Source organism: Caretta caretta, chromosome 24 (assembly GCF_965140235.1).
Source record: "Caretta caretta isolate rCarCar2 chromosome 24, rCarCar1.hap1, whole genome shotgun sequence".
Taxonomy (NCBI): Eukaryota; Metazoa; Chordata; order Testudines; family Cheloniidae; genus Caretta; species Caretta caretta.
Genome location: NC_134229.1, coordinates 3,539,913 through 3,600,860, shown reverse-complemented (window position 1 = coordinate 3,600,860; position 60,948 = coordinate 3,539,913). Strand labels below are relative to the sequence as shown.

General features: G+C 53.2%; 1 protein-coding gene across 5 annotated transcripts; it reads right to left on the bottom strand.

Moving 5' to 3' along the window:
* Positions 1-2,930: 2,930 nt before the first annotated feature.
* Positions 2,931-48,140, bottom strand: VANGL2 (VANGL planar cell polarity protein 2). Of its 5 annotated transcripts, XM_048828449.2 has the most exons (10): positions 47,973-48,140; positions 40,171-40,331; positions 28,899-29,112; positions 20,202-20,473; positions 19,376-19,496; positions 13,831-14,438; positions 11,644-11,780; positions 10,412-10,547; positions 9,740-9,971; positions 2,931-8,783 (listed from the first exon to the last, which is right to left on the bottom strand). In XM_048828449.2, the coding sequence occupies exons 4-10, from the start codon at positions 20,270-20,272 to the stop codon at positions 8,523-8,525; spliced, it is 1,566 nt and encodes a 521-aa protein (XP_048684406.1). In that variant the 5' UTR covers positions 20,273-20,473; positions 28,899-29,112; positions 40,171-40,331; positions 47,973-48,140; the 3' UTR covers positions 2,931-8,522. The 5 variants fall into 5 exon arrangements, with proteins under 5 accessions (XP_048684406.1, XP_048684404.1, XP_048684405.1 ...); XM_048828447.2 differs by lacking the exon at positions 40,171-40,331; XM_048828448.2 differs by lacking the exon at positions 40,171-40,331 and having other exon boundaries at positions 20,202-20,470.
* Positions 48,141-60,948: the final 12,808 nt, after the last annotated feature.

Below are 60,948 nucleotides of genomic sequence, written 5' to 3'. Positions count from 1 at the left end.
ATGCTTTTTTGGGTTGGTTGGTTGGTTGTTGTTCTTTTCCATGAATTACGCTGCCCCTTCTGGCCTCTAGTTTTCCTTTTGGCTCCAGTCCCCTTCCCCATTCAACTGCCCTGTAATGAACAGTCCTAGGGCCAGATCCCCAGCTAGTGCAAATCCCCATTACTCCACTGGAGATCTCCAAGCTGGGGAAACGGAAGCATGCAGAGAGGAAACAACTTGCTTAACGTCATACAGAGTGACTGGAGCCGAGCTGGGGCCGGCACTCAGGCCTGCCAAGCGCTTTGTCCCCCAGAGTATGCTGCCTGGGAGCCTCACACTCAGAGTCACCCTGGAAGAATAATGTCCGAGAGTAGGTGGCAAAGTTCACAGGGAACAAACAACAAAGGTGCAATGGAAAAAATAATGCAGAGTGAGAGGGGAGACTCCACCCGAGAGGGAAAACACACGCTCTCGGTGATGCAATCTCTCCATCAATTATATTTCTGCCCCATGGTCTCATCTCAAACATATCCTCTGCGTCTGCCTTAATGGAGCTCAGTTAGCGAATTCACTGGCTTTGCTCAGAAAGGCCACACGGGAGCGGAGCAACGAGGGGCAGGAGCTTCAGCTGTGCAGCTCGAGGCATGGCCCAGACGAACGTTGCTCAGAATGACCCACATGGGGGGATGCTGGCTGTCAGCACAGGCCCACTGGGCATGGTAAGGGGCTGCTATGGATTGGGTGGGGAGGGCGTCTGAGACCCAGCTCACCTCCTGGAATGAGCCAGCCCTGGGGGAATAGGAGAAAATACAGGATGTTTCCAGTGCCATGCAGTGCTCAGGAAGGCATCCAGAAGACGCCAAATCTTTCCCTCATTATCTTTTCACTCCCCACCCCATTCTTTCCACCCTCTCCCACCTTCCTAGCTTTCCCTTTTAGTTAAATATCTTCTTCTCATCCCTTGTCACAACACCATTCCCGTTGGTCATGGGGGGAGTGGAACCTTGTTTTCACCACCTTTAAATTAGGGAACAAATCTAGAGGGATTTGCCAAAACAGTGGCTTGGAATCCAGTCCCGGTAAAAACCGATTACAAGTAGCTTGAGCTACCCCCAGCCCGGCTAACTGGCGTGTTTTTTACAATCACACCTTCCTATTTTTCAAGCGGTTCTTTCCCCCCTCTGGGTAGGTTGGTTCACACACCAAGGGAAACTGACTAAGGGATCTGCTTTGCGTAGGTGGACCGCTCTGGGCCAGGAGACTGAGTCAAGTCACTGAGGCTCCTAACTGGGGCAAGGGTGCGAGCTCCTCGATTCCTAACTCCTATTGTGCCTAAACCTCTGCCTGCCAGATGCTGGGACTGGATCACTGGATAATGGCCCTGTTCTGCTCATTCCCTCTGAAGCATCTGGCACCGGGCACTGTCAGAGACAGGACACTGAGCTAGATAGGCCAGTGGTCTGACCTAGTATGGCCGATCGCATGTTCTTATTTTAAGATCTGAGTCTTTGTGGCTATACAAGGGAAACGATGACACTAACCATACCCCCAAAAGACCCGATTCTCAATTACACTACCCCCACCCACCCCTGCCCAACCAACACTTGGCTTGTCTTCATGGCAAGTTCGTGGGGGGGGGGGGAGGGGGGGGGTTCAGGGCAACCCTTGAGTTATATCTCAAGCTAACACTTCAGTGAAGGCAAGGCCATAATTATACCCATGCAAACTGTGTGTGTAAATCAGGCCTGATACATTTATGGGAATAACCTAGACGGATGTAACTGCATCCACACTAGGGGTTTGTACAATGTTCATTATACCAGTGTAGTTAAAGCAGTTTGCTTGTGTATGTAGCCAAAGCCTTAGTGTAAATGAGAAGTTGGCCTTCTGTGCCCTTGGGTCCTGTTTCTTTAAAATTGTAACCGGAAGTCTGGCAAGAGCAGGCAAGGTTACAGGGCAGAAACTCCCTAGTGCAGCTGTGGCTAAGCAGCTGGAAGGAGAAGGTCCGTTCCTGTTCCATGTTTGAAGAAACACTCTGCTGTTCCACACGATCTATCTCCCCAGCAGTCTGTTCTGAAACTCTTTGCACGTGCTGGAAAAAGTCTGCGTAGCCCATGATCACAGCATGAGCTTAGAGGAAAAAAGCAACTTCCCTCCATCACCCCATCTCCTCCCCCACTACGCACACACCCAAACCCACAGCTGGTGTTTTTAAAAGAAACAGGCGGACTGTACAGGAAACAAGAATGCGGGGGGGGGGGGGGAACACTGTTCCCCTCGCCTCTGCCTGTGTCCAGCCCAATGGCAACAGCCGCAGCACTGTGGTGTAGGCAGCAGCTGAGAATCAGAGTTTATATCCCACAGAGCTGACACCATCAGAGTTTATGCGGACACTGAGATCTTTACCTGGGAAATGGTCTCCCATAGGAAGAGGTGGGGGGAGCTCCCTTGCTTAGATCTTTAAAAGGACCTAGGAACTGCCGGACTGAATCAGACCCATCATGGTCCATCTACCCCAGTATCCCATCTCAGACAGTGGTCCAGCACCAGCTGCTTCAGAGGAAGGTAGAAGAAACATCGCCCTAGGCAGAGGTGAGATACTCTACCCCCATGATAGGTTCCCTCCTGACTGCTAAATAGTTAGAGAATAGCTTAAGCCCTGAAGCATGAGGTTTAATAGCCCTGCCAGAATTTTCTTCTATTGGCAATATCAGCCCTATTTTACAGGTGGGGAAACTGAGGCACAGAGAGGGGAACTGACTGGCCCAAGGTTACCCAGCATCAAAGCTGGGAACAAAGTTCCAGTCTACTGCTCTAACCACTAGGTAACACTGCCTGTCTGGACCATGCCGCCCTTCCCATATTGGCACTGGTATGGTACAGGTTCAGAACCACCAGTGTAGAGAAATCTCTATTTCTCAATTTAGTAACAAAGTCACAGGCAAAAGAAGGAAAAGAAAAATGTCAAATGTGTTTATTTTATATAAAAAACATTTGTACAGTTTTAGTTCCTATATTTATGAAAAAAACCCAAAGTTCCTAACATGGCCATAATGCTTAGATTCACTGCAAACTGGAAAACCAAACTTTTTATATATTAAAAAACAATTTTACATTTTACAATTTTCTACACGCATGCACAAGGTATCAGCTCTGTAAAAAACAAAAACAAAAACCCCAAAACCTTTTTCTCCCTCAACTCAGAGTGGAAAAACAAAACCCCTAAAGCCTCTACATTTACAATCGCACTCCACGGAAGAGTCAGTATTTTTGTCTTTTTTTTTTTTTAACTAAAAAAAAATTAAAAAAAAACCAAACAACTCTCCCCCTGTAAATGTGCACACGGAAACGTGACAAGATGCTCACAGCAATGGTGACCGATCCATAAAACCATGTCGGCGAAAGATCCCCCTGGAGGATCAGGAAAGGAGACACACAGATGGACAGATTAACAGATCCTCTGGAGGAGAAGAAATGGTGATGGTAAGGGAATCGCCCTGCTGGTGGAAGGTAGCAGTAATGGAAGCAGATGTGTGCATGAAGCATCTTCAATGATCCAGATGTTTTAGCTGGATCCTCTTGTCCTTGGAATATTGACGCTTAGGGTTTACAGCTCAGGGCTTTGTTTTCTAGGGGAAGGTGGAGGATGTTAAGGAATCTGAGAGATTGGAGCGATGGGCTGTGATTCTCGGTTGTCCTGCGCTTTGTCTCGTCGCTGACACCTGCTATGCAGTGGTGTAAAGCTAGGTGCAGGACAAGGAGGAATCGGGCCCGAGATTTTGGTCATGATTAAACAAATGTAAATCCAGAGTCACTTCACTGACCTCCGTGCCATGATACTGATATCGGAATCTGGATGTGAAGTTGGAGGCCGGTTTCTGATCTCAGTGGAACTGGTGTCAATCCAGAGTCTCTCCAGTGACCCTCCTCACGTGACTCCACATGAGTGTCACTGGGATCAGAATCTGGCCTAAGGGTGGAAGGAAATGAAGTCGAGAGGACAAGAGCCAAGACACTAACTGAGCCAAACAAAGGGAGTGGGATCTCATGTTGGGAGATGACCCAGCAGGGATGGGTGGGGAAGCCGGCAGCTTGGTGTGGTAATGGAAATGCCAAGGTACAGAGATCCAAAGCAGCATGGAACAGAGATGGAAACAAAGGGTTAAAAGCCCTGGAAGACTAGAGACAGTCAGACTGGTCTCAGCTGCACTTGTGCAAACCCAGAGTGACTCCACTGATGTTGCTCCAGATTTACACCAGTGTAACCAAGAACAAAATCGGACCCGGGTGATAAGCACAGAGGATGCTGGGAATAGGGAAGAAAGAGACGGGGTGAAATTCCCCTGCTGTGTAGAGGGGCTTGCACAGAGCAATTGCACCAGTGACGTCCCACCAAAGCTGTTTTAAAGGGCTTAGTGGTGCACGGACCTCAGCATAGGGCAAACTCTGAACGCATGGTGAATCTGGTGCTAACTGGTTAGTACTTGGACGGGAGACCTCCAGGGAATACTGGGCACTGTAGGCTTGGGGAGGGATAGCTCAGTGGTTTGAGCATTGGCCTGCTAAACCCAGGGTTGTGAGCTCAATCCTTGAGGGGGCCATTTGGGGCAAAAATTGGGGATTGGTCCTGCTTTGGGCAGGGGGTTGGACTAGATGACCTCCTGAGGTCCCTTCCAACCCTGATATTCTATGATTCTATGAAGTCAAATAACAGTGAGAGAACAGGACAAAGAGGAGATCAGAGTATCTTTGTACAGACTTGGAGACCCAGATCCACAGCTGGGCTCAACTTACCCCCAAGCCCAAATTTTGACCCTGAAAAAGGCCATAAAATCCACTAGGGACTTTGCTATTGATCTTATGTGGAAGGTGCCCACATACTATGGTGATGGGTGGCAAAATAACACCCTATGACTGACAGGCGGACTGATGGACAGATGTTACGGCAACTCGCACCAGCTGGGGGGCTAGCCTGGAGGATCTGAGCTCAGAAAGAAAGGCAGTTGACATCCCAGAGGCTGTTAGAGAGATAGGGAGTTACCATGATTGTAAACCTCTGAGCAACAGCATGGAAGCCGGGAGGGGGAGGGGAGACCCCTAATTTTAAAAATAAAAGGAAAAAAAATTAACCACAGATCTGACTTCAAGAGCAAAATAGCATCAATTTCCCCTCCTGCCCCAACAAATCACAGCCCTTTAATAATCTTAGTGCTTTAAAAAAAGAAAAAGTTGAAATCACAGTGACAAAACCTGGCGAGCCCTACAACCCCCCCCCAACCCCTACAGCGACCCGACGTTTCTGAGTACCCTCACACAGCCCCAGAGTTCTCCTCAAACCCAACACACATAGCCATCCTTTTGCAAACGACAACGGCACAGACGGTAGAAAGGACCCAGTATAAAACCCGTGAGGTATTTGTAACCAAAAAGACTTCGTGTTGGTTTGACCTAAAAAACAAACAAACAAAAAAAGGGAGACGAAAACCCGCCAAGCGAGGGGCCCATCGTAATGTTGCCACTTGCAGTTGGGGAGGGCAGGCGGCGGGTCTAGCCCAGGCCCCTCCCCAGCACTGAAGCTGGCATAGGCAGAATTCATACAGGCCCATGGGAGAGACGGCCGGCCAGTTCTAGTATCCACTGGGTGGGGAGTTCCAGACGCACGCACCAGCTGAGTGGGAGAACTCGGTACCAAGGGGGAGGCCATGGCACAGTAACGAATTGCAGGTTTCTGATTCCGGGCTCCCGAGGACACGGGAGGGAAGAAGGAATGAATCTTTGGGGACATGGGAGAGACACCCCCGCACTCTCCCTGGACCCGATCCTCCGCAGCCTTGCACCTGGCCTTGCTCAGATCCTGACACTTGTGCATGTGATCGGTCCCCTTGTGCCCACTTCTCCGTCACCCTGTGCCTGGTGCATTCTGGGCCTGCTCCTGCTCCACTGAAGTCATTGGGAGCATGACCACGGATGGCGACAGGCACAGGGTCAGACCCGCACTGCACCAGTGCGACGGGTGTGAACGCATGACCATTCTGGTTTGCCCTCGCTTTGTACTAGTGACCCGCGTTCATGACTGCACCGGGCGCTGCAGAGGAGCAGGCCCAACGGGACATAAAGCTCAGCGTGTACCTAGGAGTCGGCAGGGTCTGGGCCCTGGTCACTGAGGCATGTGCAAAGTCAGGTGTAAGACGCCAGTGGATCAGAACGGCTGCATCTCACACGCTCGCTTTGAGCTGGCGTGAAGGGGCAGGAAGGTCAGGAATTGGGCCTCTGGAGACTCCAGCAGGAGCCAGATTGGGCCCTTGATGCACGCCCAGTGATGCTGCTCCAGAAACAAAATTAAAGGGGGAGACCAGGACAAAGTTTGCCAGGAGGAAGCAAAAATTATTTTTAAGTCATGTGACTTGGCTTTAGCCCTCTTCTGTGGACAAGAGCCCTGTTCGTGCAGGGGGCCAGCTGGCGTGTTGAAACTAATTCAATCTACAAAGCGGGCGTAAGAGAAATGGACCTGGAGGCCTTCGTCTCTAGATTCAACCAGCTCCGTTTGTAACAAAGCCAAAAACTGGATTTCATTAGCTGCGGCCAGCCCCGGGAACCAGCTGCAGTCTCTGCATGCTTGTCCCCTTCCCGCACCAGCTCTGGAGACAAAAAAACCCGATTCTCCAGCTCCCTGGGTCATCAGTACAAAGGGAGGGCAAAAGACTGCCAGATCAGGAGGGGGAGCCTTTTACACCCGGCTGTGCACCAGCGTGAGGGGCCGTGCGAGGCTCGGGGCGCCGAGAACCAAGGCCGAAGATGCTGTCGCCAGGCTCTGTGGATGGTGCAGGAGGAAGAAGAGAACCTAGCTCAGTCTACAGCAGCCAGGCTCGCCACTGCAGCGTTCATGGGAGCAATTACTTGTTTGCTGGCAGTTACAGGAGCACAGTTGGAGGGGCTGTTTTCGCACCAAACGTGCGTGTGACGATAGGCCCTGAACCAGCAAGGCCGTTAAAGCACACACCTGACTTCCAGCACAAGAGCAGTTCCACTTACATCAACAGGCCAGAATCTCAGCGGGTAAAGTCGGCAGAGCTCCTTTAAAGGTAATGGCCCTACGCTGGGTTACACCCGCTGGGGGTGGGGATCAGAGGAAGGATCGGCTAGTGGTTAGGCTCCTGGGCCTGCGAGATCTGGGTTTGAGCCCCTTCTCCGCCACAGATTCCTTGGGCAAGTCACTTGGCTTCGCCGACCTGTGCTGCAGAACTGGGACAACAGCACTGCCCGACTGCACAGGGGAGCTGTGAGCCCCCCAGACGCTGTGGTGATGGGGGCCACGTAAGTACCTTAAAGAGGTAAAGTTAGGCATGTACCTTGCTGTCATGACCCTTAACAAAAGCAAGAGTCACAGTGGCTTTACTCGCCCGAGGCTGGGGATGATTCCTAGGGCATGGGAGAGATTAGGTGCGTTTTTTCCTGTAAATCCCAACTGCTAAACCCAAGCTCAGCCTCCAGACAGAGAACAGCCTGAGGCCTCGGCACAAGGGGGATGAGTCACTCTGCTCAAATCCTGCAATGCAGCACATTCACCAACCTTATCATGGGGGGGGGAGGGGGGGGGCCCTGATTCTCCTGGACACAAAGGCCCCTTTATGCCACTCCGGCGGCGTAACCCTACTTGACATCCACTTTAAGGCCCCCTTACACTGCCGGAGTGGTGTAAAGATGCCCTTGGTGTAAAGGAGGAATTGGACCCAGTTAGTCAAGGAAGCGGAACTGGGCCGGTTTGAGTCACTATTTACAAAAAACACAGGATTCCATTACAAAGCACAGAGATCAGCACACACACAAAAAATCCCTATTTAAAAAACTTTTTAAAACTAGTCTTCTCGCTGTTGTTAAAAAATTGATCTGGAAAACCCCAGAGAAGAGCCAAAGAGGAGGTTCCTATACCAGAGAGTCGGCATCGTTAGTTCGTCTTTTCCTGCCCGCAGGTGGAGCAGGGAGGTTTCGATAGCAGCCACGATACTGGAGGGACGCTTGCAAATGCTCCAAAAGCCTCGCGCGAGGGAATTTACAAAACAAACTCCAAACATCCGGGGGAGTTGTAAAAAAGGCCAGGATCGGGATAGTAATAAAAAAAGGGAAACTGAGAAGGTTCCTCGGACCCAGCTGCATTTGGAGATGCTGGTGAAGGAAGGAACAAAAGTAGCCCTTGAGTTTTGACACCAAATGAGGGATCTTCCTCCTGCGAAAACGCCAGCCTTCGCACGACGCACCTTCCGACCTCCTGGGAGGTTGCTACAAGAATCTGGGTTTTGGAGACAGCAGAGATGGGAAGGGGAAAGGGCTCTGCCCCCAACCCCCAAACGGGGGGCAAGCAGAGATGGAGGAGGGCAGAGAGAGGAGACGGAGCCCTAGGACATGCACGCTGGTTCCGGGAGGTTCCTACAGGGCTCTCCCTGCATGGTGGTCTCTCTGAGCTCCGGTCAAAAAAGGGAGAGTCTTGGAGGGAGCTTGCTCCTCCTCAGGCATAAGCTCATAGCCCAACCCGCCCCCTTTGCAGTTCACACGGAGGTCTCCGACTGCAGCCTCATGACGAACTTATGTGACTTGGGGTCCACAAACTCCTCGGAAAGCTTGAAGAAGGGGATCTTCTTCGTGCTCACCACCAGGCTGAAGTCTTGGCGCTTGAGGACAAAGACTACTCCGTCCTTCAGGCCATTGGTCACCGGCTCCTCGCTGACCAGCGTCCACTGCTTGGCCAGCCAGCGGTCTTTGTGGTACTGGATGGTGGGCCCAGCGCTCAGGTACCTCTCGAGGAAGGCCTGGGGGACAGGAGAAGAGACAGGAGGGGCGTTCTCAATGGATAGTGGTCTTTGGCTGGCTACCTGGTGGGTCAGGCCAGAAGGAGGCCTCGCAGCATTGCCATGGAAACCCACCATCTGCTTGCCCGACTTTTATCATAACGGCAGAGGTGCTGGGGCCAGAACCTGAGCTGGTAACCATCAGTGGAACATGGCCCAAGGGATTCTCACAGTCCCTGAGGCATCAGGCCTCGACCTCTAACCCTGTCCTCCAGCTGTATCCAGGGCTCTGACTGTAGGGAGGGCCCCTTCCAACCGCATTATCCAGCTCTCCTGCCTCCGCAGGGCAGGCTCTCCCAAGGTGCACGGCACCACGCAAAAGACACCCACGATTCTCTCTGCCCCCAGAGGCCGAGGTAGTACGGGATAGCTGGCCAGATCTTCCCAGCATGCACGGGTACAAACCCGGTAAGGAGGGACTGGCCTACGTGGCCGATGCACGGCGATGCTGGGGAACAAAGCTACTGCAGGGTTGTGTTGAACTGCAATAGATGCATCACAGCTTGGGGACTTAATATGTGTCTACCAATGCTGAGGACGCTGGAGCGACAGGCTCTGAAATACAGTCCTACGGTGTAGACGGGACCAGGGCTTTCGGCTGCTGGACTTCTCACCCATAGCTCAGCTACCTCAGTGATGGACGGACCCTCAACCCCAGAGCCAGCCAAGATGGGGAGGAGGAGGAGAAAAGGGGCACGAGGCAATAGCTCAGAATCCATGTTTAACATGGATTCTGGTTTCATGGTCTGACCATGAGCCTGCAGAAGTAATTCTCACGGGGGAAAAGTCTCCAGGGGTGGATTGCAGGTCGAGGGAACAGGGGTGAGTTCGGGTTGGCCCAGGGGAACTGGGGCTTCCCCCATCGACGCCCGAGCTCCCCAGCCTACCCCTCCTCTCACCCCCGCCCGCCTACCTACCTTGGGAGTCATGTCGTGGGTGATGCAGAACTCCAGGTGCTGCAGGATGCTCTCCATGGTGTGGTACGGCTGCTGCTTGGTGGTACGCAGGTACTTCTGCATGGCCCGGGCCATGGAGGCGAAGATGGCCTGGGCAGCTTCTCGCGGGTCCATGATCTCCCGCGGGTTCTTCTGGTCCTCCTCCTGCAGCCGCTTGATGTGGGTAAAGGCCTCCTCCACGGCCACCACCAGCCTGGCGGGAGAAAGGAGGCAGTGGTGACCCAGCTGGCGCGGCTTGAAACCCCTGCAGAGGCTCCGGAGCCTGCCCCTGCCCCAGGCTGGCCCAAGGCACCCTGCGCCTCAGAGAGCGGCGACCTTGCTCATAGACCCAGAGTCCTGGGTTCAATCCCCAGTCACGACCCAACCTGTGAGGACTCCAGGGGGATTTGACCTGCTGTGGGTCAAAGAAGCTCAGGGGAAGTGTCCCCGGCCAGGCGGGATGTGCAGCCCATGCTAACGTAGTTGGTCTCTCCGCCTCCCACGCCGAGAGCCGTGCTGCGGGAAGAACCACAGGGCTTGCCTGTGTCCAGCCGCCTCAGGACAGAAGCCCCTTTACAGTCACCCCAGCCCAGCCCTGCCTCCCCTCCACCACTACGGGGCACTGCACCCCCCCACCCCCGTCGACTCCCGTACCTGGCGCGGCGCTTCCGGACCCTGCGCTCGTGCTCGGCCTCCTCATAGTAGTACTCGTTGTGGCTGTTGTCACGCCGCCGGGCGGCCGCGGCGATAACGGCCCGGGACTGGCCTGTCGAGTTGTTCGTTGTGTTTTCTGGAAGGGGAAGGAGGTGGGGGGGGGGGTTAGACGCAGGGGGGAAGAGCTCACCGGAGCAGTCGCTGTTCGCTCCCGCCAGGCCCTGTGCTCAGTAGCGCCTCTCCCCGCCCCGGGCGCCTCTGCAGCGGGAACTAGCCACTAACGCAGGCAGGGGAGAGGGCATGCCATGCAGCACCCCGCTGAGCTTTCCAGAGCCACTGGCAAGCAGCACCTGCTCTGGCCCATCCCCCGGGCTGCCTCCGAAAGCCGGGAGCGCCCCAACCTTATAGCACCCCGGCGACCCGTGCTCAGCCCCGCCTGGCTTGCACCCTGTGCAACGAGCTCACCGGCCACAGCGAGCCGCTGTGGACTCGCGCTGCAGCCGGAGGCAGGGAAGACACCTGCTGGGTTTTAAGTCTCTGCAGCTTCGTTCATCAGTGCTGCAGCCTGGTCTGGCACCAGAACACTGGATCCAAACCCCTGGTCTGGAGCTAGATCTGAATGGCACGGGGGTGGAGAGGGGGAGGGGGAAAGACACATGCCCGTTGCCCAGGTTTTTAGGTGGAGCCTACCTTCAAACACATCAAATATTAACAGGCTACCGAAAATCCCACCCTCAGGCCTCCTGCCCCAAAACCTTGTCTAGTCAGTAAACGGTATCGGTTTAATGACCCAGCTCTAGTTAACCGGGTGTGAGTCCCCTATTTTAGACACATTTAAACCAGTTCAGGTGACGTCGGTAAGTTACCAATAATCTCTGCCCCCGGGGGGAGCGAAAGGTCGGGTATAAAACTTCCGTGTTGGTGTGAAGAAACGCATTCAAATCCGAAGCAATTCCCAGAGAGACAGAGAATAATCCCGCGCTCAGGCAGAGGAGAAAGGAGGGGAGGAAAGTTGGTAATAAAAGGGAGCTTTATCAAATAAAATCAGCTCCTGTTAACCAGAGCCCAGGCTGGGAGCAAGGGGAGAAGTAAGCTGGTCGATTTCACTCCCCCTTGTAACATCACTAAGGTCAACAGAGCTACCGCAAGGTCCGGGGCCGGACAGAGTGTGGGGAAACAAAGAGTAAGAAGAGACAGCGAGGAGGGTGGACGGGAGAGAGACCCAAGCTCACCCTCGCCGAGCGAGTACACCTTGAACCCGGACATTTTCTTAGACAGGACGGATTTTGGCAGGTTGAGGAGGGCGGGGTTGTAGACGGGGAAATCATGGTAATAATTCTCCAGGATCCACACTGCCACGCGCTGGATACTGCGAGAGACACAGCCAGGGTACGGGGAGGGATACAAGATAATAGGTTAGACTCGCGCTGCCGGGGGGGCGTGGGGTAGGGAGGGGACGCACGTACACAGAAGGGGGAGAACAAAAGGGAGACAATGATGTGTTGGATCTTTGAGCCACACATCGCAGGGAGAGGACGCATCGACACGTCACGCCACGGGGCTGGAGCTGTCTGTCCAGTGGCAGCAGCATATACCAGCCACCACAGTACAGACTGACCGACAGCCGGCCCCTGTACGGTGACTACAACTAGACCTCAACTTTGATTGTTTTAGCATTTCGAGGGATAATTTTCCATGGTTGGTTAAGCGTTTGTAAAGACTTTGATTGATTTCTATTTTCACAATCGCAGGACGCAGTGGGGGCGGACAGGTCAGAAAATAATTATTTAACAGCAGTTATTGGAAGTTCAAAAAGCCAAAGCTTTGTAACCGAGATGTCAACATCCCATGCCAGAAGAGGCAAAGTAAATCTCCTTAACTCCAACTCTACGAGGTTCTCAAGCAGCATTTTTCTTATTTGACCTGGCTGCCAATTTCAGTGACCCTGGATGAAATGTTTTCCCAGGTGTGTTTGCATGTGGATAGTGAAATTGACGCTTACCGATATTTACCGATAAAAATCTAATCCTATCAAGCCTCACTACAACCCAGGGGCAGGGGACTCGGCACAGGCCCCAGAAAGGTCCCTGCAGCTGGAGCTAAAGGAGACATGGTCTGGACGAGGCTGTTACCGTAGAGACAAGGTAGGTGAGGAATATCTTTTATTGGACCAAATGCCACGGTTGCCGGCGGGTGCAGATCCATGCAGCGGGGGATGGTAGCACAGGAACGTTCATGGGCGCGCACACGCACTTCCCCCAAGCAGATGTGGGTACAAAATGCATGGGCATGCCTACAAACACACACACACCACTGCCGCCACCCCCCCTTCCGAGATGGCAGCAGGCAGCAGTGTGTGCAAACACACACACAGGTCTAGTTCCCTCTAGCATAGAGCAACACTTTACACACACACCCCTCTTCCCCCCAAGCATGGGGCATACAGACACCCCCCAGCAGGGGGCAGTAACACACATAGAATCATAGAATCATAGAATATAAGGGTTGGAAGGGACCCCAGAAGGTCATCTAGTCCAACCCCCTGCTCGAAGCAGGACCAATTCCCAGTTAAATCAGGGGGCAGTCACACACACACACTCACTCCCCTTCTCCCCCACCGGGGGCAGTCACACACATACATACACACTCACTTCCGTTCCCCCCCGGGGGGGCGGTCAATGACACACAAACACACACACTCACTCCCCTTCCCCCCCCAGCAGGGGGCAGTAACACACATACATACACACTCACTTACATTGACCCCCCTGGGGGCAGGGTCAATGACACACAAACACACACACACACACACACCCTTTCTCCCCCACCAGGGGGCAGTCACACACACTCACTCCCCTTCTCCCCCACCAGGGGGCAGTCACACACACTCACTCCCCTTCTCCCCCACCAGGGGGCAGTCACACACACACACACACACACACCCTTTCTCCCCCACCAGGGGGCAGTGACACACACTCACTCCCCTTCTCCCCCACCAGGGGGCAGTGACACACACACTCACTCCCCTTCTCCCCCACCAGGGGGCAGTGACACACACACTCACTCCCCTTCTCCCCCACCAGGGGGCAGTGACACACACACTCACTCCCCTTCTCCCCCACCAGGGGGCAGTCACACACACACACACCCTTTCTCCCCCACCAGGGGGCAGTCACACACACTCACTCCCCTTCTCCCCTAGAAGGGGGCAGTCACACACACACACACCCTTTCTCCCCCACCAGGGGGCAGTCACACACACTCACTCCCCTAGAAGGGGGCAGTCACACACACACACACCCTTTCTCCCCCACCAGGGGGCAGTCACACACACTCACTCACTCTCCCCCCCTCCCCCCCAGCCCCGCTGGCGCAGGCAGCGACGTCCCCCTCACCCTCCCAGCCGCCCCGCCCCTCACCTGAGGTGGCCCACGTTGTAGAAGCGGCTGGCCCCGTCGGTGGAGCGCACCACCTTGAGCGTGAACTGGGGCTGGAGCTGACGCAGCTCCAGCAGGACCACGGCCAGGTAGTGGACGAAGAGCAGCGCGTCCACCAGGGAGACGGCGTACTGCACCACGCCCTGGTAGTTGCGGTCGCGCGAGTCCAGGATGCGCACGCCGTAGAAGAGCCAATAGGAGACGACGAGGAGGAAGACGAGCACCATGAGCAGGGCCCGGAAGACGAAGACGCGGGGGAAGAAGGCCTTGGGGCGGCGGAAGAAGAGGGCCCAGCTGCCCAGCAGGAGGATGAGGAGTTTGAAGGCCACGGAGATGAAGAGCCCCTCGCAGGGCGTGCCGCAGGGCTCCAGCTCCTCCCGCCACAGCAGCTGGGGCAGCAGCAGGAAGGCCAGCGGGGTGAGGAAGGAAAGCAGCGCCAGGGCCCCGCCCAGCGAGACGCCCACGTGGCGGGAGCAGTCCAGGCGGGCGCTGTCCTCCATGTCCTTGGTGATGCGCGTGAGGTCATCGTGTGAGATGCTGTGCTCCGAGGTGCCAGTCACCACCGTGGTGGTCTCGCCCCAGTTGTCATCCTAGAGAGGGGCGGGGAGGAAAGGGTTACACACGGGGGGCTGGCCTGTGGGAACAGACTCCGCCACCCCCCTCCAGTTCCCTGGATCAGGCTCTCCCCCCGCCCCCGCCCTGTGGGATCAGAACTACCCCCAGCCCACCCAACCCCCTGCCCTGCAGGATTAGACCATCCAAGCCCCGAAGGATCAGATGCCCATGGCCTGCCTGGCCACGTGCTCCCCTCCCAGCCGTGCCAGATCAACAGATCTAAGAATCAATCCGGTTGATTGGTTTCCAGCCACAGATCTCAAAGCCCTTTGCGAAGAAGGACAAGATTGTTGTTCCCATTTTACAGAGGGGAACACTGAGGCACGGGGCGGGGCAGGCCTAGAACCCAGGCATCCTGTCTCCCTGTGCCGTTCCCAGTCCGGGGGACAGGCTGCCTTCCCCCACAAGTGACGCCTGACCAGCAGCAGATAAACTCTGAAATGGGAATGTCAAAAGTTTTCCACACAAATCCCCTTCGTAACAAGAAGAAAAGCAACTACGTCCACGTACCAGTCCTCCACGCACCCTTCCTCCGCCACGCGAGGCTGCAGCACCCGGTTCAGCACAAGAGGAGAGGGCCTGGAATTCAGCACCCACACCCAGCCCTCTGATTCCAAGGGGTTAATTTTCAAGTCCCATCTCAAAATGCCCTCACTGACAATCAATGAAATCATATCCCTACATCACCATAAGCTCCTGACACCCATAGCACCCCCTTTCCCCAAGGGCTGGTACCACGGGCAAGGTTCGCTGGCGACCTTTGCTGGCTCGGTACGTTTATTTTGGGTGCATGTGCCTGGTAGTACAACGGGCACATCCTTGCTTGGAGACCTCAGATTCACCACAAGCCCTTTAAAGGGGACTTGAAACCCAGACTTCCTCCTCAGGGGGGTGGATATATTCGCTCGTTAATTACCTCCCTGAGCAAAGTCATTACCCCTTTGGGCGTTACTTTGCAGCAGGGGGAGTCAATAGGTGGAGCGTGGGACAAATCCGGATTGGCAGATGCTTTTGAACAGACCCCGAAATCTTTACATTTACTTATCATCATGATTGTTATTTTTTATTATTATTTTCTCTGGAGACTGGACCTTGACCAAGAAATTTGGACCCTGACAAAAAAAAAAGTGGACTTCCCCTGCTTTACAGTGATGGCAAAACACCTGGAAGGCAACTGCAGCCGGCTTCCCCGACTTGCATCTGGTTCCCCATCATAAAACCAGGCCTCTGTCAGCAGAGCTGACTGTCCCCAAGCCGACGCACCCTGCCAGATGTGGGCGTGGAGGGAAACTGTAGGGCATTAGCCAACGCAAATTCCTCTCTGAACCCTGTGATGATGTCTTCATAGAGCAACCGCTCCCCTGGGATGCTTCCTGAGATGAGAGAGGGGATCCAGAGAGAGCCGGCAGGCTGCTGAGAGCAGAAGCCCGCTGATGTCCTTGTTATACACTCACACGGTTACATAAGGGAATCTTGAAAGCGGTTCAACCCCCACAGGGCGGCCTTAGTTACACCGGTAACAAGGGGTTTATCAACTGGGGTAGCGCATTCCTGCAATGCTAGGCCTTGTCCATTATCATTCGATGGTTATTAGTCTCTCACGGTAGTGGATAGGAGTGCCAATCGCGGACCAGGTGGGCGCCGTACGGACACAGGAGAAAAAGATAGGTCTTGCCCCAAAGACCTTACATTAGCAGTGTGTAGCGGGGTCACCATTTACTGGGCACCCCCTCATGGGCAGGAGCACCCCAGCCTTATTGGCGCCCCCTTGTGGGCCCCTTAAGAACTGCGCGTGGGCTTTTACGTGGCTAACACCTCCCCTAAGGGCAAACCACCCGATTACAGAGCGCTTGACCAGTATAGGAATCCCACTATACAATACCAGCAAAGTGCTCCGAATGTGAACACAGCTTATACCAGAAAAGCTATTCCAGCTAAAGTGCAGCTTATCACCCTCTCCCTCCTCAACCCACGAGCATAATGAGCCATCCCAGTACCAAATGCGGCCAGCAGAACTGCGTGTACACTAGAGGCTTCTGCCAGCATGGCTCTGTGGGACAGGGATTGCCGACAGAGCAGTGCTGGCAGAAGTCTGTAGTTTAGATGCAAACTTTTCACCAGCTATCCTGAGATAGTTCTGTCGGTGTCACCCCCTCCTGGGGGCACAGTAAGGCCACATCTACCCTTAAAAATAGGCTCAGAAGGGTAAATGTCAATTTCACCGGACACACAAACCGAGGAAAAATATTTCCATCGAGGAGCATCAAAATTTACAGAGGGACAAAGTGAGAAAAATGGGGCTTGTGAACATCGTAGAGTTTGACTGAAGGATATTTACTGTTTGTATTTTGACAGGTGAGGTTGACAATTGGAGTTTTAATGGGGATAAAGCTTGAACTTTTGGAATCTCAGCATCTACGGTCATTAAATAATTGTCTGATCGCCGCTCCGTAACTTCCCACATCTGAGAAAATGTAAATCCATAAAAATAAAAAATGCTTAAAAACAAACATTGATATCAGCCACCAAAATAACAAAAAATATCAATTAACTTCTCCCAATCCTCCTTAAAGCACATACCAGCACAGACATGTCACTTCAGGGTGTGATTTTTTTTTAACTGTCAAAACTAAGACAGAATAAGCAGCACTGGACACGCAGTTACATGAGCATAAAAGGCCTTTTCCTGGTCTGGCTTATTTCATTTGGGTATAAGCTATATTGGCAAACCCTTTCTGGTGCAGACGAGCCCTGAGTCGGGTCTGAGGGTAGCTCTTTCCATTTTAGCTCAGACCCTGTCCCAAACGACACAACATACACCGAAAAAATCACCCCCTGCTATGAAGAGTAAGGAGAGTCCACACAGGGAATACTGTGTTCTGGGCTCTGCTTCGCCAGACAGCTGTTGACAAATTTAAATCAGGCAAAAGCACAACGACAAACTAAGGGGGTTGGCGGGACTGACTCAGATTAAAAGAGCTCAGTTTGTCTATCTTGGCTTAGGGAGGATTAAAACAGGGGACCTAAATCTACAGCAATCGGGGGACTTCCTCTCCTCTGACCTGATGCATAGCACAGGCCGGAGAACTGTAGCCCCTGGTTGGTCAGGGCGGTAACTTCCAGTGGGAGACCCGGTCTCCTTGTGATGTGTTTGTACAGCCCCTGGCGTGACGGGGACCCCCTAGGTGCAACGAGAATACCAACAGCTGTAACTGCCGTCGGGTTACTCCGTTCAACCGCCGGGGGAGCAGATTCTGCTCTCATCCCAGTCCAGGAGCTCCCTGGAATTTTCACCCCTACACAATAAACCTCAGGCCCTTCCACAGGCTGGCTCAGGGGATGGTGAATAGGAGCTGCAGGCTTTCACCGCCAGGACCCCGGTTCAAATCCAGCCAGGGGCCGGCCCTTGCGGCTGCTTTGGCCAGGCTTGGCCCTGTTCCTAGAGGGGACAACGGCCCGAGGAGATGGTGTTCAGAGCCGGCTGGAGAGAGGCGGGGACTGGCAAGGGGACTGCATGGTGGAAACTGTTTGCCCGCCGCCTGTCTATGCATGGTCTGCTGTTAGAGAAGCTGGGTTTCCCGAGCTTCCCTCCCAGCAGCTGGGCCCCGGCAGGCCACACTGTGGCCGTCCAAGCTGTTTGAGCCCCTGAGGTGCAACCGGAGCAGAGCTGCTGGGAAACGCGAGTCCCTGTGCACCAGAGGCTGCTGCGTGGGGCGGGGACCCCGCCAAGGGTCCTGGGAAACACACCGGTCCCCTCACGCTGCCATGCGCCCGCCAGAGCTCCCCACCAGGAAGCTGCAGAGGGGGCACACTCCCTGCGCGCCCCTTCGACGCCCAGCCCGAGAGCCTCGGTGCACAGAGCCGGTGGGGACCCACTGCAGGAGCCTCCACGCGTGCTCCATCCCCCCAAGACCCAGCCTGGGGCTATTGCAGTTTGGCACTTCCCAGGCAACGCTGAGCAAAGACCGGGAGCCGGTCCCAGCGGTGCTTTCCCACCCCCCTGCCTGGCCACTTCCACTGTCAGCTGCCACGGGCACTGCTGAGAGCCCCCAGCCTGCAGAGGGCAGGGGACCCAGGCCAACGCTCTCGAAATAGGGGCCAAGCTGCTGTGTCTTGCCTCACCCCTAATTCAGGGGCTCTGGGAAACAGCCTGGTTCTCAGTCACACTCTGGCCCCTCTACCTGGCTGAAGGGGTCTTAAAGTAGGTGAAAACAGCCCCCTAAGATCCCCCCTCCCCGTGCACAAGGGGGCTCCCTGGCTGGTGTGAAGCTGGGATAAGGGCCCTGGCTCCCAGCCCCTTGCATAGGGGGTGGACTGGGACCGTGGCTGGATCACGCTGCACTCTGGGTATTCTCTGCTGTCCCAGGGCCCAAAGTGTGAATCCAGAGCAGCCCTGAGGCTGCTCTAACTCATCCCAGGGGCCCTGAGGGTAGCCCCAGAATACAGGGAGTATAAAGGTGTGTGTGTGTGTATGGGGTGGGGGGGGGGGGTTGAAGCCATCCTGCTTCCATTCACCACCGCCCTGTGTACGGGGCTGGAGGAACTGAGAATCGGGGCCAGAGTGTTTTGGGGGGTGAGGTGAGCCCAGTCGCCCAGGCCACTGTCTGAGCCACAGGAGCCTCGCTGAGCCACCCCAGGAGGAGTCCTCCTTCCCTCCCCTCTCATTTTCCCACAGCGTGAAGGAGGCAACAAGGCTTCAAAGCCCCCGCCTCAGTTTCTTTGGCAACGGGGAGACAATGGGCATGTAGTCCCCAAGGCTCCTCCCACCCCCCCATCACCTCCCACCCCAGAGACGAGGGAGGAGCAAAACACAGACCCCGCCTCCATCCCTTGATGCTCTGTACACCCCCTTTCCCACCCCCCCAGAGCAATGTGCTAGCCCCACCCCCTCAGCCTGGCGCTCCCCACTCACCCTCTCATCTCCTCTGGTCGACTCATTATCCAGCAGGGGCTCCCCCGGGGCCTGGATGGTCACCGACTTGTCTCCCCGGCTCCCGTCCCGGCTTTTGGAGCGGTGCCGGTCCCGCCGGTCTCTGGAAGGGAGCGAGAGAGACGCCGGGCGTCAGAGGGGGAAGTGCAGGGGCTGATGGGGGCACGCAGCTGGGAGTGGGCCGAGAGGGGGAATGGGGTACGTCCCTCCCAAGGATGCACGCTGTGGAGGGGGGGGGGGGGGAATCCTCCCAGACCCCACACAAGGGAGTCTCCCTTTCCTCCATGCACCACCCTGAAGATAGACAGCAGGGGGGGAATCTCTCCACGAGGACAGACGTAGGGGGAGCCAGGTCCCGATCTTCCCAAGGCTGCACAAGGCCTTCCTGACACCCCCCCGAAAACACACACATCTCCCCAAGGGCAGATATAGTCTGGGGGCTTCACCCCTCTCCCATAGGGTCGGGGGAAGGGGGGGCAGCTTCCTCCTCCCCACGGGCAGATGTGTGCGCACGGGGAGGTTGCACACAGGAAGTAGGGCATTCTTCCCTGCCCCCCCTCCAGGACGGATGCAGGGTTGGGGGGGAGCCCCCGCCATGGGTTCTCCTAAAGTTGCACATGGGGTGAGGCACCTCCCCCGCCCCCGCCCCACCCTGGTTCGTTCCACCCGCCCCCTCCCCAATCCTGAGGGCAGATCTCGGTTAGCCCCCTTGAGCCAGTTTAGCTCCCCTCCCCCCCAAGCCAGGTCAGCCCCTCTTCCCTCCCCCGACTCACAGGCCCAGGTGCAGGGCTCCCCCCCGCCCCCTCACCTGTGCTTGCGGGAGCTGCGCGAGTGCCCCGACTTGTAGGAGTACCCCGAGTACTGCGACTCGTTGTCCATGTTGTCAGAGCACCGGGCCTTGTAGCGCTCCACGTTGACGGACTTGGGTCTCCCGACGGGGACAGCAGCCAAGGCGGCCGCTGCCTCCTTCAGCGCGGGCTTCTTCAGGCCCAGGGGCACCTTCAGGAAGTCGACTGTCACCTTGAGGGACTCTATTTTGATCAGCTGGCTGGGCTCCTCTCAGAAGAAAACGACGCCCTGCTGGGGAAGGGTGGGAGAGAATTAAGGCTCCCGGAGGGGATCCCCACCGGGTCTCAGACTAACTCCACCCTCCCTAAAAATCACAGCGCGCCGAGCCAGAGGGAGCCCCAAGGTCTGTCCGAGTCCAGCAGCCTTGACAGAGAATCCCCTGAGCCATCCGCTACCGGTGAGAGAGACCAGCAAGATGGAGGGATAATGGGGAGACGGCCACTACGAACAGTAGAAGCTGCAGAGACGGCGGCTCTTGCACCGGCTGAGAGATTGCAGGGAGAGGCAGGAAATACCGCTGGGTCGCCGACAAGGTCTTCCAACACAGCTTCCAAATTCCCCGATTTCTAGATGTAATTCTGACATCTTGATATTTGTAAGGTTTTTTTTTCTTATTTTCACCCATTTAAATGTTTGTGTCAAAAGACACAAGTTAAGCAGCCTTCACTCAAGCTCTCAGGAGTTCTCAAACAGCAAGGGTCTGACTCTGCCACTCTGTGAACTCCCACGATTCTCAGTGGAAATATTTCCTCCTCAGTTTGCACACGTGCAGCGAAATGAACATTTCCCAATAAAAATCAAATCCTTCCAAGCTGACACTTAACATTTCCTGCAACAAACAGTGACTCCTGGCTGCTTCTTTTCCTCCGACCCCTTTTCTTAGTTAGGAGAAAGCAGTTTTTGTTTATGGGAAATGAAACAGCTCAATCCCACCAATCCTTAGCCCAGCGCTAGGGAACAAAGTGAAAGGTCCCTTTTCCCCGCGCCATCCCACGTCCACCTCCGCCCATCTTCCCCCAGACATTAGCATCAGTAGAAAAGCACTCCCTTGTCAAGAGGCATTTTTAAGTCACTGGCTTGGGACCTAGGAGAGTTGGGTTCTATTCCCAGCTCTCGCACTGGGTCCCAGTGTGACCCTCGTAAAATCACTGTCTCTCCGTGCCCATCTGTCTTCCCCATTTCAACTAAGCCCTTTGGGGGCAGGGTCTAGCTCTCACGATGCGTCAGTGCGGTGGCTGGTACAATGCGGGCTCTGGGTGCTCCGTAATACATGTCATCATTCATAACGCATTCGTAGCGGCTAAAATAATCTGTAAGCGTTAAGAAAAATAAGGCAGGGTCCGATTCTCCCTTCCACTAAGGTCCCTTTACACCATTTTGGCAGGGCAAAGGAGCCTTGAAGGGAGTGAAAGTGAGAATCAGGCTCCGATCACACTAGCTCCCAGCAATAACTGACACGAACATGTTACACTTGTTTGGGCTATTTCTCTCAGGGCATTTTCTCTTTTAGCATCAGCTAGAACCCTGCACTCTCTGCCCTTTTATAAACAACACTGAAAGAGGAGCTTTTTCATGCACTGTTTCATGTAATTTATGTTTTAATTAATATCCTGATTGTAATTTTAATTGCCAGGAGAGCACCCAGGGCCAGGACCAACTTACAAATAATTTACTCAGCAAGGGCAGTGCTTCAGACCCATTTCAAAGCGGCAAGACGCTGTTAGAAGAAGTTTCCCGGCACAGACACGGAATCTCAGATCCAGAAGATCAATGCCGGAGTTTTGGCTTCTGCAAAGAACGCTGGGAAAAGCTCCTGGGCCCGATCCCGCAAAAGGTCCAGAGCGTGGAATTCACATTTAAGTCACTGGGAGTGGCGCAGGGGAAATGCAGTTTGCGCCCTGATTTGTGGGCTGTTCAACCCTAGTACCAGAGTAGCAGCCGTGTTAGTCTGTATCCGCAAAAAGAAAAGGAGGACTTGTGGTACCTTAGAGACTAACAAATTTATTTGAGCAATGAAGTGAGCTGTAGCTCCCGAAAGCTTACGCTCAAATAAATTTGTTAGTCTCTAAGGTGCCACAAGTCCTCCTTTTCTTTCTGCGAACCCTAGTACCATTATTCCTCATGTTGCGGTAGTGCGCCGTGGCTGCGGCTACTAGCCAAGACCTCACCACCGTACACTAGGTACAGCACAGAAATGGACCAGAAACACGATCCCTCCCCCAAAAGCTTACTGCCAGGGAACTGAAGCACAGAAAGGCGAAGTGACTGGCTCAGAGCTACACAGGGAGTCTGTGGCAGAGCAGGGAACTACATGCAGGTCTTCCAAGTCCCTGATTAGGACCCTAACCCCTGGCCCACCCTTGCAGTGGGAAGAAGCCTTAAAAGGGGTAGAAATTCATTAAATTCACTTCCAAGTCCTTTTTAGAACCACCCTCTGAGAATCAGGACTTGTGGGTTCTGTTCCTGCCTCGGGAAGAGAAGTGTGGTCTAGTGGTCGATACACAGAGGAATGGGAATCAGGAGACCTAGGCTCTGCCACTGACTCTGTGTGTGAAGCTGGGCAGGCCACGTCACCACCGTGGCCTCAGTTTCCTCATGTGTAAAATGGGAGGAGATAGGGGAGAAATAACACAGATCAGCTTTCATTATCAGACTCTGCAAAATGCCTTGAGATTCAGAGCTATCCCAGGCTGGAGAAAACAGGGATGGAATAGGTTAGACACCAAATTCAGATTTTTTGGTAAAAGTGTGGGGGAGGTAGGATGGCTGTAACAAAACCATATTAATATAAAATACACTCTAATAAAGGCTCTCTGTGCTGTAGGCCTGGTAGCACAGTGATAGGCTACTCGTCTCTAAGGGGAAAAAGATCAGGAGTTCAAATCTGGTGGTGTAAGTGAAAATGTCTGAAAAGCACATCCACGAATCAAGGCAGCAGAATGGCTGTTACGAATGAAAGTGACCGAACTAGCATGCCGCCCTTCCAAGCTGAGTGCAGCATCAAGAGTGTAGGAGAATAGCAATTAGAGGCTAGAATGTGATATCAATTGATTTCACTGGAGTGAGAACAGTAAATGAGCTAGCTGCTAGATCATTCACTGGTCTCACGCTAGTGAAATCCATTCATAGCAGCTGGGAATCTGGCCCTAGATTTAAAAAGAATTCTTTATGAAGTAACAATCTGAGGATTCAGCGGCACCTAAACAAAGGAATTTAAACACCATTTTTAGATGCAGGATGGCCCATTCAGTGGATAACATATGGAACAGGTCATAATAAATGGTATCAGGGCAGACTGAAACCAGTTGTAGGTTGCCAGCCAAACTCAAGTAGGGCTCAGCCCCTCTGAAAAAATCACACCCCAGCTGCTTCAGAAATAAACGCACCCCAAATCAGCTACGACTTTTGAAAGCTTTGCCCATGGTTGACACAAGGGGTTAGGGAGGGAGAAGCCACCAGGACAAACCAGTGACTGGCAGGCTGGGGAACGAACCACCAGCTGCAGGGAAGGAAAACGGGCAGAAATCAAACCTCTGTTTGATAGCACGCGTCCTGCGGCACCCATACCTACTGCTGCCAGGTCATCGAAAACATAAGCAACCCGATTATTCCAATTAAAGTTATACATATCCACACGTGCCAATGTAATTGTTATTTAACCCTCCCACCCCCCTCAGCATTCCCATCCAGGTGCTCCTCATCAGACCAATTAAGAGGGTGGGGTCTTGCTCCTGTCTCTTTCCAAGTTACAAACAGCTAGGGGACCTTCTTGTGGTAAGCCCCGAACGTGGTTTGTTTCACAGAGTTCTGCCTGTCACCTTTACAGCCTCGTGCAGCCCTCAGCTCCCATGGCCAGAGGGAAGGTATCTTCCCTCTCTCGCTCCTTTGCGCTTCCTTGCTGGGTCTCCTCTACCCTCTGCCTCGGGACTAATTAGTCTCTTTGCTCTCCCCTGATCACCCCAATCCATCAAGTAGGCACAGCTCTTCTTAACGAGGTCCACTTTAGAGCAACTCATTGGCATTGCCGTGGCGCTGAATTCCAGCTCTGTCACGAGGCCCCAACGAGCCAGGGACTGCGCAGGGACATAGTGCAATACGATCCTTGCCCTGAAGATCTCATCCCCTGAACAGCCAAGACAAAGGGCGCACAGGAGGTAAACCGAGCTACTGATCTCTCCAGAGCCGGCAGCAGAATGCCAGGTCTCCTGGCGCACTAGCCAACCGGTTACGTTGCCTCCAAACCTACTAGAAAAGAAAAACAGGCTTTGATTTGCTAACTGAGTTATCAGGCCTGGAACCCTTCCTGAACAGAGCCACCAAACCCCACAGAGTCAATTTCACACTCGTTTCTCCCACTACAACTACACTTTGGAGAAAAGGGTCTTGCAACATGCCCCGGATACTACTAGCCCAGTAGGAACTGCGTGTGCATCTAGGAGCCCCCTCTCAGGAATAACGGTGAATGCTGCAAAAGAGAATTGGACCCATTAAGGGTGGGAAATTGCTTGGGACTCGTAGCTGCTATCCCTTCGCGTAATGAATAGGCCAAAGATGTACCTTCACAGAGAGGCTTCTGGGTCCTTTAAGAGGCAGATTGGCCTAGTGGATAGAGCACTAGACTAGGACTCGGAAGATCTCATTTCTATTCCTGGCTCTGCCACTGGCCTACTGGGTGAGCTTGGGCACAGCCCTTCCCTGTCCTGTGCCTCAGTTTTCCCAGATGTACAATCAGAGCAAATGACACCTCCTTTGTTAGAGCACGTCAAGAGCTACTGATGAAAAGTGCTCTATGAAAACTAGGGATTATCATTAAAGAACCATCTCCATCCCCTATTGCTGGGACTAGGACCTGACACCAGGGGGGGCTAGTCACAACCCTTCCATCCATGTTCGTCTGCTAAAAGGGGGGGGAGCACAGGCAAAGCCAGTGTGGGGGAGTCATGCTGTCCCGGTGAAGGAGGTGACGAAATCCTGGCCAGGATCCATAGGCCAGGGGAAGTGGGAAGCTGCTGAGACCCCACCCCAAGCTGCATGTGCTTGGATGACTCTCAGCTGCTTTTTAATTACAAAGCAGCACCAGTTACCATGCCAGGCCTCCAGGTATGGATCACATGATCCAGCCAGCTGCTTGCACCAAATACCTGCCCACACGCTGCTCTTTCTGGGATGGGTGTTGCAGACCACGCTCCCCCCGTGGCTAGGATGGGAGGGCAAATCAGCACTGTGACTCCCACCAGAAGCTGTGGAGACCTCCCCCACCCACCCCAACTAGGTAATCTGATCTTTCACAGACGGTTTGATGAGCACAGAGGGGTGTGAAAAAAGTTACCATGGTGTCATCAGAGCACGAGGGTGCAGAGGCAATGACCCTTCGCGCTTACAGCTCCCGCTGCGTGAGGATCTCAAAGCTCTTCTTGAGTTAGTTAGAAGGGTGGCTTGACATGCCATAAGCGTGCTGGCAAAGAAACCGATCCACCCCACCCCACCTGCGGTATCTGTCAGAGGCAGGGAAGACCCTGCCCCCACTCCAGAAGGATGCTTGGGGTTTGACCTAAATTATTAAAAAGTAAATAACAACTGGTGTAGTGCGGGCTGTTATCCCTGGTACTTCCTCCTTTGTGGGTGCGATTGCCCCCTTGAGTTTCAGTCCCTGAGGTCTCCTCCAAACCTCAAATCTAAACTCTGCGTGTAGATCAGATCACAGCTACTCCCTTTACAGCTGATTTAATGATTTAATGAGTGTGCATGGGAAAGCCACACTGCGCTGATTTAATGAGTGTGCATGGGAAAGCCACACTGGTCCCAGCTAAAGAGTGACTCCAAGCTAATCTAGATAAACCAGGGCATCCTTCCTGGAGAAGGAGGGTGGTCCCCCATGTCCCAGGCTAACTCCCTATGTGACGGTGGGCAAGATGTTTAGGGCCAGAATTTTAAAGGTATTTAGGTGCCTAAAGATGCAGATAGGAATTTCTAAAAGCAAAAATCAACAGGAGTGAGATGCCACAGCCAGGACCCTCAGAGCCAGGACTCCGGGGTTCCATTCCTGGCTGTCAGAGTGCCGTATTATCTACCACTGACCCTGTTCTGAACTCTAGGCCAGCGGCTCTCAACCTTTCCAGACGACTGTCCCCCTTTCAGGAGTCTGATTTGTCTTGCGTATCCGCAAGTTGCACCTCACTTAAAAACGACTTGCTTACAAAATCAGATATAAAAATACAGCAGGGTCACAGCTCATTGTTACTGACTCTCTCATTTTTACCATGTAATTATCACACACATCGACTGGAATATAAATCTTGTACTTACATTTCAGTGCACAGGACACAGAGCAGCATAAGCAAGTCATTGTCTGTGAAATTTTAGTTTGTACTGATGTTGCTAGTGCTTTTCATGTCACCTGTTTTAAAACTCAGTAAATATCTAGATCAGTGGATGAACCCTCTGGAAGACCTCTGTGTACCACTGCTTTAGACCAGACTCTGCTCTCGGAGCCAGGAATGCAACCCAGGAGTCCTGAGGTCCTGTTCCCCTGCTTAAACCCTTTCTGTCCCACTCTCTCCTCCCCAGAAGTGGAGCCCCAAACCCAGGAGTCCTGGTGCATACTGATTTGGATCTGCATGCAAAGGCATGACAGAATGCTATCAGCCTGAAGAAGGAACAAGAGCAGGTGTTAACAGAAGTTCTCTGGTACTCCTGGATTTCTAGTTTATGTAAGATCCTGGCCCAGGCCTGAGTTTAACACCAAAGGGGGGCGATGGTGGGGAAATCAGCCAGCCCAGAGGCCTCAATGAACATGGGAGCAGGAGGGGTGGGAACGTGCGGGACACACACACACAGCTTGGCTTGTCCGTGTTCGTATCCTTGAGGTTTAATGGGGCATAGAGGGTGGTGTGGGGGAGGGGAGGCAGAAACAGCGAGGGGATCTCCACCTGGAAGATTTTGGGGGGCACAGATGGGAGAGGACAGTCCCACTGCGAGAGGGCGTTTGAATCAGGACCTGGAGCCATTCAAGGTGATAAAGAATTGCCCGGCCCGAAGTTGTTGCAAAATCCAGTCAAATAATTCCTCGCAAATCTTCCCCAGAGACGAGCTCTCGGGCCCCCAGAGAGCCCCCCCGGTGGCTGACAGACTTGCTCGCCTGTCAAGGGGCTGCCCATGTGAGCAAGCGGATTGAAACCCCACACGCCTGATTCAAGCAGGGAGATTGAAACCCCACACGCCAAGGGCAGTTGCTTGATTCAAGCGGGGAGAGGGTGTCTCGGCAGATTTCAAACCCTAAATCCAACCCCAGACCCCTCCCCCATTCAGGGAAAGCAGTAATCAGACCCCCCCAGTCCTGCCCCCTACTATTCAGACCCCAACTTCATCCCTCGCAAAAATCCTCCTTAAATTCTGGGGTAGGCGATACCCTACCATGGCTCCCCCAACGCCCGTGAACCCCGTTTTCTTGCCGAGGCCGCGTAGGGCCCGTTGTGGGTAAGAGAGAAACCAGGCTCAGGGCTGGGGGCAGAAGGACACAGAGAGACGAGTTACCACGGAAATGCCATTTCAGTCAAATAAAACCCAAAATGTCTTTTGGCCTCTCCCAAGGCCCCTCTGCTTTGGGGAGGGGAGGGTGGGAGTCTTTTGTCCCAGATGCTGGATTCTCTCACATTTATCACTATGGAAACAAAAGCCCCCCACCCCGGTTGTCTAGGAGATGGCATGGAGGCCGGGGAGCTTGCATCCCAGTGTCCCAAGCGGTGGGGGAAAGGGGAGGGGGGAGGAAACACAAGCAGAAAGAGGGAGGGCCTGACCCCCTCCCCCCATGTCCCCCTTTTGGGGCTTTGTCTGAAAGGAGGAATCGGATTTCTGCAGGGAACAATGGGGTGCACAGCCGAGGCCGGCGGAGAAGCAGCCCTCCCCGCGCAGGGGACGCCTGCATCACCGGCCTATTGACTAGCGCCAGTAGATTTACGCCGGGGCCGTGTTCCCTGCGGTCTGTTCCCCACGCCAGCAGGGCCTGCAGGGATACAACGTCCCGCGCCCCCGTCAACAGCACCGGGCCTGCGCATGCCCCCTTGCACGCAGCCCCCCCTCGGCCCCCTGAGCCGCACGCATGTGCGACTGCGCACGTGAATGCATCCTCTCACAAGTGCATCCCCCCGCCCACACAGACCTACACCCAGACTCACCCGTGCATCCCCCCATGCCCCGGGACACACATTCACATGTCCACCCCCTTGCACTAACCCTGTCATAGCTCCATTTGCAGCCCCACCCTTAGTGCACACCTGTACATGGATTCACACGCATGCACACGCCCCCCCCTTTGCAACTCCACCCCCCGCCTTTGTACACCTCCCCAGGCACGTCTGCACATGGACACACTCTCCAACATGCATGCACCCCAGGCACCCCGCCCCCTAGATTTTCACCCCCATACACCAGTGCAAACTGAGCCCTATCCCCCTCACCACGGCTCCCAGCTCAGATGTCACCACAGAAATTGGTGACACTCACCTGGCTGGGAGTTAAAGACAAATCCTGGGTAGTGACCAATTGCAGCTTCCTTTAAAGAAGGAGCCAGGGGAGACACACCAGAGGAAAGGAAGGGGAAGGCCACCCACTTTCTGAACCTAGGAGTCCTGCCCCTGCACACGTGGAGGGAACTCACCGACTCAGTGGCGCAGCGGGAGGGGGTTGGGTGCGGCGACAGAGAAGGGTCCTGTCCCTCCTGGTCTGATCAGTCGCCGAGACGCCGGTGCATCCCGATCTTGCAAATGAAACCAGTGGCCAGATCCCAATTCCACTTGGTCCGGCCAGCTGCGCGACTCCACATCTGGAGCAGCTTAGGCACTGGGCTTCTGCTCCAGGGTCCCGCCGGGAAGCTGCAGGAAACCCAGAGAGACAGGAAATCAGCAGATGAAGGCCCTGCTGCAGCCGATACGACACCAGGGTACCCAGGCCTGGCCCAGGAACCCTGGAGACCAAGCAATGATCCAAAGAACTTCCCACTGCTCTAGCCCTGCCCAGCTCCAGCGTCCACCAGGGGCTGGGCTGAGACGCAGCAAACTCAGTGCATGTAAGCCACCAAACCATGAAGTGATGGGAAGATATTTAGGGAACAGGCAGTCAGGTGTAGAGGACAAAGGCTACACCGATGCCCCGGTACCAATGCCCTGAGCCCCCCACAATTCCCTCTGCCCCAATGAGCCTGCCAGGCTGGTTAAGCCAAGAATCCTTAAACTGTCCCCAAGCTGTTTAAGAAACACCAGCTTCCTTCTAAGGGCGAAGCCAAAATTTTGCAGAACCGACCGCTAATTCTGGACATCCAACCCCACACCTGGGCAACAGACTCCCGCGGGACAGGAGTGAGAGCCACAGAAGTAAATAAAAGGGGCACTAGGTGGCAGGTTAGGTGCCTGAAATGCCGGGCCACTTCCTCAGCTCCTGCCGGCTCCATGAACAGCCCCCAAGCCAGCCATCATGAGAGCCGGCCAAAACGTGTCCCTCAAAACGTCTTTCAAGGGAAACTGGCTTTTCCCACCAACATGAACCTGTTCGTGGTTGCCAAAACGTATCCTCAAAATGAAACACGTTGGCTAGATCTGAAACTAAACAAAAAGATTTCACTTCTCCTCTTTTAGTGGGAGAGCTTCCGTGGGGGAACAAAGAGGAAGGATGAAAAACAAAAACATGGGCCTCTCTCTTTTTCTGTATTTATCTGGCAGAAACATGCTCCATTTTCCAACCAGCCCCAGCCGTCATCAAAAGCCTTTTCTACCCACAGAGGGTGCATGGCTCTAACTCTGCTGGTATCTTTAGAGCCGCACAAGCCCTTTACAACGATATGGGTGCAAACCTGGCGTACGGCTGCAATTCACCAAGTGTACAAAAAAGCCAAAATATGGCTGAAAACTTCCAAACTGGGCCGTAACAGGCAGGGAACCCCAGCAATGATTCAACCTGGGGACAGTCAGAACAAAACACGTGCTCAGCCCTGCTTGTGGCCGCTTCCATCACTTCACACTGACTCAGCAGACAGTCTAGCCATCCGAGTGACAAGTCTGGAATCGGATTATATAAAGATGCTTTTCCTGGTGTAGCTATTCCCACACAGTAAGGGGAACCAGGCCTCACGGGCATAGTTATACAGGTAGCCTATACCAGTAATTGCTCCTCTTGCGGACAATGCTTTTGCCCGTGGAGTTATACCAGCTCCCCCGACCCACATAAGACAGACACCTGGTAAAATTTCCTACCCAGCTCTAAACCCCATCCCTGTAAGATCAGGGGAAGCGGAAAGCAGTATAAAATCATAGCAACATAGGACCGGATGGGACCTTGAGTCCAGCCCACTGGCACTGAGGCAGGGCCAAGTAAACCTAGACCATCCCTGACGGGTGTTTGTCCAACTGGTTCTTTAAAAATCTCCAGTGACTGAGAGATCACAACTTCCCTTGGAAGCTCGTTCCAGAGTTTAGGTGCCCTGAGAGTTTGAAAGTTTCTCCTGATATCATAGAATATCAGGGTTGGAAGGGACCTCAGGAGGTATCTAGTCCAACCCCCTGCTCAAAGCAGGACCAATCCCCAACTAAATCATCCCAGCCAGGACTTTGTCAAAACTTCTAAGGAAGGAGATTCCACCACCTCCCTAGGTAACGCATTCCAGTGCTTCACCACCCTCCTAGTGAAAATGTTTTTCCTAATATCCAACCTAAACCTCCCGCACTGCAACTTGAGACCATTGCTCCTTGTTCTGTCATCTGCTACCACTGAGAACAGTCTAGATCCATCCTCTTTGGAACCCCCTTTCAGGTAGTTGAAAGCAGCTATCAAATCCCCCCTTATTCTTCTCTTCCGCAGACTAAACAATCCCAGTTCCCTCAGCCTCTCCTCATAAGTCATGTGTTCCAGTCCCCTAATCATTTTTGTTGCCCTTCGCTGGACTCTCTCCAATTTTTCCACATCCTTCTTGTAGTGTGGACACAGTACTCCAGATCAGGCCTCACTAATGTCGAATAGAGGGGGACGATCACGTCCCTCGATCTGCTCGCTATGCCCCTACTTATACATCCCAAAATGCCATTGGCCTTCTTACCAACAAGGGCACCCTGCTGACTCATATCCAGCTTCTCGTCCACTGTAACCCCCCTTGCTGCAGATTAAGCCCATTGCTTCTTGTCCTACCTCCAGTGGCCGTGGAGAACAATCGATCCCCGTCCCCTGTAGAACGGCCCTTCACACATTTGAAGACTTTTAGCTGGTCCCCGCTCAGTCTGCTTTTCTCAAGACTAAACCTGCCCAGGTTTTTAACTTTTCCTCCTAGGTCAGGTTTTCAAACCCTCTGACCATTCTGCTGCCCTCCTCTGGACTCTCTCCAGTTTGTCCCCATCTCTCCTGAAGTCTGGTGCCCGGAACTGGCGTGAGCTTGTTAGTACCCACGACAGTTCTCCAAAACCTCATCGGCCACAAGCCTTTCAATCCAGACCCTGCAGTTGCACAACCCCAGCCCCTAATACAGTTTAAATATTTGAAATGCAGCCCCCCACCCAGGTCTGGGCCCACACTTAGTCTTGGGGAGACAGTGATGCCTCATGATAGTGCATGGAGGACTCCAGGGTTCCAATTCTGGCTCCGCAACTGGCTTGCTTGGTGACCTTGGGCAAGTCACTTCGCCGCCCTGTGCCTCAGTTTCCCCACCTGTAAAATGAGGATCATGACAGCAACTACCTTTGTAACATGCTTGGAGATCTATGGATGAAAAGCATGAGAGAAGAGCTAGGGAGGGGCCCAAGTTTTGCTTTGAATTTCAGGTTCATTCAAACCAAGAAACACAAAGGGCAAAGACCTGGCCAAAGCAAACCCACTAACTTCCATGTCACGCTGCTAAGGTTCAAAATAACACCCAGAAAGAGAGACTTGGATGACAGCAGGTTCAAAGAAGTTATTGATCTGGGATCTCACTGGGATCTGGGTGCTGGGCGCTCCACATACATAGGCTGAGACAGTGCCTGTCCCGAAGAGCTTACCACTGAAACGGGCAAGGCAGGATCATTATCCCACGTGTACTGATGAGGAAATGAAGCGCAGAGGTATTGCGGAGAAGCAGCTGCCCAGCTGGGAACTGAATGCAGATCTTCCCCGTCCCTGGCCAGCATCTTAACCCTGCAGCTTGCCCATGGCGCACGTCTGATCTGCATTTTGCAGGGACAGGCCGCAAGATAAACACCCTGCCGGGTGCCAGACAGAGAGGTGAACACGGGTCTGCAGCAGGCGAACCGCAGGCCTCGTTCACGGCACAGAGCAGCGGCTCTGGTTCACAGCCAGGCCACGTGAACACTCCAGCAGATTAGCACCGGCGTTAAGGGGCTCGATTGCCTGTTGGGGCTGGGAGTTTGCAGCCGCTCTCATGCCCCAACACCCAACGCGCTGGCTCAGCCGCACGCAACACTCTTTGGGCCGGGCCCAGCGGCTGCAGGAAACCTGGCCAGCGGTTTGTGGCATAGCACAGGGGAAGCAAGCGAGCCAATCTGCGCTGGTGAGAGAGGGCAGAACCCCTCCCCAACCCCGATCCCCCCCACTCCCACTGAGGTCACTGTCAAGGGGCCTAAAGGTGAGTACACCTGTAACTGATGCTCGCTTTACGGCCCCGAGATAGGGCAAGCCGCTGCTGACAGGCATTGTTTCTAGCACCCATGCGGAGCTGGCTGCCTTTGCCAGCGGCGGGCATCCTCACCGCACAAGGCAGCATGGGCAAACAAGGCGCTGCATGTGGGCAGCATCCCGGTGCCTCCCCCCCCCCCCACCCAATCCCCCTCCCCCCAAAAGATCTAGTGGTTACAAAGACCAGGCTGGCTGAATAGGAGGTAAAGCTCCTCCCACCTGACAGATCTTCACCACTGGGCCGCAGAGCCCCTGTATGTTAATTATTCCTCCTCGTTAGCCCTGGCAAAAATGAGCTGGATTCTTATCCCGCCCTCATGCGCCAGCATCACCAGCAAAATCCCAGTTACAGAGGCTGTGTTACTGGAAGAGGCTTAGGTTGCAAGTGTGGGTCCTAAGAGGTCAGTTTTAGCTTCCCGCTGGAGTCTATAGCCCAGGACGTTAAGGCAGGGAGGGGAAAATAATCTTTCACCTTGCAAACGGATCACCTAACACGAGCCCACGCATGTGCCCACTCCAAGAAAAGGGCAACAAAAACTATTAGAATATGGAACGACTTCCCTATGAGGAAAGATTAGTAAGACTGGGACTTTTCAGCTTGGAAAAGAGACAGCTAAGGGGAGATATGATTGAGGTTTATAAAATCATGACTGGTGTGAAGAAAGTACATCAGGAAGTGTTATTTACTTCTTCTCCTAACACAAGAACAAGGGGTCACCCAATGAAATGAATAGGCAGCAGGTTTAAAACAAACAAAAGGAAGTATTTCTTCACCCAACGCACAGTCAACCTGTGGAACTCCTTGCCAGAGGATGCTGTGAAGGCCAAGACTATGACAGGGTTCAAAAAAGAACTAGATAAATCCATGGAGGTTAGGTCCATCAATGGCTATTAGCCAGGATGGGCAGGGACAGTGTCCCTAGCCTCTGTTTGCCAGAAGCTAGGGATGGATCACTTGATGATTCCGTTCTGTTCACTCCCTCTGGGGCACCTGGCATTGGCCACTGTCGGAAGACAGGATACTGGGCGAGATGGACCTTTTGTTCTGATCCAGTAGGGCTGTTCTTATGTTCAAGGACCAAACACACAGTTATGCTCCTCAGGAGCCCAGGAAAGAAGTGTGGTCTAGTGGTGAGCAATTGGAACTGGGGATCAGGACACCTGGGTTCCACTCCTGTAACTGCTGTGTGCCCTTACTTCCATCTGGCCCATCTGCGTGCCTCTCTTCCTTCATCTATAAATTGAGAATTATACTGACTCAGGGCTTGAAAAAAATCCACTCATCAGTGGCAAGCAAGTAACTTCTCCCCCGATCAGCGGGGAGGCCTATGCCAATGATTTCTACCAAATTCAAACTCCAACAGCAGCCACAGAAAGTCTCCAGTCCTTCGAGCCACGAAGACCGTCACCTGCCAAACGGGGCCTAGTGCAGCACAGAGTCTAGAAAGAAAAGTTTAAGCTGCTCAGACAAATATTACTGCACAAGGGCCAAGATTTCCAAAAGCCATGGGTGTCCAGAGCCCAAGTTAAGATGCTTTCAAGGAGCGTGATTTTCAGAGCACGGATGCCCAGTGCTTTCTGAGCATTTAAGGTGTCTCCAACTGGGCACCCCCAAAATATATTTTAGCCAACCAAAATCACTACTCATTTTGGAAAATCTCAGCTAAGGTTTTCCGAGGCAGGAGCTGAAAGTTAGGGGAAATGAGACAAGCACAGCTAGTCGAGTATAATTTAGCTATTCCAGCATAACTCCCCAGTGTGCACGCAGTATCCTGGAATAAAATCACTCTCACTGCAGAATAGTGTCCAGACCGGGTGCTCTCGCAAAACAGCTTATTCTGCAACAGGGACTCTGGTCAATTTCTCCACGGAGACCACCCTGGACTTCTAAATCGCGCTCCTGCGTGCTGGACTCACGGACATCAATAAGAGCTTTGGGCACCCACTACATTTCAAAGCCAGGCTGCTGATTTAGGAACCTACGTACGGAGTTAGAGGTGGGATTCGTCAAAAACATGGAAATGACTTTGGCGCATAAGTCATGATGAAAGTCAGTGGAACTCATGCATCTAGATCACTGCCACGCCCTTGAAAATTTCACTGTTAGGAGCCTAAATTTAGGTTCCTCTTTTCAAAAACGAGTACGGCTTTAGGGTACGGCTACACTGCAAATAAACCCCGTGGCAGCAACTCTCAGAGCTGGGGTTAGCACCGTAAGGCTAAAAATAGCAGAGCAGATGTTCCCACTCAACTCCGAGCCCTCCCGCTTCACCCAGTTTCCAAGCCCAGGCTCCAGCCATGATCTTATTTTTTAGCCCCGGAGCCTGAGCCCCGCAAGCTCAAGTCAATTGCCCCAGTCTCTCAGACTCAGCACCACAGGATTTTCACAGCGTAGATGTACCCTTAGTTATAATGGGTCTAACCCAACTCAAGAAGCCAGGAGATGTCCCAAGAGATGGCAAGAGTCAAGCAAACAAGAGGCTTGGAAGGGGAGCAGGTGATGACAGCCTCGGTCCATGGATACAGACACAGGAGACAAGCCAGCAGATGAGCAGAAATGAGACCCAGCCCAACGGCGGGAAGCTGAAACTGGAGTCAAGGCACAAACGTTAACCAGGGCAGGAATTAGCCATGGGAACAGCTTCCCCAGGGGATTTTCGGTTCTGAGAGAGACGCATGACACACACGGCAGTTCCCAGACGTCTCCTGGACAAAGCTAGCTGAATTAGGTTGAAGCGTCATATGAGTTTGTTGTATTACGTATGATTGGGGGATTGTGCAGAATGTCTCTGGGGGGCAGACAACGAAGGTAAACCCTGGGAAGTGTTATGAGTGTCAAAGAAATCTTTGAAACAGTGTGCCAGACCAGAGCGAACTTTGCGTTCAGTGGGTTTCCTAGGAAATCCCCAGCGGGAGGTGAACGCAGATGCACCCTCCCCTTCTCTGGCCATGCAAAAACCCAGCCTTGTGAAGCTATGCCCTGAGCAGAGACCTGTTGTCTATTAATCACCCGCTCCTGGAATCTCTAGACCAAAGAGCCCAGCTGGATAAAGACCAGGCTGATTTATTCATGGTGCCCAACGTGTTATGAACTTGTAACCGCAGGGAAACCCCGGGTGAGGTTTGAAGGACTGACCCCTTCCAGAGCCCTTGTTGGAGCTGGGGAAAATCTCTGCTAAGTTTATCAACATGAGGGTGGGTTCTTTTATTGGGTCTTCTCCGTAGAGCTTTCACCTTAAAAATAGACGTGCTTGCATAGGAAAAGGAGCGGGGCACCTTACCACGGAGAAAGCAAAGCGAGCTGGCTGAGCAGTCTGGCTCACTGGGAAGCTCCCCGTGCAGGCAGGGAGCTGCGCAGCCTGGAAATACCCCGGTCGGGGGGGGAACGCACGTCTCCGCCCCAGAGGGGTGGCGGCCAAGGAGCCGGGAGTCTAGAAGCGGGTGTCCTTGCTGGACGATGAGGGGGGAATACAGGAGACATAGGCACTGGTCCAGCCGGCGGTTATGGGCTTGCTGCAGAAAACACCAGGTGGGTTCTCTGGCCTGTGCGACGCAGGAGGTCAGACTAGATGATCACAACGGTCCCTTTGGGCCTTGATCTATGGAGGAGCCAGTCCAGGGCATCCTCTCCAGCAGCACTGGATCTGGGGACCAGCGAGAGCAGATCCAGCTGTCCCTGAAGAAGTTACCGCCATGAAAAGGGGAGGCTGCAGAGACCCGCAACTGCCTCTGAGCCCAGAGGGATAAAACTTGCTACCAAGAGCGGGAGCAAAGCCAGATGGGCTGGGTGTGGAAAACAATCCATCACTTTTGCAAGGTCTGTTTGTAAATAAAGCAGCCCGCTGGCATTTCCCTGCTGGTTTCCCATCTTCCCACCTCAGCACCTGCCCCCGTCCTGGCTGCCTTCCACTTACACCTACACCCACACACCCCCGGACACACACACTGGACATAACAGCATGCGTCATGGGGTAATAACGCAGAACCAATGTGGAGACGCACAGGAGGGCAGCATCTGCCACTTGTCCCAGCACACGACCTCAAGGGGCTGCCAGCTGGGATTGGTCTGGCTCCATCAGCATTTCAGGGTACTTGGGATGGGAGAGAAAAAGGCCCATAGGGTTGGATCTGATTATTCATGTGTTTTTCCCCCACAGTGTATTTATAAAAGTTAAAAATCTTTCCCCACCGGCATCCAGAATCGCAGCCCAACAGCACCAGAGTCCAGTGGATAAGGTTGATACATCTGCAGGGCACTGGACTAGGAATGACGAAAGCTGAGTTCCATTCCCAGCTCTGCCACGGACATGTGGGCAAGTCACTGCCTCACTCTGTGACTCAGTTTCCCCTCTCACCTTTTGTCTATCCAAAGTGCAAGCGCTTTGGGGCAGGGACTGTCTCACTACATGTCTGTGCAGCACCCGGCACAATGGGGCCCTCCTCTAGACTGGGGACTTTTAGACGATAACGTACAGTAAAAAATTATGACCAATAACCAAGAGGCCATGTCTGCTCTAGGGCACCTGTCCACTGGGTTCCCTCCACCCTCAAACCTGTATCAAAATTAGCTTAAGGGCTTGCAACTAGCAAAACAGGACATCACCGTTTCAGGATTCATAGATCTTAAACCACAAGGACTCACCTCCTGCATAGCCCAGGCCAGAGAAATCCACCCAAGTCCTGTACTGAGCCACGGAAGCCAGTCTGGCTCTGAAGACGTCAAGAGATGGAGAAGCCACCACCTCTCTTGGTAAATTCTTCCCTCTTCACAGAAAGAGCGCTGTAGGGGTGGCTTTGTGGCTGAACCATGGTTTATTCCTGCCTTTATTAACAGGGGCAAGAAGCCTCCACGCTGTAACTCTCCAGGATCCAGGTTTTACCCTAGGTGCTTACCATGCAGACATTTGAAAATGGGGATGGGTATGACAGGAGGGAAGGTGAGTTTTAAACTGCCCAAGCCCCTGGAGATGGGTTATGTTACATGGTGCTGCTGCACTTAGGCGGTATTTGTGATTCATGCCACGGGCGCCACCTTTAGAAGGTCTATAAATCTAAATCAAATAAACACAGTTAAATCGGGATGGTTTTAATAAGGGTGAGATGACACAATGCTTCGCACGCCTGCCACTGCCTTGAGTCCGGCCTCTCTGCTGGAGGAGCCAACCCAGAGATAGCACTAGTAGGAAACGGTAGCACAGACACAGCTCTATGGGACTGTTCACCTACAGACCTCACAAGGCTCTGCAACAATGGGGAAACTGAGGCACAGAAATCAGAAGGTCACACAAGGAGTTGAGCGGGAAATAGAACCCAGGAGTCCTGGAGCCCAGTCTAGAGCCTTCCCCACAGGGCCACCCTTTCACCCTATTGCTTAGCCACACCATGCAAAAGCAGGGCCCTCAATTAGAGATCTGTCATGTTTCATCCTCATCTGGAGAATGCCACGGGACCTTTCACAGCCCCTGAGTGACGCAGCCCGGTCGATCTCATTTTTAACTGAAGACCAGGTCTTAGCATCAATGAGAATCACACCCACTGCTTCTTGGGCAAGCCACCTCCCTGCTCTGTGCCTCAGTCTCCCCATCTTACAGATGGGGATAAGGATACTGTGCTCCTGTGGAAAGCGCTTTGAGATCTATAGACGTAAATGGCTAGATAAGAGCTAGAGGGTTATTTATTATCTTTAGCATCATTGACTATCAATGGCCTGGATCAGTCTGTCTGAGAGATCCTCTCTCTCTCTCCTCATGACATGCTGGAGATCAGCGGAGGCCCTGATGCTACATCCCTCTCGACAGGACAGAGAGGGGTGGCTAGCACAGGGATCCGTGGAAGGGCCCGCAGGTCTGCCCTGCCTGTTGACTTCCAGGGCACATAGCAGTGACCTGCTCTTTGAGGCGAGGCAGGGGGATCAACATAGGTCGGCGTGAGAGGGTGGGGAGCGGACAGTCCTCTCTATCTTAGGGTACATCTACCCTGTAATAAAACCCGAATGGCTACACTGCAATTTTATAGCCCCCCAGCCCGAGTCAGCGGACACGGGCCAGCCACAGGTGTAGATAAACCCTCTGGAACTTACATGGCCCCTCATGACCACAGCACTCGAGCCCGTCCACAATCTGCCCCATATTTATCCTCACAACAGCCTTGGGGGAAACCGGGGAAACTGAGCCACAGAGAAATCAAGCACCCGAAGTCACACAGGGAGTCAGAGAGAGCAGGGGATTGAATCTAGAGCTGCCTAGGACTTGGGCGATCTAACCACTGGGCAATCCTCTCTCTCGGCTAGAACTTGATTGCTAGCTGCTGTCTAGCAGAGGAGCCGAGATGACTGAGCAGCCTGGTTGTTTTTGTCATTTTAAATGCCAGACAGGGGCTGCGAGCCTTCACACAGGGAGGTGTGTGGGGCGGGGGAGACTGCTATTCCAAAGTGAAAAAAAGGTGAATAAATTCAGAGGACCAGAAGGGACCATTGTGATCATCTAGCGTGACTTTTTTGTTTGGTGTCTGTACAGCTCCTAGCGCCACAAGGTCCTGGCCAGTGACTGGGGTGCCTACGCACTACCCTAATGCACCTAATAAACAATAACATACCGCGCCCAGCACAGTGGGAACCTGGTCCCCGACTGGGGCTCCTAGGCGCTACCATAATACACCTAATAACTATTAATAATCACACCCACAATAGAGGCCAGAGAATCCTTCCCCCATGTCCCGTGATGTCTGTAGGAGCTGGCGCGCATCTCTGAGAGACGCCCAATCTCAATGTAAGGACTCCAAGCGACGGAGAATAAATGAGTAAATGTTCCAGCTTAGGAGCCGAACAATTCCCTCCTACACCCGTAAGACCTGGGGATTGGAGACAACGCCTGCTTGCATTCCAAACTATGTTTTTGGTTCCATACGGCTAGCTGGCTGGATACAATGGGACCGCTTTCCCCTGCTGTCCACCACATCACGGCCACCTCCACCCCCCGCCGGGCCTGTGCAGTGGGCGCCCCTCGGCTGGAGCAGGGGGGCAGCTGGCGGGGGGGGGGGGCAAGGCCTGGGCAGCAGAAACAGGATCTCACATGGACACTCGATCCTACGGGAGGCTAGGGGTGCTGCCAGCTCCACTAATCAGATGCCCGCGGATGGCAGGCCAAATTTCAGAGAGCACCCCTGTTAAAACCCACACACGTGGCCGCCACGCTGAGCTGCTCAGGGTGCCACGGCGCTGGCTAGAGAAGGGCTTAGGTTGCATAAGTACCCCAGCAGGGAGGGAGGTGGGGAAGGCTTACCAGACGGCTGTTCCACTTGGGCAGATAAACTCCAGCCCTTCCCAGGTAAAAGCACCAAGAAGTAGGTCACCAAGAAGCTTTTCTCACTGGCTGAGGAGAGCTGCGGCTATTCATAGCCCTGAACGCCAGCTCCACGTCCCCACCTCTCCTCAGCTGGGAAGCTGGAAAGAGGCCACCGACAAAATTTACTTAACTCTCCATTGTTTGCAGTTCTCTCTTAGAAGCTCAAACAACAGGAAAAAAAAAAAAACTTTCTTCTCCACCGCCCTGGGTCTCCTCCAGCCCTCACCCCCTCCCGATACAACCATCTGAGCTTAGAGCTTTGCAAGACTTCACAAACATTTTGCCTCCCAGTTCTGATCTGCCAGCCAGACCTCTCTCATTGTCAGAAAACCAGGCAGCAGCCCCCACTTGGTTTTACGGTGAAAGTGTTGTGGCACACACACACCCCGCCCCAACTTCATACACACACGTGGAATCAGAGGCCTCATGAGTTAGGTACAATCCCAGGGCTGCTGGCTCTCCTGATTTTGTTGCAACTTTCGCAATTTTTGGTGGAACAGAAGAAGAATTGCCAGATTAGAACAGATCCACCTAGCCAGTATCCTGTGTCTGACAGTGGCCAGCACCAGCTGCTTCAGAGGAAGGTGTAAGAACCCCATACCAGAAAAATGTGGGATCATCTGCCCCCCTCCTCCCCAGGATGGTCTATGACGATAACTCTTGATATTCATGTTATCCATATAAAGGTCGAATCCCTTTCTGGATCCTGCTAAATTCTTGGCCTCAATGACTTCCTGTGGCAGTGAGTTCCACTAGCTAATCAAACATTGAGTGAAAAAGTATTTCCTTTTGTCAGTGTTTAATTTCCACCTTGTTCCTGTGTTATGAGATGGGGAGAACAGACATTCCCGACCAGCCTTCGCTAGGCTTAGTTTTCGTTAGCTTATATACGCTTTGATCCCTTCCCATGTTTTCTTCTGAAAGCCACAGCTCCCAGAGGCATGTGATTACGAGACTCACTATTGCCAATGTCAAGTATTCAAAAATCTTGAGTTGGGTCCAAAAAGCGTGAGAGTTGTAATTTTTTTTAAACCAGATTTTTTTTTTAAATTATACACTTCGTGGGGTTTTTCCTTTGCCTGCTAGATTTTGAGCTTTTATGGCACATTCTGGACATATTTTCAAGCTTTTCTCTGCAACCACAAAAGCTAGACACTTGACTTTAAAAAATGAAAGCTGGGATTCTCATGCAGTCATGGGATTCCAAGCACAGGGGTGTCACCAAATTTTATGAGACATGGGAGAAGACTGTGAGAGTTCATGAAGTATGTTTCTAGCCCTCCCGATTCAAGGGAGGCAAAAACCAGAACCCCAAATTCATTATTCCCGCCCTAAAACTCATGATTTTAAGCCTCTCTCAGGATTTGGGGGGTGAGGGGGTAGTTCGAATTTTCTACCAGGTCCCTTTGGCCTTGTCTATATGAGAAAACTTGTATTGGTTTAACTAAAAATCTATTAAACCCATCTAGTTAAATCAGTGCAAATCCCCTAATGCAGATGCACCTGAACCCGCTTAAATCAGTAAATTACAGGCACGAGCTGATTCAAGCATGCGTTTGCCCCAGTTTAACTAAATCTATTTTAAAACTGATTGAATTACACTGGTGCAACGTTCCTCATAGAGACAAGAACTGGACTGGAAAACTGGCTTCTATTCCTGACAGCAGGAGTAGCACCCCTGCAAATCCCTGGGGAGCGATTCTCCAGCGCCTTGCACTTAGTGCATTCCTTTACACCAGTGCAAACTGCCTGTAAAAGGCAAGTTTCAGAGGAGCAGCCGTGTTAGTCTGTATTCGCAAAAAGAACAGGAGGACGTGTGGCACCTTAGAGACTAACCAATTTATTTGAGCATGAGCTTTCGTGAGCTACAGCTCACTTCATCGGATGCATTCACTGGAAAATACAGTGGGGAGATTTATATACATAGAGAACATGAAACAATGGGTGTTACCATACACACTGTAAGGAACTAAATCACAATGCTTTCACAGCCCCTCCGCCCTCCCTTTGCACGCGTGTTACGCCAGCACGGCAAGATTTTGCACAAGTGAATCACACTGTAAAATGGGCCTGGTTTGTACCCACGCCAGGGATTGAAACAGGCAGTTTTGGTTAAGAGACCCAGAGCAGCCCTGGGCTGGATTATTTGCTCCCTTGCTTCCCTATCTCAGTCCCCTAGCTAAACAGCTCCCCGCTCATTCTGGCAGCAAGAATCCCGCTTGGGCCCTCTCTGATTCACAAGCAGGAGCTCCAGAGAGAGACCCGTCACAACATGCCCTCCTGGCCCAGATCCCCAAGCTCCAAGGAGGAACAGCATGGCAATGGCCAGCGTGCGTAATCTAAATGCAGGGCAGACGTGGGGCATTTCCACGGGCAGGGGCAAAGAAGTCCCGTTTCCTAAACACCCCTGATAACTTCAGTTCCCAAATGCCCCACAGTCTGCAATGCAGAGCTCAACCCCACCCACACCAGCTCACTCCCAGCCCATCATCACAGCTTCCAGACCATTCATTGTGTCTGTTTCCACCCGCGGCCCCTCCTTGCAGATCAAAACCTTTGACAGTCAAAGCCGCCTCATTAGCCCCAGACAACCTGAGCGGGGAAGTGAGCAGCCCCGGGACACAGCCTGATCTTCACCCCAAGGACAGGGCAGAGGCTTGGAACGGGAAGGCCAGCTGCCCCCATCACATGTCACTTTAACCTCTGCATCCACCCCAGCCGGCGCCTGACCCAAGCACTAGCCAGCACAAAAATTCTGCTAATTTACATGAACGTGAAGCCGCGAAGTGAGACTGGGGAGAAGGCGCACGCAACCGGGCAGCCAGGACGCTGGGAACCTACTCCCAGTTGAGTCACAGCGTGTCCCTGGGCCAGGCGCTTTGCCTCGATTTCCCCCATCCTAACCGGTACCCATCTCTGCTCTACCTGACCCTCATTCCTCTAGCATCTGTACAACCCCCCCGTCTGATGTACTTATCCTCACAGCCCCCGCGAGCAGCAGGGCAGGGCTACTGTCCCCAGTGTACAAATGGGAAACTGAGGCGCAGAGAAACTAAGCCCAGGGTCGCGCAGGAAGTCTGTGGCAAGGGATGGATTTGAACCCAGGCCTGCCAAGAGCTAGGCCCATCAGGCTTGGCGAAGCTAAGCCATTAATGTTTGAGAGGTGCGGCTGGCTTCCCGAAGGGAAGGTTTTACGCTCTTTAGCGGCTCACATTCTGAAGCAAACGTGCATGGGGGTGGGGGGGATTTTTGTTTCTTTACAAACTACCATTAGTAAATATTTATATTTCAGTAGCACATAGCAGTCCCAGCCAAGATTGGGCTTCACTGTGCCAGGCGCTGTACAAACCTAGCAAGTGACAGTCCCTGCCCCAAATTCACTTCACACAACAAACCGAGCCTGGTCAACCCACCAGCCCTCTAATCCCAGAATCTCCAAATCCAAGTAACTCGCCAGGCTCCTGGCGTCAGGTCAGAATTATCCTCATCTCCCCAACCAGGAGGCAGAATCACGGAGAGGGGAAGTGACTTGCCATCCAGCAGCCGAGCCAGGGCTCAGGTGAGTCCTGCTCCCCCAAAGACGGGAAGAGAACCCAGCAGGGCCAACTCCTGCTCCTTCCTCTAACCCCCAGACCCCACTGCCTCCGTCCCACCCACTGAGACCCCGTCACATCTGGCGGAGCTGGCGACGGCTGCTCAGCCGCTTGCACCAAGGCTGTGCGGAGTTTTACGGCTGGAATGTTACACTGCCGTAATTACAGCTCCCACACCCCAGGACTCGTCCACCAACGTGCTCGGGCGGCGGGGAGAGCAGAGGGAGAGACTGCACCTATGGGGCAACGCAGAACATACTTTCGAAGGAGCCCAGAGCGCAAGAGGCTGGATCCTGTTTGCAGTTTAGGCTAGTGCAAACCCAGAGCCGCATCCGTGGATTCGCTCTGGGTTTACACCTGTGTGACTGCAAACAGAATCTGGCCAGATGTCTGCAGCCGTGCAAAGAGAGTGCAGCATGCTACCAGATCACCAGAGGGATACGCTCCCTTTGCACGGCTGCAGACGACCACACAAAGGGCCGGACAATGATGAGTCAGGCCCCCTGTTGGACCCTGCCATACTGGACAGGGGTCCACCTCTCGCATGGAGCCCTTTGCAGGGTCAGGCCCTAAATAAGCAGCGCATCAGCCTGCAGGATCCCCAGGCAACCAGGTCTAGACACCAAAGCAGCATCTTTGCTCTCCTCCCGCCCCAGCGATTCACGCAGCCCATGTGCCTTTGGCAACCGATTCACCTTCACAACTCCCTCCCCGCTGTCTTGTCTGCTCTGCTTCTCCACAGGATGAGCCTTACAGTCAAGCTCAAAGACCCCACAGAAGATCGGAGACCCATGGCGCTGCACGCACACAGTGAGAGACACTAACAGCCCCAAAGAGCTTACTTTCCAAAGAGACAAGCCTGGCAAAGGGAAACCGAGGCACAGAGAGGGGGCAGTGACTTGCCCAAGGTCACCCGGCAGGGCAGTGGCAGAGTTAAGAACAGAACCCAGATCTCCTGACTCCCAGTCCAGCGCCCTACCCTCTAGACCATGCAGCCACTCACAGAAAGCTCATCATTTCTCCGCTCTAATGCGCCACATATCTCCTCCCCACCCCAGAAGGTGCACTTCAGCGCACTTGGTGGGACCCTCGCTAAGGCGTGGTCATCCCAGATGAAGGTGTCACATCCAATGAAGTGAGCTGTAGCTCACGAAAGCTCATGCTCAAATAAATTTGTTAGTCTCTGAGGTGCGACAAGTCCTCCTTTTCTTTCTGCGGATACAGACTAACATGGCTGCTCCTCTGAAACCATCAGCTTTGAGACTCCACGGCTCCCTGCCTTTGCAGGTTCTTCACCTCCCCACGGCAGGTAACCCAAACTCTGCGTTTGATTTAACAAGCATTCAGGGGCGCTGGGACAATGGGCCTCACTGGGGTGCTGAGAGCCATTGAACCAAAGTGTAAACCCTGCATAGGATGGAAACCACTTCAAGCCAGGAGGTGTGGCAGCCCCCTTCGTTCCAGCACCGCTGCAAGCCTTGGTCATCTCTCCTCTGCATGAACGTTTACCAAAGCTAAGGCTTAACCCGGTACTTTTGGACACGGATATATGTGCAATTAGGCTTCACCTACAGATCATTTGCAATGCCACAAGCACGAAGCTCTTCCAGGCCGTGCAGCATCCCTAGCGCTCCCGTGGAAAGCACGTTCCATCCCATGCAAGTAGGTTTAATATAAGAATCACTGAGTGACGTTCTCCAGCCTGTGTAACGCGTGAGGTCAGGCCAGATGATCAGACACATCCCTTCCAGCCTCGAAATCCATGGACTAAAGTTAAGTAGAGTTTTGCTTGAAGGCCTCTGAGATCACTTTAACCCTCGATTACTAGTCCGCAGCACCACAAACTAAACACCCCAGGCACCCAGGCTCCCCTGAGCCTCCCAGCCAGGAAAGGAGCCATCTCCTCATCGAAATTAAGTCATCTGTTCATTAAGTCCGGGGATTCAGAGAAGAGAGCAGCAGTAACTCCAGGGGAGTCATGCTGGTGTTAAGCGAGATCAGGATCAGACTCCGTCTGCCTCCGAGCCCAGATCAGTCCCAACACAATCCAGAACTGCTGTGATTAAGCAACAGCCAACCCCAGGGGCCCTGTGAAGCGATTTTTTTTTTTTTAAACCTCTTCTTCAGTTATTACTTCAAGGCCTGAAGGGGAAATCGACTCACACGCCCTTTCATGATGAGAAAAGCTTCCCAACCCTGACAGAGACCTGGGGCAGGATTCTGGTCTCACACCTGGGGTAAATCGGGAGTAACTCCTTAGTAGTTAACTTTGGTGCACCGGAGTGAGACTGGTGCAAGCAGGATCAGAATCCAGGCCCTCGCTCTCACAGATCCAGGTGAGCAAAGCTGGCAGAGGGAAGCATGACAGGAAGATCCCAGTGAATCTGACTGGGAGCATCGAACATTTACACTTCTCCCCACCCCCAATCAAAACTTATTTTTGCTACTCCCTCAAAAAAAGGGACTATCACCCCGGGTGAAAAAGCTACAAAGTGCAGAAAGTTCCCTGGCCTGCCCCAAATCAAAGTGATATTAGCCCAGTTGCCAGGCCAGGTTGCCATCTTTCATTTGCACAAACGTGCAAGGATACATGAAGTGACTAGGGTTTTCTGAATTTGCACCAGTGCTGACAAATTCCCCCTCTGCATCACAGGGGCATTCAAGTCTTGTCTAGACTGGGGATTTTTTGCACTGATGTAGTTACACCCACGCAAATCCTTAGTGTAGACACACTAGTACTAGTGTAAAAAAAAAAGGCAATTTGCATCAGTGATGGCTTTCACCTGGATGGAGGCACACCTCTGTTTACACCAGCGCAGACCACTGTTTGCACTGAGGTTTGCACTAGTGTAGCTATAATCATGCACAGAGGAGCCCTACACCATGGATAACCCATGCAGAAAAGCTGGGTGGGTTTCAGTATATGGGGAGGAGGGCCTTATACACCTCCTTGTTTTTCCACCTGGCAGGCACTTAAATTCACACCATGAATTTCACATTTCATTTTTCCAGGAGCAAATTATTCTTAAACCAAAGGCAAAAAAGAAAGGGAAAGGGGAAAAAAAAAAAAAAGGCTTGTAGGAATACTCAGACCACGTCCCCCCTCCTCTCCTGATCCCGTGTCCCCACTTTGATCCCAGACCCTCCAGTCTCACCTACAGTGCATGTGGGATCTATTCCACCCTACGGGGAAGTGGGGGACAGCAGAAGGGTGGGTCTGATCATTCAAAAGGGACCCAGAAGCCTGCAGACAACCCCTCTCTTGAAAATGCTCCATCTCCACAGGCCAGGGAGCGAGGAAACGAGCCAGGTACAATGACCCCCCTCCCAGTACAATAAAAATAAACACCCCCCCCCCAACACACACACAACAGAAGAGGTGGGAAATGAAACGCAGGCTGCGATTTATCTCATCAGGATCCCCCCCTTAAAAAAAAAAAATCTTTCCCTCTCCATCCACCAGCTCTTCCCCATCGCATGCATTCCCCACCTGGCCACAACCCCAGGAAAGGGCCTGGCTTGGGAGGCCTTTTTGTGTGTGTGTGTGTGTGTGGGGGAGCAACAATTAAAATCATGCACATTACAAAAGCCTATAAACAATCCACTTCTCCCCCCTCCCCACAACACCCTCCCCCTTCGGTGTTAATGAAGAATCTCCTCTTGTAAACCCCCCAATTCCCAAGCCTTCCCCTCCTGCCTGGGACTCACCCCAACAATGGGCGAGCAGGAGCCTGCTCTGCGCCTTTGCCGGCTCGGTCGCTGCGCGCCGGGTGGGTGGATGCAAACTTTGATCCGGCGTGAAGCGGGCTTCACGCCGTGTTTTTCAGAGGGCGACTTCACTCACCATTGCGGCGCCCGGCCGGCCAGTCCGGGTTCCCCTTAACAACCGGGGCGCAGCTTCTCTTCTGTAGCTTCTTGTGCCTTTTGTTAGATTCCAACCCCCCACCACACACACACACACGCCCCCCCCCCCCCACCACACACACACAACCGCAATTTAATGGTGGGCTTTGCCTTCCTCCCCCCACACACACTTTCTTCTTCTTCGCAACGACAGTTAAAAATTAAAAAAAAAAGGGCAAAACGCGTCGCTTCCAAAAAAATCCCCCCCCCTTCCGAAATCCACGGGAAATGCCCTTCGTTTACCAGGCTGCGGCTTGCCTCGCTTTGCGCCGACTGCGAAAGGTAACCAAAAAAAACAACAAAAAAATCCCGGTGCAAAGAAAGCGCCTGGAAATTGCGGATCCCGGCTGCCAGCCTGCGAGTGTGTGAACGCAAAGTCCTCCCTGAGCCCCCCCCCCCGGCTGTTCTAGGAACCGGTTCCCTCCCCCTCCAGCTCTCCCATTGTCTCAGAGATGAAGTTCCCAGAGCCCCCCCCCCACCTCGCCCGCATCTTGTTTAGTGTGTTGGTGTTAAAGGGAAAGAGCCGGCGACGGGGGAGGAACGGGCACTGTCTGGCAGTTTTCTTCATTTAAGATTCCTGCCAGAGGAAGGAGCCATCCAGCCCTCCCACATTTTAGCTGGGGCGGGGGGGGGGGGGGAATGAAATGGTTGCGCGCGACTTTCCTGTGATTTTCGCGCAAGCCGGGGGGGAGCGAGATGGGGATTCCTAACCTGGCGCAGGCCCTGGGCCCTGGTGTATCTGGCCTGCTGCTTGGTTCAGTCCCTTGGGGCTTGGAGGCGAAGGGAGAAGATGGGGGTAAAGCCGCAGAGAGAGAGAGAGAGAGAGACCCCCACACACACACACAGGATGAACATAAGGACCGGTCGCAGAAAATAAGGGCCCCGATCCTGCAAATATTTCGTCTGGCTGGGTGACTTGGGCGCACCACTCACGGCTTCGGTCCTGCAAACGGAGCCATGGTGACCGACCCCGTGGGGTGGTGCTGGGCTAGTTTGCAGATTCGGGGCTCGCTGGATTCATCAGGGGCTTCGGCTGGACCATTCATTTCCGTTTGGCAGGGTCAAGGCCAATCCTGCAAACCCTTCCCCCCCACAGGGAGCAGCCTTGGCCCAAGCAACTAGTTCCATTAGTCCGGGCTCGGGTGCACCCGTCCCCGAACTTTGGGTCATCCTTTGCAGCAGGGAGTGAGGGCCAAAGTGGGGGTAGACGCCCCCAGATCAGAGGGGTTGCATTCCACAGCCGCTGTGCGCTGGTGTAAATGAGTAGGCAAAAAACCAGGGCAGCTGTGAATCCCATGCTGACCTAAGAGCCAGATTTACACACGGTGCTTAGCACCCTGCAACTCCCCTAGTTCTCAATGGGGTCAAATGGCCACTGGCATGGCACTGGGATGGCAAATGGGGGATTCTCTGTAGTTCTCAATGGGGGGGAAGTGGCCATTGTTCTCCATCAGGGGATTATCCATAGTTCTCAGTGGGGGCAATGGCCATTGATATCAATGGGGGGATTCTCCATAGTTCTCAGTGGGGGGCAATGGCCCTTGTTCTCAATGTGGGGATTCTCCATTGTTCTCAATGGGGTTTTTTTTAGGGTTTTTTTTTTCATTTTCATTGGAACTGCCCACAGAAAGGTGTGGCTGGTTGGTTGGTTGTTTTTTGGTTTTTTTTTGTTTTTTTTGGGGGGGAGGGTATTGTAAACATGAAAGCTGAACATTTTACAGTTCTCTAAAACAAACCAATTTTTTAACCGAAAACCTGAATTTCTGACCAATGGCATCTGGCCAGACAGGCCCCCCGGTCTCAGTGGGGGTCTGTTGGTGCCACTGTGCTACTTACCGCAATAATAAACCAGTCAGTTATGTTACACCCGCTTCCTCCCGACACCCTCCACTGGGTAAGTGCACAGGAAAGCCGGAGGGATTACGCTTGTTCTCTTTCTCACGCCTTCCTCATGGCTCCTCTTGTGCAGGCTGCACTGCCCGCAGCGAGTGCCAAGTGGGCACAAACACCCCCGCATCAGAGGGGTCGCCTTCCACAGCCACTTCACACCCATATAAATGACTGGGCAAAAGCTCCAGCAGTGTGGCCGTTGATAACATTTAGCGCATGTCATCGGTAGCTCTCACAGCACTGTACAAAGGAGGGCTGTAGCGTTCTCTCCACTTTACAAGTGGGGAAACTGAGGCACGGAGGGAGGTGAAGTGACTTGCCCAAGGTCTCCAGTTAGCCAATGGCAGTGCCGGGAAGAAAACCCAGCTCTCCTGAGCCGTGCCCTAACCACTAGGCCCCATCACCTCTTTATGCTTTTGTTGTTGTTGTTACTGAGGCTCCCATGTTCACGCCCAGCCAAAAGGCGATGTGTGGGGTTGTTACATTCGGAAGATTCCCCCCCCCCTTCACACATGTTCCATTATTTTTATAGAGACAAAAATTATGCTTAGTCTGAGACCCTCAAACCACCTCAAACTGCACAGGCCGTCGGATGAAAACCGATTGTGATCCGTACTCGGCTGAATGTAAAGCCATTGCTAGAAGCTCCAAGTTCCTATTACTTATCCCCTGAATGATACATACGCTCTCCTCCCTCACCACTCCCCGCGGGCACCCGAACTGACAAACTGCAGCGAGTCCTAAGGAGATTAGCAGAAATGATGAAAGGTTGGAGAAATGAGCGCTCCAAGGAGGTGACACAGGAGATCTAGAACGGCGGGGGTGGGAGGGGGGGAAGACACATTTGCTGTCGATAAACTCATAACAAAATCTTAGGTGGTGGCTGTCCCTTACAGTTATTTACTTGAGAGGACAGCTGGGGGGAATTAGGTTGCATCTCAAGGAAACTTTTATTTTAGTCATGAAAAAAACCACGGCAACAGTGCAAAGGAATTTCGGAATAAATTCTCTGGGCTGATGGTAGGCACCAGCCTCCACCCCAGTGGGATGCGGAAGGACATCAGTACATAGCTTGAGGGGAGCTGATAATTACGCCAGACCCAGACCCTACCCTCTCCCTGCAGGGGGCGCTGTGATGCGCAGGATGTGAGCATTGGCTGCGGAGGGGAGCGACACCAGTCCTGGTCTCTTCCAGCAGGGGCCGCTGTGGGAGCAAGGCAGGAGCCCAAGCTGTGGAGGGGGGGAGCTCCCAGATACTCCAGTTCCAGCCTCTCCCAGCAGGGGGTGCTGTGGGAAGCAGGGTAGTAGTGCGGGCTGGGAGGGGAGCTCCCAGACACTCCAGATCCAGTCCCTCCCGGCCGGCTGTTGCCCTCAGCTTTTCCATCCTTGCTCACCTGCTGCCGTTATGGGCCCTGCTAATGCACTTTAGACATGGAGTTAATAGATTGAGGCCAGCGTCGCAGGACTGAGACAGACAGATGTGTAGGTAACAAAGATGAACAGAGGGGAGTGTAAGATAGATAGATAGATAGACAGAGGGGGTGTATGGGGATAGATAGATAGATAGATAGATAGATTAGATAATGCATTAGAGCATCTGGATGGACAGAAGATATATGTAATATACATGTGTATATGTCTATAGGCATAGGGAGAAAGCTGGCAAAATTACAGGCCCTAGCTAGGCAGGGGACCGTCATAGGGAAGATGGGGGTATGGGTTAGAGGGCTAGATAGGGGTGTTTAGGTGACTGATAGGCCCACAGACGCAGCGGCGTGCTAGGCTCTGGATAGGTGGATACACACGGTGCCTGGGTGTTCTCGCATATACCCTACAGAGGTCCCCCTACTCCTCCCATCTCTCTCTCCCCAGCTGGATATTAAAGGAGGTGGGAGCGGGGAGATCACAGGAATCAGCTGTGGGAAAAGCCCATTAAATCATCCTGCTCTGGCCACATGTCCCTGCCCTGTACCAGCCACCGCTCCAGCCCAGCCCGTGGGGCCAGCTTCCCCATCCCCGGCATACTGGTTGCCCACCATGCCACACTAGGACGCATTTGTCAGCCCGTCGAAAGACATTTGGGACCCTGGTACATCGCGTTCGTGGGGCCCCACCCCCTCACATTTCACTTTAGTTACACAGACGTTACCGACGTTTGGGGGGCCCTGGGCTCGGAGCCTGGGTACAATTGTCCCCCCCTTCCCCCCCCTCAGTCCTGCACACAGGGCCCGGAGGTGGCTGGCTTTGTTCCCTGCAGCTGCCCCCCCAGCAGCCAGGCGCTTCAGAGCAGGGGACCAGCAGCATTGGGTCCCAGGGAGGGGCTGCCTAGAAGAACCCCCTGATCCCGCTTGGAGGATCAATGGGGAGACTAGGCAGCACAAAGCCCCTGTCCAGCCCCTCACCCCATCCATCCATCAGCCTCAATCACAAGCTACAACCTCCACCTTCCAGGCCACTTTTATTCAATGGGACAGGCCCGAGGGGGGGCGGAGCTCGTCTTCCCCCACCCCCACCGACCAATCCCCAAGTGAGCCTGGCTCGGCCTCACGCCATTGGTGGGTTTTAAATGGATTGGTTTCTCTTAAAGGGGAGGAGGAGGAGATGTGGAGGGGAGGGATGGGGAAGGGGAAGGCGTGAGAAGGGGGAGAAAAGAAGGAGGGAGGGAGGAGGAAGCTCATGAAGGGTGGGGACAGGGGAGGGCGAGGCAGACAGAAGGGACGGACAGATGGGGAGTGGGTGGAAGGGGCGGATTGTGCAGCAGCCCAGCCCCCCTTATAAATGGAGCACGGGGCGGGGGCTTCTCAGCCTGGGCACAGAGTCCGGGCGGATGGGGCTGGGCTTGCAGAACAAATGAGGAGATGCCACAGGCTTCCCCCCTCCTCCCCAGGTGCCTCCTGTCCAACCCCGTCCATATCCATTGCCCTGTGTCATTTGTTTCAGACAGTCCTTGATACAAAGAGTGCACAGTGTAACAGACAAGGCAGGATCACTATCCCCAGCTGGGGGAAACTGAGGCACAGAGAGACAGCGAGCTGGGAGCAGAGTCACAAGAAAGCTCAGTGTGTTGGGTGGGCATAGCGCCTTGGAGGATTGGGCCCTGGCTACCCAACGGCCCTTTGGAGATTGTCTGGGGAGCCGGACGTGGCTTCCCACAACCAGCTGCCCTGTCCCATCCGCTCACTCGGGAGGCAGAGGTGATTAATGGGCCTGTCAGGAGAACTTCCAGCCAGCTGGGATCCTCAGCAGCAGCTCCGCCATCTGGGAAGGGCTCGTTGTTCCGCCCCGTGATTTTAGACAGATCCCCTCACGTCTCCCAGCAGCACGGACCCCCCAGAGTCGGGGAGTGCTCCTGCGGGCAGCTGGGCCCAACTCCATCCCCAGGGCATGGGCTCAGCCCCTTCTCCTGAGCAGGGGCAAGGAGCAGGCCGCTGTGCAGGGACACAGGGAGACTTATATGTCCTGTTCCTTCATCTCCCAGGGATGGAGCGCCAAGGATGAGCTCCTGCCTTCGCTTGTTCCTGGGCCCTTGGGCTGGGTGCTGTCAGGGCCACCCTGCTAGTTTCCCCTCAAACTGGTGTGTTGACCCTGACGTCTCCAGCTTTTCTCCTTCCCCCTACCGCTTCATCTCCTCTATACATGCAGGGAAACGAGGCACAGAGCGGGGACGAGAGGTCACACAGGGAACTTGCTGCAGAGTAGGGGAAAGAACCCAGGATCCTGCTCACAGTCCCCTGACAGAACCCTTCCCTCAGACAGCCAAGGCTGGAGCCCATGAATCCTGCTCTAAACCACTAGACCTCACAACTTCCCAGAGCTGGGAGCAGAACCCAGGAATCCCCCCACTCCCTGTTCCAACCCCACGCCCCTCGCAGAGCTGCAAATCTTTCCTCCATTCACAGCTCCTCTCTCTTCTCCAATCAGTCATTAAAAAAACCCCACATTGATTTTCAAAAATGACTTGGGGTAGGGGGGAGGAAAACGTGAAACTTACAAAGGTCTCAGGGACACATGCTGAAAAACACTATGGAGAAACGACATCCAAAAATTGACAGTTTGGGGGGAGAAAATGTTTGATTTTGAGCAAAGGCCCTTTTAAAAAAGACAGCATACTACTAATGCTGCAGCAGAGCCTCGGAGTTACGGACACCTTAGAGCGGAGGCTGGTCTGAACTCTGAAATGGTCCAAACTCTGAACAAAACGGTCTGGTGGTTTTTTATTTTTTCCAAACATTTACAACCGAACAGTGACTGAATACAGCTTTGAAACTTTCCTGTGCAGAAGAAAAGTGCTCCTTTTAATCACCTTAATTTAAATGAAACAAGCACAGAAACCGTTTCCTCACCTTGTCAAATCTTTTTTTTTTTAACTCTCCCTTTTTAAAATAAGTAGTTTACCACAGCACTGTGTAGTATTTGCTTTCTTTTTGTCTCTGCTGCTGCCTGATTGCATCCTTCCGGTTCCAAATGAGGGGCGTGGTTGCCTGGTCAGTTCGTAGTTCTGAGGTTCTACGATACTTTCCGTCAATCAGTTTCTACCGGCTCCAGTGAGTGGTCATCTCACATCACCACCTTGAATTCAGCCCAAGTGGCTAACAAGCCCTGCCTCTTCGGTAGTTCTTTCCACCCATACAGCTCAACGCGCTTTGCCGAGGAGCTTGGGTGTCATTATCCCCATTTTACAGATGGGGAAACTGAGGCACGAAGCAGTGACGTGCCTTGTCCCAGGTGATTCAGCAGGCTGGGACTAGAACCTAGATCGCCTGAGCCCTCGGTCTACCCACTAGGCCATACTGCTTCCCAAAAGAGATGTGGTGGCCTTTGCCACATGAAACAGCTGGCGGCTCCCAGCCCGGCTCCTGTGTCTGAGCAGAGAGGGGGCAAGTCTTGGCTGAGGCCCAGATCCTCACAGGTATTTAGGCCCATGGAAATTAGGGGCCTAAGGAACTTTGAGGGTCCGAGTTACTAATGGGGGGGGGGCCGTCTCTCCAGGGCCAGGTGGGAGCAGGGTCAGAGGCCCGGGCTGCTGCCCTGGTTTTGCGGATGGAGACTGGATTCCAGCCGCCAGCCTGGCCCCATCCGGCCCCGGCCCCATCAAACTCTCCCGCCGGCTCCCCCCAGGGCAGCAGAGATCAGTGGGGCCAGCGGGGTGGGAATCCCTCTCGGAAGAGCGAGCTCAGTCCCAGGGTTGCAGCTCAGGTTAGAAACAGCAGCAATGGCCGAGCCCTGCCCAGCTTTGCAGAGCCAGAGTGCTGGCGACCGGTTCCCCCTTGTGGCCGAGAAGGAGAATTGTTATTAGGGCAGATGCACCGGCGTGGGAGTTTATCCAGGCTGGCCAGAATCTGTCACTTCAGCCTGTCTCGGTGGGAGCAGCCCGTTAGCACGGCTGCCCGGTTTCCCAGAAGGCTCCTGATAGCGGAAGGATGCAGGAGATCTGGATTCAGTTCCTCGCTCTGTGACAGACTCCCCCTGGGAATCATTTAACGTCCCTTTGCTTCTCTTCCCAGCCATGGGATCGTGGAAGCCCCTTCGTCTATTTAGAGAGTAAGCTTGCTGGCGCAGGGACCGTGTCTTATCATATGTCTGTGCAGCACCCAGTGCAAAGGGGCCCTGATCTGTACTGAGGGATCTGGGCTCTGCCATGCTAGAAATAATCATAATTTAAATTGGTGGATCCCTGAAGGAGCTTTCGGTGGTCAAAGGGCAGTCAGGCTCCGACTGGAATCGGAAACAGAGGGTCTGAGCCAGGAATTGAACTAGGAACTCCCCCCACCCAGTACTGAAATTCAAAGGGATCGGGAATAGAATTTTTTGACAAACTGTTTTTTGCCTTGCCCCCCCCAGAAATGTCGATTCAGCCACACCAAACTCTTTGCAAAACAGGGTCTGTTTTGATGAATCTCCTGCCTGGAAGTTTTTTGGGGAAAAAAGTTTAGAAATTGTTGAAAGGTCCCGTTTTGTCGTTTGGGGAATGAAAAGCTTTGGCTTTTCGAGTCAAAATGACTTTTTGTTTTGAAATTTTAGTAAATTTAGACTTAAAAAAAAAAGTCAACACTGAAATGAGACGTTTTGAAATGATCCAAATGAGACGTTTCAATTGCCCAGACGGGAACAATGTTTGGTTGGCAGTTTGCGGAAATCTGAAGATTCGACTTTTTTTGTCCCAATTTGGGATGGGGAAAAATTCTGAAATCTCAAACCTTTTTCATGGTCTGGGACACTCTTTCCTGCCCAGCCCAGGGCATCGGGCACCTTCAGCAGAGAAGAGCTAAGTCCCATGTGCTTCGATCTCCAAGCTATGGATCCTCTAGTCTGACCCCGAGGGTTCCTGCCATGGAGGATTAATTCTTCCCTACTGTGTGCGTGATGCTATAGAGCCCCGTAGCTCGTGGCTGAACTAACGTATTGCTATTTAGACCAGGGGTCTCCACTTGGGGCAGGGGGCAGGTTTCCGGGGGTCCTGATCACCCCGCTTAGCTGTGCGGCGTTTGTAAAGAAAGAAGGGATTGGGGGGTTATTTTGCAGACCATGCCCTCTGCCCCCGTGACCTCACATGCATGGTGGACAGAAGGGGTGCCATTAAAAGAGATGCTTGGACTAAGCTCCGGCTTACATGGGATGGGGTCACGACATTTAGGCTCAATGTAGAGTCTCTATCACATTCCTTGGGGAGCTGATCCAATGGTTAATTACCCTCCCTGAAGCGGTACGCCTTGGGGGTCCTTTTCACCTTGTGCTCCCCATGACGGCTCCTAACCATCTGTTGGTTGTAATCTTGTTGTAAGTTCCTTGAGGCAGAGCCCATCTCTATATTTGTACAGCACCTAGCGCTGTGTATATAAGTCATCAGTGGGGCAAGGCCAGGGGGCTCGGAACTCCTGGGTTCTTTCCCCGGCTCTGCCGCTGCCCTGCTGTGTGATCCTGGGCAAGTCTCTGTGCAGCTGTCAAAATGACGGTAGGCTGAGCGACCCTCGGAAAATGCTTTGACCTCGAGGGCTGAGAGAGATGGTGAACGGTGTCCTATTTGTCCTATCTCGGGGACTCTCCTTCTGCCCCTCCACCCCCACGAACAGGATACAGTTCTGCGGGGACCTAAAATCCTATTTTCGACATCTCCGACTCAAGGAATATTTCCAACACACCTCTGAACAATATACTAACCCACAGAGAGCTTCCTACCAAGACTACAAAAAGAAGGATTCTAGGTGGACTCCTGAAGGTCGAAACAACAGACTGGACTTCTACATAGAGTGCTTCCGCCGATGTGCACGGGCTGAAATTGTGGAAAAGCAGCATCACTTGCCCCATAACCTCAGCCGTGCAGAACACAATGCCATCCACAGCCTCAGAAACAACTCCGACATCATAATCAAAAAGGCTGACAAAGGAGGTGCCGTTGTCATCATGAATAGGTCGGAATATGAACAAGAGGCTGCTCGGCAGCTCTCCAACACCACTTTCTACAAGCCATTGCCCTCTGATCCCACTGAGGGTTACCAAAAGAAACTACAGCATTTGCTCAAGAAACTCCCTGAAAAAGCAAAAGATCAAATCCGCACAGACACACCCCTGGAACCCCGACCTGGGGTATTCTATCTACTCCCCAAGATCCATAAACCTGGAAATCCTGGATGCCCCATCATCTCAGGCATTGGCACCCTGACAGCAGGATTGTCTGGCTATGTAGACTCCCTCCTCAGGCCCTACGCTACCAGCACTCCCAGCTACCTTCGAGACACCACTGACTTCCTGAGGAAACTTCAATCCATCGGTGATCTTCCTGAAAACACCATCCTGGCAACTATGGATGTAGAAGCCCTCTACACCAACATTCCACACAAAGATGGACTACAAGCCGTCAAGAACACTATCCCCGATAATGTCACGGCTAACCTGGTGGCTGAACTTTGTGACTTTGTCCTTACCCATAACTATTTCACATTTGGGGACAATGTATACCTTCAGATCAGCGGCACTGCTATGGGTACCCGCATGGCCCCACAGTATGCCAACATTTTTATGGCTGACTTAGAACAACGCTTCCTCAGCTCTCATCCCCTAACGCCCCTACTCTACTTGCACTACATTGATGACATCTTCATCATCTGGACCCATGGAAAAGAAGCCCTTGAGGAATTCCACCATGATTTCAACAATTTCCATCCCACCATCAACCTCAGCCTGGACCAGTCCACACAAGAGATCCACTTCCTGGACACTACAGTGCTAATAAGCGATGGTCACATAAACACCACCCTATACCGGAAACCTACTGACCGCTATTCCTACCTACATGCCTCCAGCTTTCACCCAGACCACACCACACGATCCATTGTCTACAGCCAAGCTCTACAATACAACTGCATTTGCTCCAACACCTCAGACAGAGACAACACCTACAAGATCTCTATCAAGCATTCTTACAACTACAATACCCACCTGGGGAAGTGAAGAAACAGATTGACAGAGCCAGAAGAGTTCCCAGAAGTCACCTACTACAGGACAGGCCCAACAAAGAAAATAACAGAACGCCTCTAGCCATCACCTTCAGCTCCCAACTAAAACCTCTCCAACGCATCATCAAGGATCTACAACCTACCCTGAGGGGCGACCCATCACTCTCACAGATCTTGGGAGACAGGCCAGTCCTTGCTTACAGACAGCCCCCCAACCTGAAGCAAATACTCACCAGCAACCACACACCACACAACAGAACCACTAACCCAGGAACCTATCCTTGCTACAAAGCCCGTTGCCAACTGTGCCCACATATCTATTCAGGGGACACCATCACAGGGCCTAATCACATCAGCCACACCATCAGAGGCTCGTTCACCTGCACATCCACCAATGTGATATATGCCATCATGTGCCAGCAATGCCCCTCTGCCATGTACATTGGTCAAACTGGACAGTCTCTACGTAAAAGAATAAATGGACACAAATCAGACGTCAAGAATTATAACATTCGAAAACCAGTCAGAGAACACTTCAGTCTCTCTGGTCACTCGATTACAGACCTAAAAGTTGCAATTCTTCAACAAAAAAACTTCAGAAACAGACTCCAACCAGAGACTGTTGAATTGGAATTAATTTGCAAACTGGATACAATTAATTTAGGCTTGACTAGAGACTGGGAGTGGATGGGTCATTACACAAAGTAAAACTATTTCCCCATGTTTATTCCCCCCCCCCCCACTGTTCCTCAGACGTTCTTGTCAACTGCTGGAAATGGCCCACCTTGATTATCACTACAAACGGTTCCCCCCCCCACCCTCCTGCTGGTAACAGCTCACCTTAAGTGCTCACTCTGGTTACAGTGTGTATGGTCACACCCACTGTTTCATGTTCTCTATGTATATACATCTCCCCACTGTATTTTCCACGGCATGCATCCGATGAAGTGAGCTGTAGCCCGTGAAAGCTTATGCTCAAATAAATTGGTTAGTCTCTAAGGTGCCACAAGTCCTCCTGTTCTTTTTGGTGTTGTTAGAGTCCCCGAAAGGCCTGGCGCTGAACAGAGAACGAGAGAGACGGTGTCTGGTCTGCGAGCCCAGCAGAGGGCACTGCAGACTCAGAGCAGAGAGTCGGCCCCCCAGGGAGAACTAGCCACACCTGCTAACCAAGTCACAGCAGAGGTCCATAGGGATGCAGCAGGGGCTGCTGAGACTCAAGCCAGGGCTGTCCGAAACAGGGAAGATGGGGCGGGGGGGGGGAGGGGGATGTGCTTTGGGCTAGACTGGAGGAGGGGTCCCCTTCCTCCCCCAAAAAACAAATAGATGAGGTAAGGTCAGATCCTGCTCAAATTGACGCCCCATTGGCCTCGATGGGGCGTGCAGGGGCGTGTGTCAGCAGAGAATCAGTGTGTGTGTGTAATTCCAGCATGTGTGTGTGTGTGTGTGTGAGTCAGTTGCCATCTCCAGCTAATCCTTCCCGCTCCCCCGCAGGGACGGAGGCAGGGAGATGTGCAGACAATGCCGCTCGATGAAGGCATTTGATTTTCGCCAGAATTTCCCCTGAAAATGTATTGTCTTCAAAAAAAGTCTCTTTTTTTTTAAAATAAAGAAACCATCTGTTTTTAGTAAAAAACAAAACAAAAAACAACTGGCTTATAGCAAAACCCCGTTCTGTTTCTGAAAATAAAAAAATAAGGTACATAAATGTTCTTGTTTTCTGGGTTTTAGTATAAAAAAAATGCACCCCAAAACCCCTCTGCAAATTTGGTGGGCAAACTTGCATTTTTCTGCAGAACTCTTCTTTGGGGAGAAAAAGTCATTTTGCATAAAACTCACTTTTCACTACAAAACTCTCAGCCGGCTCTCGGCAGGAGGGGCCCAGCTCAGCCCTCCCTCGTTACCCAGCTGCATTAACCAACATGCACAATCCTTGCCACAAGGGAGCCCAATCTTGGACCAGCTCCTCCTGGGCTGGGGGCATGGGGGGACAGCGGGGCATGGCAGCGGGCGAGGGGACTATACCGAGGAAGACACTGATCGTGCTCCCCTCCCACCACCAAGATGGGAAGAGGCACTTTTGCTGCCCACCCTGGCTCTCCTGATTCAGCACAAAGACAAATCTGCTCCGTGCTGACCCCAGATCCTGGACAGAGTCCCTGGTTGCAGGGAAACTGAGGCAGAGCTTCAGGGTGAAGAGCATGGTCCTGGATGCTTAGTAAGACCCCCCCCCCCGACTGTTGCCATGCAGCAGCCCACGGCCCATGTCAGGCGATAAGCGCTGGGGAGATCATAAAGTGGATGTCCTTGGAAGCGGCACACAAAATGCCAAACCTCCATCCCCAGGGCACAGCCCACTGCATCCAGAGCCCACTGTGGGAGGGTGGAGGAGACGGGGTTCCTCTCTGAGCTCCCATTCCCTCTCCCCGGTCCTGTCTGTGCTGGGTGGGAACCTGGTCGATTTGCACCTTTCATTCTCAGCTGGGGTGGGGGGGGCCCGGATCCCGACGGCACTGCGACTGGCTGGGAGCAAACGATCCTGGGCATGCACCCGGCTTCTCCTGGGGAGGCTGCACATTCACATGCCTGGTGTTCTGAGCCCCCGCACGGGGGGCCAGAGCCTCTTCTAGGTGCGGCGGAGGGATACGGAGGGGGAGAAAGCACGAGGCTGTCCCCTCGTCTCAGGCTGTGATGTGCCGACCAGCAAGCCAACACACAGATGCGCACGCTGTTGCAAACACATGCGTGTGGGGACACGTGCATGGATGCACGATAGACCTGCAAGCACACAGACACACACACTTCAGAATGCGTATGGACGAGGGCTGGGCAGGAATTTGTCCAGCAAATTGCCAGCCGGGAATGCTGCTTTGTCAAAC

Bases quoted from the DNA above. Each gene is read 5' to 3' on its own strand.
- VANGL2 (XM_048828449.2), bottom strand. From the start codon at position 20,272: ATGGACAACGAGTCGCAGTACTCGGGGTACTCCTACAAGTCGGGGCAC. The intron at 19,497-20,201 runs GTGAGGGGGCGG...GCTCCCTTCCAG, and splicing joins CGCAGCTCCCGCAAGCACAG to AGACCGGCGGGACCGGCACC. The intron at 14,439-19,375 runs GTGAGTGGGGAG...GCCCCTCTCTAG, and splicing joins CGACCAGAGGAGATGAGAGG to GATGACAACTGGGGCGAGAC.